Source organism: Balaenoptera borealis (genome assembly GCF_965194805.1).
Source record: "Balaenoptera borealis genome assembly, chromosome: 1".
Classification (NCBI taxonomy): domain Eukaryota; kingdom Metazoa; phylum Chordata; class Mammalia; order Artiodactyla; family Balaenopteridae; genus Balaenoptera; species Balaenoptera borealis.
Window position 1 is genome coordinate 83,883,883 of NC_138860.1, and position 72,089 is coordinate 83,955,971.

Below are 72,089 nucleotides of genomic sequence, written 5' to 3' on the forward strand. Positions count from 1 at the left end.
ACATTGGAATCCCCATTGTTCCTCAAAGGTGGGGTCAAAGTAATCAAGAATGTTATTTCCGAGGTGAAAACATGTAATAAGACCCCGAGGTTGTTGAGTTTTGCAGTAAGAAGAGCACGTTGTACACATGGAGAGCAGGCAGCACTTTGCCTGGTAAGGTCCCTTTAAATTCCCTCTGTTTTGTACTACCCATGTTTTCAGAACTATTGTAATTTTATGCAGAGTATCCCATTAATTTCCCAAACTGGTTTTTCTGTGGTGTCACATTTAAAATTCGGTTATATTGGAAAAGAAAAAGAACACAGACTATGAACGGGTAATAGAGTTTAAGAATCTCCTTGCTTGCTCTACTAGGTATGTCTGAGCCACTCCTCTGCTGGAGCACCTGCGGGTGGTGATGACGATGGTGATGGTGGTGACGGTGATGATGACAGGGACAATGATGATCGGCCACCTCTCAAATGCCAATTATGTGCCCGGCATTGTGCCAACTGAATGACACACATTCATGTAATTTTTATGCCTAAGCAAGTAGGCACTGTAAATGTGATTTTTCCCACAGTTTACTAAAGGGTTTGAAATGCCAAGAAGTTAAATAATTTGTTCCTCAAATCAATCAAGCAATAATTAGGAAAATAACCTGCATTTGAAACTGTATAGAGATAATCATTGATACGACTCAAAATTCAGATAACACTGACTGTGAGAGCCTGAAACTCGGGATCAAAGAAGGATAGAAATCAACCAAAATTATGATATGATATTGCGAAAAGCAGGTTTTAAAAGAAAGAAAAAAATTTTCCCATCACACAAAAGAATTGTATTTTATTCAGGAAGTGGAGGATAAGTAACACTTGCTCAGCTGGTAGAAACCCATGCCCAGGTGACCGACCGACAGAGAAGACAGGGAGAGAATCCTCAGAGGGCGCCCAGGAGGAGAGCTGCTGCTCTTTCTACTGAGGCTCTGTGATGCTTTCTCGGACACCAGCCAGAGGGAAGCAGTATAGCAGCCTCAGATAGGAAGCCTCTGTCTGTCAAGAATCACCACACGCATATTGAGGCTGAAGGGTGGAGAAGCTTCTTCCGTATCCGTGATAGGCTTTGAAGAGAAGGTGAAGGTGGAGCTCTGGAACTAGTTGAGCTAATTGTCCTTATCCTTTCCAGATGCAGATAAAAGCTCAAGCTCTTACATGTCTTGGGTGGACACCTCTGCTAGCAATGATGGGCAGGTGGCCCAGGAGGGCATTTCTGCTTGCACTGCTGAGGCAGGCATGAGTCAGGGCACTTGATAGGTGGGCAAGGGTCTGGACACCTGGCAGGTGGGCATGGGTCAGGGCACTTGATAGGTGGGCAAGGGTCTGGACACTTGGCAGGTGGGCATGGGTCAGGGCACTTTATAGGTGGGCAAGGGTCTGGACCCTTGGCAGGGGGGCATGGGTCAGGGCACTTTAGAGGTGGGCAAGGGTCTGGACACTTGGCAGGTGGGCATGGGTCAGGGCACTTGATAGGTGGGCAAGGGTCTGGACACTTGGCAGGTGGGCATGGGTCAGGGCACTTTATAGGTGGGCAAGTGTCTGGACCCTTGGCAGGGGGGCATGGGTCAGGGCACTTTATAGGTGGGCAAGGGTCTGGACACTTGGCAGGTGGGCATGGGTCAGGGCACTTTAGAGGTGGGCAAGGGTCTGGACACTTGGCAGGTGGGCATGGGTCAGGGCACTTTAGAGGTGGGCAAGGGTCTGGACACTTGGCAGGTGGGCATGGGTCAGGGCACTTGATAGGTGGGCAAGGGTCTGGACACTTGGCAGGTGGGCATGGGTCAGGGCACTTTAGAGGTGGGCAAGGGTCTGGACACTTGGCAGGTGGGCATGGGTCAGGGCACTTTAGAGGTGGGCAAGGGTCTGGACACTTGGCAGGTGGGCAAGGGTCAGGGCACTTAGGTAGGCACACTGGTGGTGGCTGGCAGGGCTGCTTGCACTGCTGATGTTGAGAAGACATCTTTCTGGAGTCTTAATATCTGAAAGAAAGTATATGACCGTGTTCACAAGAAGGAATTCCTATAGAGAAAAGAGCAAAAGCTTGTGGAATATCAACAGATAGTATCTCACCAATCTCTAAGTAAGTGCTTTAATCTCTTTAATAGCTTTTAATGAATTTCTGACTTCTCTCTCGCTCTTCAGAAAATCGTTTCATCAGCCCAGACAAAACCTTCCTTTTCTCATACAAGTTTTCCGAGGAAAATATCTTTGTTTTAAAGAAACATGTGATGTTTTCTCTCTTGGATTCTTTCTTTCTTTCTCTCTCTCTCTCTCTCTCTTTTTGTTTTTTATGAAAACGACATCTTCAAAGAAGGCCATCACAAGTTCTGGAATCCTGGGCAATCTCACAAGCAGTTTCTATCACCATTTTCTCTCATGAGGTCCTGACAAGGTGACTTATGCACAGAGCAAAGGGCATTCAGGATGAATGTAAGGGCCTCACACCTTCTAAGATAAATGCCTCTGAAATCACAGCAGAAGTCCAAGAGAAAGGCATAGAAAAAAGTAAATACTTTGCTCTTTATCCCTTCATGTCAAAATTTCCTGTTAATTTCTTTCTCAATAGAGGAAATCAAACGAGGTATCAGAAATCTAGTAAATACAATATAACATTGTGCCCAGATTCCAAGTTCCCATCCACTAAGTAGCATTATACCCATGATCATAACTTTGGACCCATCAAACTTGCTGTCTCCAGCATAAAGTCAACATTCGGGGATCCGAGAACAAAGTTGAACTGAAGAATCAGACTCACCAGGTTCTCCAAAGTCAATCGGAACTCGAGTAGCAAGAGGACAGCTGTCGTGCAGCAGAGGACCTTTTTATTGGGGCTTGCTGCCCCACCCAGGGGGAAGCGGAGCTACTAAAACTGGCCCGGTCCAATCATTTCCCAACCAAAATGCAAATCCACTCATAAATGGCTTGGCAGAGACTCTGAAAACAGGAAATGTCCTGTTCCAGGATCTCCTCACTGGACGAGGTTCTCATGACTCACAGAGTCCCTGTCTTAGCTCTCAGTTTCTGTGGTTTCTGGCAGTGGGAGCGCTTGGAGTGTTCTCTAACTTGTAGTGAAAAGTTCCATTCCTTGATTGGGGAAGATGACCCTTGTCTATCTTTCACGATCCTTGACTTCTAAGACTGCCTGCCTAGTTGCATTGATCTGGGGGCCATTTTGTTGTACATACTGGTTTGAAAAGGGCCTCGCTACCTGGTGACACATGTCTCTTTACCTCGAGTCTTTCTTGCAATTCATTTGCCCTTGATTCATGGCTTGCCAAACAAAATCTCCTTTCTTCTTCGAAAATGGACTGAGGGAAATTTGCAGATCACCTCATATGATTTCCTATCATGATACTTAGAAACGTGTAGTAAAGTGTTGACCACTATGGTCCTCCTTTCACTGTTTGCTCCTTCAAATAAAGAACAACCAGCAGGTCAGATTCCTGTGACCTCTATAAATCTGTTTTGCTTCCTGCCACAAGGAATTCACTAGGCACGTAGCATCCCCTACCATAACTCAGATGAGCTGGCATCTCAGACCCTAGACTTACAACAGAAGTGAAGATTTTGCTCATTCCTCCCAAAAGTGACCTAACACTTGCTCCAATCTAATTTCTTCCAACTGAACTCTTTGGATAGCATCAATTTTTGAAGAAATCTCAGAGGGTTGTTCAAATTTTCTGGCTTCCTGTCACTTTGAAATTATTGGGAAACCCAATCTATTATGCATTGCCATTCACGCAACTAATTTTATACGTTTTTAATACTTATGAATTATTTAAACACATGTTGTTTCACATCAAATTCAGGAGATAGTTGAAATCACTTCATTAAAAATTCAGTCACTGAAGTTCATTGCCATTCATATACAACTTCTTAATCATTAATAATAATTTTGTTATATTTTAAACCTATTTTTTGCATTTTCCATTTTGGTCAGGGTGGAGCATATGTCAAATAAACCTATTTCCTGCTCGACTTTCTTCATACAATTTGTCAATGTGCTGGAAGGAAGGTTTGATGGTTTATTTATGGGTCAGATTCACTGGCCCAGGTCCCCAGTTTTCTGGTCAAACATTATCTGTGTGTTTCTGTAAGGATGATTTTGGATGAGAGTATTATTTAAATCAGTGGCCTGAATGATGGCGGTTGCCCTCTACCAGGTGGGAAGTTCTCATCCAATCCACTGACGGCCTGAATAGAGCAAGGCTGATGCTCCCCCAGGTAAAAGATTATTCTCCTTTCAGGTGGACTTCCAGCAGAGTTTCAGCTGGACTTCCAGCAGAGTTTCAGCTCTGCAGACTTTGCGTGTTCCAGACATTTTAATCTCTCTCTCTCTCTCTCTCTCTGTCCTTGTCCCTTTTTCTGTCACCTATTTCTCTATGTATATATGTACATACATATTGTAATATATAATTTGAATATTTCATCTGTCATTTCATGTACATGATTAACTATGGCCAATTAAAATAAAAATTTTCAAAGTTATTAGGAAGTGAAGTTAAAGCCAAATATATAAATGTAATATGACACATGGGGTGTGGAATTATGACAGATATAATGAGCTTTTAGCAAATGACTGAACTTCAGCGCCCAGTGCTTTAGCATGTCCTCCAAAGATTTCATTTCTGCCTTTTCAGTGCTTTAGCTCTCAACAGTTTTTCTACAGTTCCTCTCTTCTATCCTGGACACGAACACTAGTCTTTTCTATGCTGTCCCCTTGGGCACTGAAGAATCTTGTGATGGGTCATGGTTGGTGAAGGCCCCTGTCTGCTTTAGGAATAGAGCTGCGAATCTCACTTTATCATACTGTAGAATGTGGGAACACATGTTTAATGGAATCAGGATGTCCCATCTCACCTGACGCAAACACATCCCTAGACGGCTGTCGTGTGCTTAAAATTCCTTTATCAGGAAATAAATCTCTTGTATTCCATAAGTAAATACCAGGTTTCAATTGGGTGAAACCAAAACTAGATATAAGATACCATTTAAGACTCACAGCATCACATATAAATGATTCAGAGTGACGTTGGGAGGGGAGAGAGAAGCTAAGCACTAAAGGTCTGACATCCGGATGAAATGTGAACTTAGGGCACATCTGATATATTTGCTTTGTTCTACTCATTCCAAGAATGTTTTAGGTCCTTGAAGACAGTAATTTGAAAAAAATGATCACTGTTTATTCTCTGTCTTCCTGTTCACGTTCCAGAACCCTCACCCTGCCATAATATCTTCACCGCCAATATCTACCCCTTAACCGTCCAATTTGGTACTTTGACATATTGCCCATGCATTTAGGACTAGTCCTTTCATATCTTTCATAATTCTTCCTGCAGTCAGAAAGAAGAACTGGCCTAGTAATTTGTCTTGGCCAAATAATCAGGAAGCTTCTTAGGAATGGGGTTTTATGATGGGACAGCAGGAAGAAGAGCGGAATGAGGAGGAGAGGAAGAGAAAGAGGAGACACTTGAAACCTGTGAAAGAGTCATCAGCTAGGCATGTGCCAGAAGGCCAGGACGTAAACGTTCCCTGCAGCTCAGCCACATCTTCACTGACTACTATATATTTTTTAAATAATATGACACATTGTTATAAAAATGAAGCTATATCATTTAATATATAATGGGGAAAGCATAAAGCTCTTAAAAAATGAGCATGTCTATTAAACGGCCAAAAATAATCACTGCTTATATGTTGCTGTAGTTAGTGTTACGTCTTTTCAATTTTCATAAACCCACACACATACATACATGCCTATCAGGTTACTGATTTGAGATCATCTTTTGTAATATAGATATCTCCAGCCATAGGTTGCTCTCTTGGTGTTGCAGTACATTTATCCCGAAAAGTCTTGTATGTTTTCTTTTCATTTTCATTCATCTCAAGGTTTTTACTATTTGTTTGTTATTTCTTCTTTGCACCATTGTTTATTTAGGAATGTGTTTGCAAACTCACAGATGTCACAGAAACAGAGAGTAAAATGGTGGTCAACAGGGTCTAAGGGGTTGTGCAAAAGTGGAGATGTTGGGACAAGGGTACAAGCTTGCAATCATATGATGAATGAGTTCTCAGTGTCTACAGTGCAGCATGGTGATCTAGGAATAACACTCAGTTGTGTACTTGAATCTTGCTGAGAAATTAGACCTTAAGCCTCCTCGTATCACACACACAGACACACACACACAAACACAGAGAAATACACACTTTACATTTTTACTGATGAAGTGATTAATGTACTAAATGACCGATGGTGGTAATCACTGCAGAAAGTACACATATGTCAAATCATCACATTATACACCATAAGTATGGACAATTTAGTTTGTCAATTACACCTCAATAAACCCGGAGGGAAAGCATGAAAGAATAACCATCATACAACAGAGTAACAATGTTTGAGCATCTCTGTGTTCCTTCTCCTCCTTGCCTCTCTTATAATCTGATAGTATTCTCTGAGAAAGCTTCCTTTGTCCATTATTCTTTGGGGACCTTGTACCCATCTCAGAGTGGATATTCCCTTTTAGTCACGTGTACTGACCATATCTGATTTGGTAGGGTGGAAAGTGGGGAAAGGTGGTCTGGAAAGTCGTTAGTAATCTTGGAAATCATTCTTTTTCTTTTTGGCACATAGATTATTTAGTTCTCAATTCACTCAAAAACTTATTAGGCGCCTGATATAATTCAGTCCTCCAATCATTTCCATGTCCTACGGATCTCAGTAAGGTCCTTTTGTAGAAGTAATTTTCTGGACTGATTAAATTACTGCTTTTCCCCCTAACATAATACAGCTATCATGAGGTTCCTAGGCACGCAGGTGGGAAGAATACAACTTCTGTCTCTTTTCTCTGTTGTAACTGTCAACTGAAATTGGACTTGTAGTTCAAAACCACTGCTAATCTCATCTCTTACTCTTTAGGACTTACAAGTGGTGAGTTTTCTAATTCGACAAGGTTTTGAATTTCTGGGCTGTATTTTTTTTCCTTTTCATTTTTTTCATTTCTGGCCTGTCAACCAGAAAGTGTTTCCTGAACATACGTCTACTGAAATACCGTGGGCAAATCAACAAATGACCAACCTTTGGTCTGCCTCCAAAGATACCATGGACAACCATTACTGCAAACATTTTGCCATTGAATAACATGTAGCACCACATTTTTGGCTTCCAATATCAGATTCCTTTCCAACCACCTCCAGACACATAAGCCAATGCCACAATTTTAAGATTTGTTACAGGACCATCCCTCCTCAAAGAACTAATTTCTATGTCACGTCAAATAAGAGTAGCTACAGTAGAGACAACTCCCAAATATCAGTGTTGGTTTTTCACTCATGTCACAGTCTGATGAGCGTTGAGCAGTAACATGGGCATCTTTTTGCTTCTGCAGTTCTGCCATGTTTGACTCCTTTACTTGTAACCCCAAGAAAAGGTATGCTTAAAAAACTCATCCCTTTTCACGGCTTATTGGACCAGTAAGCTAAGCACTTAGAAAACAAGCTGCATAGCAACAGTCATTCTGTAAATCAAGATAAACATTGGAATCCCCATTGTTCCTCAAAGGTGGGGTCAAAGTAATCAAGAATGTTATTTCCGAGGTGAAAACATATAATAAGACCCCGAGGTTGTTGAGTTTTGCAGTAAGAAGAGCACGTTGTACACATGGAGAGCAGACAGCACTTTGCCTGGTAAGGTCCCTTTAAATTCCCTTTCTTTTGTACTACCCATGTTTTCAGAACTCTTATAATTTTATGCAGAGTATCCCATTAATTTCCCAAACTGGTTTTTCTGTGGTGTCACATTTAAAATTCGGTTATATTGGAAAAGAAAAAGAACACAGACTATGAACGGGTAATAGAGTTTAAGAATCTCCTTGCTTGCTCTACTAGGTATGTCTGAGCCACTCCTCTGCTGGAGCACCTGCGGGTGGTGATGACGATGGTGCTGGTGGTGACGGTGATGATGACAGGGACAATGATGATCGGCCACCTCTCAAATGCCAATTATGTGCCCGGCATTGTGCCAACTGAATGACACACATTCATGTAATTTTTATGCCTAAGCAAGTAGGCACTGTAAATGTGATTTTTCCCACAGTTTACTAAAGGGTTTGAAATGCCAAGAAGTTAAATAATTTGTTCCTCAAATCAATCAAGCAATAATTAGGAAAATAACCTGCATTTGAAACTGTATAGAAATAATCATTGATACGACTCAAAATTCAGATAACACTGACTGTGAGAGCCTGAAACTCGGGATCAAAGAAGGATAGAAATCAACCAAAATTATATGATATTGCGAAAAGCAGGTTTTAAAAGAAAGAAAAAAATTTTCCCATCACACAAAAGAATTGTATTTTATTCAGGAAGTGGAGGATAAGTAACACTTGCTCAGCTGGTAGAAACCCATGCCCAGGTGACCGACCGACAGAGAAGACAGGGAGAGAATCCTCAGAGGGCGCCCAGGAGGAGAGCTGCTGCTCTTTCTACTGAGGCTCTGTGATGCTTTCTCGGACACCAGCCAGAGGGAAGCAGTATAGCAGCCTCAGATAGGAAGCCTCTGTCTGTCAAGAATCACCACACGCATATTGAGGCTGAAGGGTGGAGAAGCTTCTTCCGTATCCGTGATAGGCTTTGAAGAGAAGGTGAAGGTGGAGCTCTGGAACTAGTTGAGCCGAATGTCCTTATCCTTTCCAGATGCAGATAAAAGCTCAAGCTCTTACATGTCTTGGGTGGGCACCTCTGCTAGCAATGATGGGCAGGCGGCCCAGGAGGGCATTTCTGCTTGCACTGCTGAGGCAGGCATGGGTCAGGGCACTTGATAGGTGGGCAAGGGTCTGGACACCTGGCAGGTGGGCATGGGTCAGGGCACTTTATAAGTGGGCAAGGGTCTGGACACTTGGCAGGTGGGCATGGGTCAGGGCACTTTATAGGTGGGCAAGGGCCTGGACACTTGGCAGGTGGGCAAGGGTCAGGGCACTTAGGTAGGCACACTGGTGGTGGCTGGCAGGGCTGCTTGCACTGCTGATGTTGAGAAGACATCTTTCTGGAGTCTTAATATCTGAAAGAAAGTATATGACCGTGTTCACAAGAAGGAATTCCTATAGAGAAAAGAGCAAAAGCTTGTGGAATATCAACAGATAGTATCTCACCAATCTCTAAGTAAGTGCTTTAATCTCTTTAATAGCTTTTAATGAATTTCTGACTTCTCTCTCGCTCTTCAGAAAATCGTTTCATCAGCCCAGACAAAACCTTCCTTTTCTCATACAAGTTTTCCGAGGAAAATATCTTTGTTTTAAAGAAACATGTGATGTTTTCTCTCTTGGATTCTTTCTTTCTTTCTCTCTCTCTCTCTCTCTCTTTTTGTTTTTTATGAAAACGACATCTTCAAAGAAGGCCATCACAAGTTCTGGAATCCTGGGCAATCTCACAAGCAGTTTCTATCACCATTTTCTCTCATGAGGTCCTGACAAGGTGACTTATGCACAGAGCAAAGGGCATTCAGGATGAATGTAAGGGCCTCACACCTTCTAAGATAAATGCCTCTGAAATCACAGCAGAAGTCCAAGAGAAAGGCATAGAAAAAAGTAAATACTTTGCTCTTTATCCCTTCATGTCAAAACTTCCTGTTAATTTCTTTCTCAATAGAGGAAATCAAACGAGGTATCAGAAATCTAGTAAATACAATATAACATTGTGCCCAGATTCCAAGTTCCCATCTACTAAGTAGCATTATACCCATGATCATAACTTTGGACCCATCAAACTTGCTGTCTCCAGCATAAAGTCAACATTCGGGGATCCGAGAACAAAGTTGAACTGAAGAATCAGACTCACCAGGTTCTCCAAAATCAATCGGAACTCGAGTAGCAAGAGGACAGTTGTCGTGCAGCAGAGGACCTTTTTATTGGGGCTTGCTGCCCCACCCAGGGGGAAGCGGAGCTACCAAAACTGGCCCGGTCCAATCATTTCCCAACCAAAATGCAAATCCACTCATAAATGTCTTGGCAGAGACTCTGAAAACAGGAAATGTCCTGTTCCAGGATCTCCTCACTGGACGAGGTTCTCATGACTCACAGAGTCCCTGTCTTAGCTCTCAGTTTCTGTGGTTTCTGGCAGTGGGAGCGCTTGGAGTGTTCTCTAACTTGTAGTGAAAAGTTCCATTCCTTGATTGGGGAAGATGACCCGTTTCTATCTTTCACGATCCTTGACTTCTAAGACGGCCTGCCTAGTTGCATTGATCTGGGGGCCATTTTGTTGTACATACTGGTTTGAAAAGGGCCTCGCTACCTGGTGACACATGTCTCTTTACCTCGAGTCTTTCTTGCAATTCATTTGCCCTTGATTCATGGCTTGCCAAACAAAATCTCCTTTCTTCTTCGAAAATGGACTGAGGGAAATTTGCAGATCACCTCATATGATTTCCTATCATGATACCTAGAAACGTGTAGCAAAGTGTTGACCACTATGGTCCTCCTTTCACTGTTTGCTCCTTCAAATAAAGAACATCCATCACGTCAGATTCCTGTGACCTGTATAAATCTGTTTTGCTTCCTGCCACAAGGAATTCACTAGGCACGTAGCATCCCCTACCATAACTCAGATGAGCTGGCATCTCAGACCCTAGACTTACAACAGAAGTGAAGATGTTTGCTCATACCTCCCAAAAGTGACCTAACACTTGCTCCAATCTAATTTCTTCCAAGTGAACTCTTTGGATAGCTTCAAGTTTTGAAGAAATTTCAGAGGGTTGTTCAAATTTTCTGGCTTCCTGTCACTTTGAAATTATTGGGAAACCCAATCTATTATGCATTGCCATTCACGCAACTAATTTTATACGTTTTTAATACTTATGAATTATTTAACGACATGTTGTTTCACATCAAATTCAAGAGATAGTTGAAATCACTTCATTAAAAATTCAGTCACTGAAGTTCATTGCCATTCATATACAACTTCTTAATCATTAATAATAATTTTGTTATATTTTAAACCTATTTTTTTGCATTTTCCATTTTGGTCAGGGTGGAGCATATGTCAAATAAACCTATTTCCTGCTCGACTTTCTTCATACAATTTGTCAATGTGCTGGAAGGAAGGTTTGATGGTTTATTTATGGGTCAGATTCACTGGCCCAGGTCCCCAGTTTTCTGGTCAAACATTATCTGTGTGTTTCTGTAAGGATGATTTTGGATGAGAGTATTATTTAAATCAGTGGCCTGAATGATGGCGGTTGCCCTCTACCAGGTGGGAAGTTCTCATCCAATCCACTGACGGCCTGAATAGAGCAAGGCTGATGCTCCCCCAGGTAAAAGATTATTCCCCTTTCAGGTGGACTTCCAGCAGAGTTTCAGCTCTGCAGACTTTGCGTGTTCCAGACATTTTAATCTCTCTCTCTCTCTCTCTCTGTCCTTGTCCCTTTTCCTGTCACCTATTTCTCTATGTATATATGTACATACATAGTGTAATATATAATTTGAATATTTCATCTGTCATTTCATGTACATGATTAACTATGGCCAATTAAAATAAAAATTTTCAAAGTTATTAGGAAGTGAAGTTAAAGCCAAACATATAAATGTAATAGGACACATGGGGTGTGGAATTATGACAGATATAATGAGCTTTTAGCAAATGACTGAACTTCAGTGCCCAGTGCTTTAGCATGTCCTCCAAAGATTTCATTTCTGCCTTTTCAGTGATTTAGCTGTCAACAGTTTTTCTACAGTTCCTCCCTTCTATCCTGGACACGAACACTACTCTTTTCTATGCTGTCCCCTTGGACACTGAAGAGTCTTGTGATGGGTCATGGTTGGTGAAGGCCCCTGTCTGCTTTAGGAATAGAACTGCGAATCTCACTTTTTCATACTGTAGAATGTGGGAACACATGTTTATTGGAATCAGGATGTCCCATCTCACCTGACGCAAACACATCCCTAGACGGCTGTCGTGTGCTTAAAATTCCTTTATCAGGAAATAAATCTCCTGTATTCCATAAGTAAATACGAGGTTTCAATTGGGTGAAACCAAAACTAGATATAAGATACCATTTAAGACTCACAGCAGCACATATAAATGATTCAGAGTGACGTTGGGAGGGGAGAGAGAAGCAAAGCACTAAAGGTCTGACATCCGGATGAAATGTGAACTTAGGGCACATCTGATATATTTGCTTTGTTCTACTCATTCCAAGAATGTTTTAGGTCCTTGAAGACAGTAATTTGAAAAAAATGTTCACTGTTTATTCTCTGTCTTCCTGTTCACGTTCCAGAACCCTCACCCTGCCATAATATCTTCACCGCCAATATCTACCCCTTAACCGTCCAATTTGGTACTTTGACATATTGCCCATGCATTTAGGACTAGTCCTTTCATATCTTTCATAATTCTTCCTGCAGTCAGAAAGAAGAACTGGCCTAGTAATTTGTCTTGGCCAAATAATCAGGAAGCTTCTTAGGAATGGGGTTTTATGATGGGACAGCAGGAAGAAGAGCGGAATGAGGAGGAGAGGAAGAGAAAGAGGAGACACTTGAAACCTGTGAAAGAGTCATCAGCTAGGCATGTGCCAGAAGGCCAGGACGTAAACGTTCCCTGCAGCTCAGCCACATCTTCACTGACTACTATATATTTTTTAAATAATATGACACATTGTTATAAAAATGAAGCTATATCATTTAATATATAATGGGGAAAGCATAAAGCTCTTAAAAAATGAGCATGTCTATTAAACGGCCAAAAATAATCACTGCTTATATGTTGCTGTAGTTAGTGTTACGTCTTTTCAAGTTTCATAAACCCACACACATACATACATGCCTATCAGGTTACTGATTTGAGATCATCTTTTGTAATATAGATATCTCCAGCCATAGGTTGCTCTCTTGGTGCTGCAGTACATTTATCCCGAAAGTTCTTGTATGTTTTCTTTTCATTTTCATTCATCTCAAGGTTTTTACTATTTGTTTGTTATTTCTTCTTTGCACCATTGTTTATTTAGGAATGTGTTTGCAAACTCACAGATGTCACAGAAACAGAGAGTAGAATGGTGGTCAGCAGGGTCTAAGGGGTTGTGCAAAAGTGGAGATGTTGGGACAAGGGTACAAGCCTGCAATCATACGATGAACGAGTTCTCAGAGTGTACAGTACAGCATGGTAATCTAGCTAATAACACTCAGTTGTGTACTTGAATCTTGCTGAGAAATTAGACCTTAAGCATTCTCGTCTCACACACACACACACACAAACAGAGAGAAATACACACTTTACATTGTTACTGATGAAGTGATTAATGTACTAAATGACCGATGGTGGTAATCACTGCAGAAAGTACACATATGTCAAACTATCACATTATATACCGTTAATATGTACAGTTTAGTTTGTTAATTATACCTCAATAAACCCGGAGGGAAAGCATGAAAGAATAACTATCATACAACAGAGTAACAATGTTTGAGCTTCTCTGTGTTCCTTCTCCTCCTTTCCTCTCTTAGGATCTGATCTTATTCTCCGAGAGAGCTTCCTGTATCCATTATTCTGTGGGTGCCTTGTACCCATCTCAGAGTGGATATTCCCTTTTATTCATGTGTACTGACCATATCTGATTTGGTAGGGTGGAAAGTGGGGAAAAGTGGTCTGGAAAGTCGTTAGTAATCTTGGAAATCATACTTTTTCGTTTTGGCACATAGTTTATTTAATTCTCAATTCCCTCAAAAACTTATTAGGCGCCTGATATAATTCAGTCCTCCAATCATTTCCATGTCCTACGGATCTCAGTATGGTCCTTTCGTAGAAGTAATTTTCTGGACTATTGAAATTACTGCTTTTCCCCCTAACATAATACAGCTACCATGAGGTTCTTTGGCACACAGGTGGGAAGAGTACAACTTCTGTCTCTTTTCTCTGTTGTAACAGTCAACTGAAATTGGACTTCTAGTTCAAAACCACTTCTAATCTCATCTCTTACTCTTTAGGACTTACAAGTGGTGAGTTTTCTAATTCAACAAGGTTTTGAATTTCTGGGCTGTATTTTTTCTCTTTTCATTTTTTTCATTTCTGGCGTGCCAACCAGGAAGTTTTTCCTTAACATACGTGTACTGAAATACCCTGGGCAAAACAACAAATGACCAACATTTGGTCTTCCTCTCAAGATATCATGGACAACCATTACTGTGAACATTTTGCCATTGAATAACATGCATCAACACATTTTTGGCTTCCAATATCAGATTCCTTGTCAACCACCCCAAGACTCCTAAGCCAATGCCACAATTTTAAGTTTTGTTATAGGAGCATCGCACCTCAAAGAAGTAATTTCTGTGTCAGGTCAAATAACAGTAGCTACAGTAGAGACAACTCTCCAATATCAGTGTTGATTTCTCACTCATTTCTGCGTCTGATGAGTGTTCAGTAGTAATCAGGGCTGTTTTTGCTTCTGCAGTTGTAGCATCTTGGAGTCCTTTAATTCTAGGACCAAAAGAAGAGATGTGCCTAAAGAAAACATCCCTTTTCATGGCTTGCTGCACTAGCAAGCTATGTCCTCAGAAAACAAGCTGCATAGCAACAGTCATTTGTAAATCTAGATCAACATTGGAATCCCCATTGTTCCTCAAAGTTGGGTAAAATAATCAAGAAAGTAATTTCAGAGGTGAAAAAATGTAATAAGACCCTGAGGTTCTTGAGTTTTGCAGTAAGAAGAGCACGTTGTACACATGGAGAGCAGGCAGCACTTTGCCCGGTAAGTACTGTTTAAAATTCCCTTTCTTTTGTATTACCCATGTTTTCAGAAGTAGTATTATTTCATGCAGAATATCCCAGTAAATTCCCAAAGTGTTTTATCTATTATGTCACATTAAAAAGACTGTTAAATTTGAAAAGAAAAAGAACACAGAATATGAAAGTTTAATAGAGTTTAAGAGTCTCCTTGTTTGCTGTACTCGGTATGTGTAGCCACTTTCTTGGTGGAGCAAACATGGTGGTGGTGATGATGGTGGTGATGGTGGTGACGGTAATGATGACAGAGACAATGATGATCAGCCACCTCATAAAGTGCCAATTATGTTCCCGGCATTGTGCGAACTGGATTACGCACATTCATGTAATTTTTATGCCTAAGCAATTTGGCACTGTAAATGTGATTTCCCCACATTTCAGCAAGGGATTGAAATCCTGAGAAGTTAAATAATGTGTTCCTCAAATCAATCAAGCAATTATTAAGAAAATAACCTGGATTTAAAATTATATAGAAATAGTCATCGATATGACTCAAAATTCAGATAACACTGATTGTGAGAGCATAAAACTTGGGATTGAAACCAACCAGAATTATGGTATAATACTGCTAAAAGCAGGTTTTAAAAGAAAGAAAATATTTTTCCCATCTCACAAAAGAATTGTATTTTATTCAGGAAGTGGAAAATAAGTAGCAATTGCTCAGCTGGTAGCAACTCCTGCCCAGGTGACAGACAGGCACAGAAGACAGCGAGAGAATCCGCAGAGGCTGTCAGGAGGAGAGCTGCTGCTCTTCCTTCTGAGGCTCTGCGATGTTTTCTCGGGCACCTCCTAGAGGGGAGCAGTATTGCAGCCTCAGATAGGAAACTTCTGGCTGTCAGGAATCACCACACGCATACTGCAGGCTGAAGCGTGGAGAAGCTTCTTCCGTATCCATAATATGCTTTGAAGAGAAGATGAAGGTGGAGCTCTGGAACTAGTTGAGCCGATTGTCCTTATCCTTTCCTGATTCAGATAAAAGCTCAAGCTCTTACATGCTCTTGGGTGGGCACTTCTTCTAGCAATGATGGGGAGTTGGCGCAGGAAGGCATTTCTGCTGGCACTGCTGAGGCAAGCATGGCTCAGGGCCCTTTATAAGTGGGCAAGGTTCTGGACACTTGGGGGTGGGCAAGGCTCATAGCATTTAGGTGGGCAAGGCTCAGGGCACTTATGTGGACACACTGCTAGTGGATGCAAGGGCTGCTTGCACTGCTGCTGTTGAGAAGACATCTTTCTGGAGTCTTAATATCTGAAAGAAAGTATATGACAGTGTTCACAAGAAGGAATTCCTACAGAGAGAAGAGCAAAAGCTTGTGTGATATCAATGGACAGTATCTCTCCAATCTGTGATTTAATCTTTTTTATACCTTTTAATGAATTTCTGACTTCTCTCTCACTCTTTTGCAAATTGTTTCATCAGCCCAGAGAAAACCATCTCTTTTCTCATATTACTTTTCCAATGAAAATATCTTTTTTTGAAAGAAACAAGCGATGTTTTCTGTGTTTGCTTTTTTTTTTTTTTATGAAAACACCATTTTCAAAAAGGCTGTCCCAAGTTCTAAAATCCTAGGCAAGCTCACAAGCAATTCCTATCATCATCTTCTCTCATGAGGTCCCGACAGGATGACTTATGTATAGAGCATAGGGCAATCAGGAAGAATGTAAGGGCCTCACACATTATAAGATAAATGCCTGTGACATCACAGTAGAGGGACATCAAAAAGGTATATAAAAAAGAATAATACTTTTTTCTTTATCTCTTAATGTCAAAATTTCCTGTTAATTTCTTTTTCAGTAGAGGAATTGAAACTAGGTGTCACAAGTCTAATAAATCAGTATACCAGTTTGCTCAAATGCCATGTTCCCATCCACTAAGTAGCATTAAACCCATGATCATAACTTTGGACCCATAAAATTTGCTGTCACCAGCATAAATTCAACATTTGGGGGCACAAAGAATAAAGCTGAACTGAAGAATCAGAGTCACCAGGTTCTCCAAAGTCAATTGGGACTCAAGTAGCAGGATGATGGCAGTCATGAAGCAGAGGACCTTTTATTGGGGCTTGCTGCCCCCCTCAGGGCGAAATGAAGCTGCAAAACTGGCATGGCCCAATCATTTCCCAACCAAAATTCAAATCCATCCATAACTGGCTTGACAGGGACTCTGAAAACAAGAAATATCCTGTTCCAGGTTCTCCTCACTGGATTATGTTCTCATGACTCACAGAGTCCCTGCCTTAGCTGTCAGTTTCGGTGGTTTATGGCAGTGGGAGGATTTGTGGGGTTGTCTTACTTATCGTCAAAGGCTCCCTTTTTTGATTGGGAAGATGACCCTTTTCTCTCTTTCACCTTCCTTGACTTCTAAAACAGCCTGCCTAGTTGCACTTGAACTGTCGGCCATTTTGTTGTACATACTGGTTTGAAAAAATCGTGACTACCTGGTGACATCTTTCTCTTTACCTCAAGTCCTTCTCATAATGCATTTCCCCTTGATCCATGGCTTGCTAATCTAAGTCTCCTTTCTTCCTCTAAAATGGATCGAGGGCATGTTGCAGCTCAGCTTAGCTGCCTTCCCATCATGTAACTTAGATACGTTCAGGAAAGTGGTGGTCTCTGAGGTCCTCATATCATATATTTGCTCCTTCAAATGAAGGACATCAAGCAGATTCCTATTACTCTGATAAACCTGTTTCTCCTCCAGCCACAGAGATTAACTAGTAGCGTAGCATCACCTACCATAATTCAATGTTCTGGCAGCTCAGACCCTAGACCTACAACCGAAAGCAAGCTTTTTGCTCATAACTCCCTAACATGACATATCACCTGCTCTTACATAATTTCTCCCTACTGACCTCTTTCTACTTCTTCACCTTTGAAGAAAGCTCAGAGGATTATTAAAATTTTCTGCCTTCTTGCTCCTGTGAAATTATTGGAAAACCCATTTAATAAGCAATGCCATTCAAACAACTATTTTTATATGAAAGTTGGAATCACTTTATTAACAATTCAGTCACTGAAGTTAAGTGCCATTCATACACAACCTCTTAATCATTAATCATAATTTTATTACCATTTTAAGACATTTTTTAGATTTTCCATATTGGTCACGTGGAACATAAGTCAAGTAAACCTCTTTCCTTCTCTGCTTGCTTCATACAATTTGTCAGTGTGCTGGAAGGAAGGTTTGATGGTTAATTTATGGCTCAACTTGTCTGGAACTGGATACCCAGATATCTGGTCAAACGTTATTCTGGATGAATTTCTAAGGATCTTTTCAGATCAGATTAATATTTAAATCTGTGGCGTGAGTAAAGGAAGTTGCCCTCGATAAGGTGTGTTGTCCTCATCCAACCCACTGAAGGCCTGAATGGAACAAAATTCTGACCATCCCCTGGTTAAGAGATAACTCCCCTACCTGATTGTCTTCCAGCAGGGTTTTGGCTTTGCAGATTTTGTATTTGCCAGCCTTTGTAATCTCTCTCTCTTTCTCTGTCTCTGTCTAATATATATATATATATATATATATATATATGCTTATATATGTATTGTAATATATAATTTGAATATTTCATCTACCATTTCATGTACATGATTGTCTATGTCTAATTAAATTAAAAATTCAGTTAGTATAAAGTGAAGGTAAAAAATTTTAATCTTAAATGATACATGTGATGTGTAATTATGACAAATATAATGTGCCTTTAGGGAAGAACTAAAGTTCTGGAAACAATGGCCTAGTATTCTCCCACCCTGTCGAAAGATTTCATTTCTGTCTTTTCAGAGATTAGGATCTTAACAATTCTTCATAGTTCCTCTGTTCTTTCCTTTTCAGTACTTATCCTTGGGTGCTGAAGCTTTTTGTGATGGGCCATGGCTGGTGAGGGGTTATACCTTGTTTAGGAATAAAGTTACAACTCTCGCTTTATGTTACTGTAGAATGTGGGAACACACTTTTAATGGAATCAGGATGTCCATCTCACCTGACCCCAACACTTCTCTAGACTGCTGTCATGTGCTTAAAATTATTTTATCAGGAAATAGATCCCTTTAATTCCATAAGTAGATATCAGGTTTAAATTGTATGAAACCACAAATAAATATAAGACACCATTTAAGACTCACATCATCACATACAAGTGATCGAGGGTAAGTTTGGGAGGGGGAGAGGATCAGAGCCCAAAATGTCTGAAATCCAGGTGAAATATGAACTTAGGGCTGATATGGTAAGTTTTCTTCTACATTATCCCAACATGTTTTAGATCTTTAAAAGACAGTAATTTAAAAAATTCATTTCAATGTTTATTCTCTGTCTTCTCCTTCAAACCTCCAGAACCCTCAACCTGCCATATAACCTTCACTCCCAATGTAGGCCTCTTAACTGTTCACTTTGGTACATTGACATGCTGTCAATGCATTTAGTAATAGTCCTTTCATATCTTTTTTAATTCTTCCTGCAGTCTAGAGAAAGAATTGGCTTAGTAACTTGTCTTGACCAAATAATCAGGAAGCTTTTCAGGAATGTGGTTTTATAATGGGAAAGGAGGAAGAAGAAGAGAATGAAGAGGAGAGGAAGAGAAAGAGGAGACACTTGAAACCTGTGAAAGAGTCACCAGCTAGGCATTTGCCAGAAGGCCAGGACATAACCTTTCCCTGCAGCTCAGCACATCTTCACTGACTACTATACATTTTTAAAAATATTGTAATAAATAGTTATAAAAATGAAATTATATCATGTATAATAGGGAACATAAAGCTCTTCAAAAATGAGCATCAATATTAAACTGCCAGAAATAATCATTGTTTATATTTTGCTGTATTTAGTGTTATGATTTTTAAAAATTTTTACTAAATCCACATGCATGCATGCATGTCTATCAGGTTACTTATTTGAGATCTTTCATCTTTTGTAATATAGATGTCTCCAGACATAAATTTCTCTCTATGCACTGCATTACATGTATTACTAAAGTTCTTGTATGTTGTTTTCATTTTCATTCCTCCCAAAGTATTTTCTAATTTTATTTGTTATTTCTTGTTTGAGCCATCGGTTATTTAGGAAAGTATTGCTGAACTCACAGATATCACAGAAACAAAGAATAGAATGGCAGTCAGCAGGGGCTGAGGGGTGGGGCAAAAGTGGAGATGTTGGGCAAAGGGTACAAGCCTTCAGTCATAAGATGAATAAGCTCTAGGAGACAATGTACAGCATGGCGACTATAGGTAATAACACTGTGTTGTTTGCTTGAAACTTGCTAAGAGATTAAACCTTAAGCTGTCTCACCACATGCACACACACACACACAAGCACACAATTAAAGGGTTACTATTGAGGTGATTAATGTGCTAAGTAACCCGATGGTGGTAATCATTGCACAAAATATACATATATCAAGTCATCACATTATACACTGTAAATATATACAGCTTAATTTGTCAATTATACCTCAATAAAGCTGGAGGGAAAAAGATGAAAGAATAACCATCATACAAAAGAGTAAAAATGTTTGAGAATCTCTGTGTTCCTTCTCCTCCTTGCCTCTCTTAGGCTATGACACTATTCTCTGACAGAGTTTCCCTCATCCATTATTCCCTGTGGGCCTTGTATCCATCTCACAGCTGTTACTCCCTTTTAGTCACCTGTACTGACCACATATGAATGGGGTAGTATGGAAAGTGGGGAAATGAGAGCTGGAAAGTCGTTTCTATTCTTGAAAAATCAAAGCCTTTTTAGTATTGGCACACAGTTTATTTTGTCATCAATTCTCTCAAAAACTTATTAGGCACCTGATATATTTCATTCCTACAATCATTTGTATGTTCTAGGATCCACAGTTAGGTCCTTTCCTAGAAGTGATTTTCTGGCCTGATTTATTTTGCTGCCTTTATCCCTGAACATAAGAGAGCTCACTGGCACACAGGTGGAAAGACTACAACTTCTATCTATTTTCTCTGTTGCTACATACAATTGAAAGTGGACATAAAGTTCAAAACCACTTCTAATCTCATCTCTTCCTCTTTGGGGCTTACAAGTGGTAAGTTTTCTCGTTTAACAAGGTTTTGAATTTCTGGACTACATTTTTTTTCTTTCATTTTTTTCATTTCTGGCCTGCAAATCAGACAGTTATTTCCTGAACATATGTCTATAGCCTGGTGAACACAACAAATAACCAACATTTTGTCTGCCTCCCAAGTTACTATGGACAACCATTATATGAAAAGTTTTGCCACTGAATAACATATATCACAACTCTTTTGGTTTCCAATATGTTTCCTTGCAAACTACCTCCAGACTCCTAAGACAAGGCCACAGTTTTCAGATTTGTTACAATAGCAACCCACCTTGATGAACTAATTTCTGTGTTAGGTCAAATAACACTAGTTACAGTAGAGACAGCTCCCAAATATCTGTGTTTATTTATCACTCATGTTATAGTCTGATGAAAGTTGAACAGTAATCTGGGAATCTTTTTCCATCTGCAGTTCTATCATCTTATATTCCTTTATTTCTAGCATTGCAAGTAAATAATGTAGTTAGAGAAACATCCTCTAAATCTTTTGTATGTTTATGTATAGTATGATTTAATATGAAGACTTTGTTGCTTTTAAAAATAATGCAATTTTAGTGTGTGTGTGTGTGTGTGTGTGTGTGTGTGTGTTCTGAATTAACTATTCTGTTTGTGGACACTTAGGACCACAAGAAGAGGTATGCTTAATGATAAAAGAAATTACCTCAAGATGATGCAGTAGAAGGATGTGCACTCACCCCTTCTTACGAGAACACTGGAATGACAACTAACTGCTGAACAACCATTGACAAAAAAATGCTGGAGCCTACCAAAAAATATACCCTACATTCAAAGACAAAAAGAAGCCACAAAAAGGTGGTAGGAGAGGTGCAATCACACTAAAATCAATTTCCATACCTGCCACGTGGGTGACCCACAAACTGGAAAACAATTATACCACAGAAGTTCTCCCACTGGAGTGAAAGTTCTGAGCCCCATGTTAGGTTTCCCAGCCTGGGAGTCCAGCAATGGGAGAAGGAGTCCCCAGTGAATCTGGCTTTGAAGACCAGGGAGATTTGATTGCAGGACTTCCACAGGACTGGGGGAAAACAGAGTCTCCACTCTTGGAGGACATGCACAGAGACCTGTGTGCATCAGGACTCAGGGGTAAAAAGCAGTGAACCAATAAGAGACTGGGCCAGACCTACTTGCTAGTATTGGAGCATCTCCTGCAGATGCGGGTGGTGGCTGTGGCTCACTGCAGGGACAAAGACACTGGTGGCAGGAGTTCTGGGAAGTCCTCCTTGGTGTGAGCCCTCCTGGAGGCCACCATTAGCCCCACCAAATAGCCTGTAGACTCTAGTGCTGAGTCTCCTCAAGCCAAAGAACCAATGGGGGAGGAACACAGCCCCACCCATCAGCAGACAAGTGGATTAAAGTCTTACTGAGCACAGCCCTGCCCACCAGAGGGACAAGACTCAGCTCTACCCACCACCAGTCCCTCCCATCAGGAAGCTTGTACAAGCCTCTTAAATAGCCTCATCCACCAGAGGGCAGACAGAAGAAGAAAGAAGAACTACAGTACTGCAGCCTGCAGGATGGAAACCACAATCACAAAAATTTAGACAAAATGAAATGGCAGAGGAATATACCCAGATAAAGAAACAAGATAAAATCCCAGAAAAACAACTAAGTTCAGTGGAGATAGACAACCTTCTGGAAAAAGAAATTGGAATAATGATAGTGAAGATGATCCAGGATCTTGGAAAAAGAATGGAGGCAAAGATCGAGAAGATTCAAGAAATGTTTAACAAAGACCTAGAAGAACTAAAGAACAAAAAAACAGAGACGAATAATACAATAACTGAGATGAAAATTACACTAGAAGGAATCATAGCAGAGTAACTGAGGCAGAAGAACGGATAAGTGACTTGGAAGTCAGAAAGATGGAAATCTCTGGTGTAGAACAGAATAAAGAAAAAAGAATGAAAAGAAATGAGGACAGTCGCAGAGACCTCTGAGACAACATTAAATGCACCAACATTCACATTATAAGGGTCCCAGAAGGAGAAGAGAGAGAGAAAGGACCTGAGAAAATATTTGAAGAGATAACAGCTGAAAACTTTCGTAACATGGGAAAAGAAACAGTCACCCAAGTCCAGGAAGTGCAGAGAGTCCCAGGCAGGATAAACCCAAGGAGGAACATGCCGAGACACATAGTAATCAAATTGACAAAAATTAAAGACAAAGAAAAAATATTAAAAGCAACAGGGAAAAGCGACAAATAACATACAAGGGAACTCCCATAAGGTTATCAGCTGACTGCTTGGCAGAAACTCTGCAGGCCAGAAGGGAGAGGCACGGTATATTTAATGTGATGAAAGGGAAGAACCTACAACCAAGAATATTCTACCCAGCAAGGGTCTCATTCAGATTAGACAGAGAAATCAAAAGCTTTACAGACAAGCGAAAGCTAAGAGAATTCAGCACCACCAGACCAGCTTTAAAACAAATGCTAAAGGAACTTCTCTAGGCGGGAAAGAGACCAGCAACTTAAAACAACCTGGTACATATATACACTGCTATATCAAAACCTCATGGGAACAGCAAACCCAAAAACTACAATAGATACACACATAAAAGATAAAGCAAACCAAAAACAACACTAAAGATGGTCATCAAACCACAAGAGAACAAAAAAGGAAGGGAAGAAAAAAGACCTACATAACAAACCCCAAACAATTAAGAAAATGGCATAGGAACATACATATTGATAATCATTAAATGTAAATGGATTAAATGCTCCAATCAAAAGACATAGACTGGCTGAAAGGATACAAAAAAAAAAAAAAAAAGAACGTAAGACCCATATATATACTGTCTATTACAGAACAACTTCAGACATAGGGACACATACAGACTGAATTAAGGGGATAGAAGAAGGTATTCCATACAAATGGAAATCAAAAGAAATTTGAAGTAGTAATACTCATATCAGACAAAATAGACTTTAAAATAAAGACTGGTATAAGAGACAAAGAAGGGCACTACAGAATGATCAAATGATCAATCCAAGAAGAAGATATAACAACTCTAAATATGTATACACCCAACATAGGAACACCCTAATATGTAAAGCAAATGCTAATAGCCATAAAGGGAGAAATCAACAGTAACACAATAATAGTGGGGGACTAAAACACCCCACTTTCATCAATGGACAGATCTTCCAGACAAAAAATCAATAAGGAAACACAGGCCTTAAATGACACATTAGACCAGATCTACTTAATTGATATTTATTGAACATTCCATCCAAAAGTAACAGAATACACATTCTTCTTATGTGCATGTGGAACATTCTCCAGGATTGACCACATGCTGGCCCACAAAGTGAGCCTCAGTAAATTTATGAAAATTGAAATCATATCAAGAATCTTTTCCAACCACAATGCTATGAGATTAGAAATAAACTACAAGAAAAAAAGAACTGTAAAAAACACTAACATGTGGAGGCTAAACCATATGTACTAAACAACCAATGGATCACTGAAGAAATCAAGAAGAAATCAAAAAATACCTGGAGACAAAAGAAAATGAAAGCACAATGATCCAAACCTATGGGATGCAGCAAAAGCAGTTCTAAGTACAAAGTTTATAGTAATACAATCCTACCTCATGAAACAAGAAAAATCTCAAAAATACAACCTAACCTTACACCTAAAGCAACTAGAGAAAGAAGAACAAACAAAACCTAAAGTTAGTAGAAGGAAAGAAATCATAAAGATCAGAGCAGAAATGAATGAAATAGAGACAAAGAAAACAATAGCAAAGATAAATGGAACTAAAAGCTTGTTCTTTGAAAAGATAAACAAAATTGATAGACCTTTATCCAGATTCATCAAGAAAAAAAGGGAGAGGACTCAAATCAATAAAATTAGAAGTGAAAAAGGAGAAGATACAAATGACACCACAGAAATACAAAGGATCATAAGACACTACTACAAGCAACTGTATGCCAAAAAAATGAGCAACCTGGAAGAAATGGACAAATTCTTAGAAAGGTACAATCTTCCAAGATGGAACCAGGAAGAAATAGAAAATATGAACAGAACAATCACAAGTACTGTAATTGAATCTGTGATTTAAAAAAGACTCCCAACAAACAAGAGTCCAGGACCTGATGGCTTCACAGGCAAATTCTGTCAAACATTTAGAGAAGAGCTAATACTCATCCTTCTGAAACTGTCCGAAAAAATTGTAGAGGAAGGAAAACTCCCAAACTCATTCTGAGGCTACAATCACCCTGATACCAAAACCAGACAAAGGTACCACAAAAAAAGAAAATTACAGTCCAATACCGCTGATGAACATAGATGCAAAAATCCTCAACAAAGTACTAACAATCTGAATCCAACAATACATTAAAAGGATCATACTCCGTGATCAAGGGGGATTTATCCCAGGGTTGCAAGGATTTTTCAACATCCGCAAATCAATCAGTGTGATACACCACATCAACAAATTGAAGAATAAAAACCATAGGATAATCTCAATAGATACAGAAAAAGCTTTTGACAAAATTCAGCACCCATTTATGATAAAAACTCTCCAGAAAGTGGGCATAGAGAGAACATACCTCAACATAATAAAGGCCATACTTGATAAACCTACAGCTAACATCATACTCAATGGTGAAAAGCTGAAAGCATTTCCTCTAAGATCAGGAACAAGACAAGGATGTCCACTCTCACCACTTTCATTCAACATAGTTTTGGAAGTCCTAGCTATGGCGATCAGAGAAGAAAAAGAAATAAGAGGAAACCGAATTGGAAAAGAAGAAGTTAAACTGTCACTGTTTGCAGATGACATGTTACTATACATAGTATCGTGCTGGCATAAAGACAGACTTACAAACCAATGGAATAGAATAGAGAGCCCAGAAATAAATCCACATGTATACCATCAACCAATCTTTGACAAAGCTGATAAGAATACATAATGCAGAAAGAACAGTCTCTTCAGCAAATGGTGCTTGGAAAACTGGCCATTCACATGCAAAAAAAAAAAAAAAAAAAAGAATTGGACCCTTACCTTCCACCATTTACAAGAATCAACTCAAAATCAATTAAAGACTTAAATGTAAGACCTGAAACTATAAAACTCCTAGAAAGAAAACATAGGGGAAAACATTTGTGACACTGGTATTGACAATGATTTCATGGATATGAAACCAAAAGCACAGGCAACAAAAGCAAAAGTAGTCACTCGAAACCATACCAAACTAAAAAGCTTCTGCACAGTAAAGGAAATGATCAACAGAGTGAAAAAGCAACCTACAGAATAGAAACCATATGTCTGATAAGGGGTTAATTTCCAAAATATATAAGGAATTCCTACGATTCAACAGCAAAACAAAAACAAATAACCCGATTAAAAAATAAGCAAAGAACTTGAACAGACATTTCTGCAAAGAAGACATACAAATGGCCAACTGGTATGTAAAAGATCCTCAACATCATTAATTAACAGGCAAATGCAAATCAAAAAAATTATCAGGGAAATGCCCTTGGTGGTTGTCTACTTTGTAACATATTCTTTGTAACAAATTTGTGTTTTCTTTTGCCTAGTTTCACTCCTCCTTAAACCCTTCTTCCTCCTCCCTAGATTACATTCCTGAAGCAGAAATAAGTTGCACATAAGACTTTGTTGTAGGCTCTGTTCTGGGGGGATCCAGGCTGGGACATGTCATGAAACCCATGCTCTATTTGGAATGAAGAAAGAGAAACACAACTGCCCAGTGATGGAAATCAGTGCCTGGGTCGGAGAAATCATGTGATGGTTCCGTGTAGGAAACTTGGAATTGACCTAAGGTCCCTTTTTGGAGGCTCTGGAACTGGCTCTGGATCTAGGCCATTCATTAGAGTAGCCACTAGTCATACATAGCTATTTAAATTTAAATGTAAGCATTTGGGACTCAGAATGTGGAAGAGTAGCATGATGAGACAGAATCTTGCTCATGGCTGAGCAATTGGAAGTCTGGTGCAGACCCTACACTGGCATATTTATGCATGCTTCTCTACACACAGATTCTGTTCCTGATTTATTTTTGTGGGATTTTAAACCCTCGGGTCGGCCCGAGGCTGTCTCAGTGAACCAGGCATTGGCTCTGGCACTCCAGGAGCATGCTCTTGTGTTCTAAGATCACTAACTCTGTTACCATCAGCATCCTGCTACTGTTCCTAGCTAACTTGGCCACCACCACCTAGCAGGATTACACTCAACAAATTACTGGCCCACAATAATGGTAACACCACCTTCATGAGGTGATATGTCTACAGGATTTCACATTTCAAAACTTAGTAGAACTTGAATAGCATGCACTGACTTAGTGGATTATACCAATCACTTGAATGCTTCTCTTACTTCTTACTTTGTAGGGTTTGTAAATCAGATATGAATGAAATAACCTCATACATTTTTTACTAGTACAGCTTGGTGCCACTGCCTTGATTCTTGCTAAAATGACAGGAATTTTACGCTTTTTCCCCCATCCATATTGAACCATCTGTACAATAATAGTACAGTAAAAAGACAAACTATCTTATTATTTTGTTATCAGTCTTGACATCACAGACTCCTTAATAAGATCTCAGGGACCCCCAGGGACCTGCAGGTCATACTTTGAGAATTGTTGGTCTAGCATACTATCCATAATGTGCCTAGATTTACAAAAGTAAAGCAACTCCTACTTTTGGTCCAGCCACATTAGCCCCTGAGGCAAGGCAACCATACAAAGCCTTGTGATGTGAGGACCTAAAATCTCACAAATTACTATCTCAATAAAAATAGCCTCCCAGGGCTGTCCCAGGGCTGGAGAAGGGTCAGGTTGAAGGAGAGTTAAACAGCTCCTGTGGATTTGAGAAATAAGATCAAACTATTAAAAGAAAAAATTCAACTTACTACCCATTTGTGTGCCCTATTCTCACAGAAATTGGAAAATTTGTTATTTATGTGTAAGGTGTTTTTTTTAAAATGCAGCTATCTTATATTTACATAGGGGTATATCTTTAAATAGGGAAGGATGTCTCCAAAAAGTTTTGGGTCTCAGAACCACAGAGTACCAGAGGTGAGAGACTCCTTATTCTTTGTGTAAATTACTCACTCTGTCCCAATGTTCTGACTTGCCTTCTCTGAAAAGGAGTAATCGTTGCATTCTTCACCTATCACCCATTTGAAGATAACAATGCCAGTTCCACTTAAGAAAATCCTTTAAATACATCTCCACCCTTCAGTATATACTGGGTTTTTTTTTGAAATTCTATATGACAAAATGGGAAATATGCATAAATCACTTCTGCTGCCTTTCAAAGTATGATGATTATCTCAAGAAAAAGCCTTTGTGCCACTGAATTTTGATCTGAATTAGCTGTTCTTCATGAAGCATAAACTTAAGTTTTACTTGAAAGAATGACTGATGAGCAAACTGTGGTTAGTCAGAGTTGGGTATTAGGCAGATATTTCTTCAACAATGAATTAATTGAGCCTGTCACTTAAAGGAAAACAGCTCACAGTATTTGTGGCAGTCAGACCCTAAGGTGACCCCCCAACAGTTCCCTTCCTGGCATTTATGCTTTATGTAATCCCCTCCCCTTGAGTGTGGACCTGTGATCTGTTACCTGCTTCTGACCAATGGATTACAGAAAAGGAGATGGGATATCACTCTTGTGATTTTGTCGTGTATGTGACGCTGACTAGCAGACTGGAGCTAGACACTCCCTTTGCAGGCTTGATGAATCAAGAGCCCATGTGCCCATGTTGGAGAAGTTCACTTGGCAAGGAATTTCAGACAGCCTCTAGGAACTGCAGGTGGATTCTAGGACCTGAGAGAGGATTCCATTGGACAGCCATCAAAAAGCTGGAGCCACGAGGAAATCAATCCTGCCAACAACCTGAATGAGCTTGGAAGCTGGCCACAACCTGGCCAACATCTTGATGGCAACCTATGAGACCTTGAGCAGAGGACTCAGCTAAGGCATGCCTCAGACTCCTAACCCCTGGAAGCCATGAGATAACAAATATGCGTTATTTTAAGATGCTAAGTTTGTTGTCACTTGTTAAACAACAATAGAAAATTAAACAGCATTTATTGCCAATGATAAAATGTGAACTTTTAAGCAAAATTATAATTTTGGAAGACATACAGTCTTGGTCATTTGATTAAACTATGAGCTTCACAACTTCCAACACTTTTTTTTTTTTTAACACCTTTATTGGAGTATAATTGCTTCACAGTGGTGTGTTAGCTTCTGCTGTATAACAAAGTGAGTCAGCTATACATATACATATATCCCCATATCCCTTCCTTCTTGTGTCTCCCTCCCACCCTTCTTATCCCACCCATCTAGGCAGTCACAAAGTACCGAGCTGATCTCCCTGTGCTATGCAGCTGCTTCCCACTAGCTATCTATTTTACATTTGGTAGTGTATATATGTCAATGCTACTCTCTCACTTCGTCCCAGCTTACCCTTCCCCTTCCCCATGTCCTCAAGTCCATTCTCTACATCTGCGTCTTTATTCCTGTCCTGCCCCTAGGTTCTTCAGAACCATTTTTTAAAAAAGATTCCATATATATGTGTTAGCATACGGTATTTGTTTTTCTCTTTCTGACTTACTTCACTCTGTATGACAGTCTCTAGGTCCATCCACCTCACTGCAAATAACTCAATTTCATTTCTTCTTTTTTTTTTTTAACATCTTTATTGGAGTATAATTGCTTTACAATGGTGTGTTAGTTTCTGCTCTATAACAAAGTGAATCAGCTATACATATACATATATCCCCATATCTCTTCCCTCTTGCGTCTCTCTCCCTCACACTCTCCCTATCCCACCCCTCTAGGTGGTCACAAAGCACCGAGCTGATCTCCCTGTGCTATGTGGCTGCTTCCCACTAGCTATCTGTTTTACATTTGGTAGTGTATATAAGTCCATGCCACTCTCTCACTTCATCCCAGCTTACCCTTCCCCCTCCCCGTGTCCTCAAGTCCATTCTCTAGTAGTTCTGTGTCTTTATTCCCATCCTGCCCCTAGGTTCTTCAAAACTTTTCCTTTTATTTTTTTTAATTGAAGTATAATTGACATACAATATATTAGTTTCAGGTGTACAACATAGAGTTTCAACTTTTATATATACATTACAAGTTGATCATCACAGTGTCTAGTAACCATCTTCCACCATGAAGTTATTGCAATATTATTGACAATATTTGCTCAGCTGTTCATTACATCCTTGTGACTTATTTATTTTATAACTGGAAGTTTGTACCTCTTAATTCCCGTCACCTATTTTGCCTATCCCCTCAAACCCTTCCCTTTGGTGACCCCCAGTTTATTCTCTGTATCTATGAATCTTTCTGTTTTCTTTTTTTGTTTTTTTTTCAGATTTCACATATAAGTGAAATCATATGGTATTTGTCTTTCTCTGTGTGACTGATCTCACTTAAGATAATACCCTCTATGTCCATCCATGTTGCCGCAAATGGCAAGATTTCATTCTTTATTATGGCGGAATAATATTCCATTGTTTATGTATACACCACATCTTCTCTATCCATTCATCTATCGATGGACACTTAGGTTGCATTTTATCAATATATCTTAATGATCTGCTCTCCCTCAACTTTATGCTGACTTTTTGTCTCATATGGATTAACACCTTTTCCTTCTGAAACTTGCTTAAAATTTTCTTTCTCTTTTTTATTTGCTGCATTTACTTTCATGTTCTACTGTGAGAGGTACCGTGTGTGTGTGTGTGTGTGTGTGTGTGTGTAGAAAGAAAGGGAGAGAGAGACGGAGAGAGAGAGAAGGTGCATGTGTGCCTCTGTGTCAGTGCGTATTTGTGTGAGTGTATTTTCATATGGGAGAGGGGGTGAAGATCACCCTCTCAGGCTCCTCCTAGGGCAAACACTGTGGATGCTACTCTCCTTCCTGCTACAGCATTGGGGTCTTCATATTGGGGATTCAGTGAAAGAAAAAAAAAAAAGACTAAGTTGATTGAATCAGTGTGTGTGTGTGTGTGTGTGTGTGTTTTGTAATTTTGGGGATCTGTGTGTATGTCTCTCTGTGTGTGAGTGTATGGGTAGGTATGTGTTTGTGGATGTAGATGTGTGTGTCTCTGTCTGTGAGTGTGAGTGTTTAAGAGCTTGGCTCCATGTGTTGGGGCATCAGGAACGGAGGATGAGTGAAGAATAGATAATCATGTTGGAACAGGAATAATAATAATAATAAAGAAATAAGAACAGAATAAGGCAATTTGGGTGCATGGACTCAGAGTCAGAGATGGCATGAAGCAGCCACCATCTACACTCAGATATGAAGAATATACTCAAGGGCAAGAAGACAGCCTTGCTCTAGCTCAGGCTGCTCAAAGTAACAGGCTCTGATGGCCTTGCCTGCTTTCCCAGTGCCAACCCAGCAATGCCTGTGAGTACAACCATCATACACACACACACAAACACACACACACGTTCCTAGTGCTGAGATCAGGCACTTTCTGATTGCAGCCCTCACAACCAGCCCTCACTGTGTGCCGTTCCTGCTTCAGGTGAAAGAAACTTGAAGAAAGCTGAGTAGGCCAATGACGCACATAGTCAGCTATGGAGTTAAAAGTGATTTAATGGGGGCAGAGCAGGAAAGATTCACTTGATTCCCCTGACCCCAATATCCCTCTTCAGATGAGCCCTGAGCAGCCAGAAGACTAGCTCAGCCAATGAGCCTTTCAGCCTTATTCAAAGGCTCAGGAGCCCTCCAGACTGAGTGTGAGGAAAACTTTTTTAGAGGGTGCAAAGAGGGAGGGGTTATGACTCAGGGTGACAGCACGTTAATTGCAAATGGGATGCAGAAGTAGAATGGGAGAGGAGATTCAGCATCTGGTGGTTGGCTCCTCAAAGGCTTGGCTGTGGACCACATTACTTCTGCTTGGTCTTCTGCTGAGCCGGCCCTGGCATAACTGGTGAAGGACATGGCTCTGGAACTTTGGGGTGGCTGGGCTCTGGAACTTTGGGGTGGCCAGGCTCTGCAACTTTGGGGTGGCTGGGCTCTGGAACTTTGGGGTGGCCAGGCTCTGGAACCTTGGGTTGGCATGGCTCAGGAAACTTGGGGTGACAGGGCTCTGGCACTTTGGTGTGGCATGTCTCCTTGGTTTCAGGGACACATGGTTCCTGGGGTGGAGGCTGGCAGGGCTGTTTCACCTGCTGCTGCTGAGGCTCGTGGGGTGGGATGCAGGGCTGCTTCTGCTGGTAGGAACTCATGCTTCAAAGTAGGCTGGACCTAGATACAGAAAAGCTGACTCAATGATTTGATTAAACAGAGAAGAAACCAAGTTAAATACCAAATAGATTTCATTTCAGTTCCCTTTAGATGAGAGAGCCTCTCCTCCCCCCTAGCTATACATGAGAGTTAAAATATGCTTTGAAATTTCAGGGTCATTTCAAGAGGAGGAGCTTAAAGACAATTCATTCTGTTCCGTTTCAGTGGGATTCATTGGCTCATTCCTTGGCTCTGTTTCTTCCCAGACATGTCGTATCCCTCACTGACATGTACCCAAGATCACATATTAAGTCTTTTGAAAAGTGATAATGTAGAAACAACCACAGCATACACACCCCTAGTACCACACAGAGCACCCTGCGACTTATAGGATGACTCTACGTGAATCTGAGCTCCTACGACTTCACTCTGGCCTTTGCGTTCACCGTCCTCTCTGTAATGCTTCCCTTCCTATCTCTGTCTAAATACTCCTCCATCATAGCTCACTCATGTGCCATCACTGAGAGCTCTTCTTGAGCAGAGCTCCCCCAAACTGTCACCACCCTTACCTGCACCCCCCTACACCTGTCTTACCTACTTTGCATTTCATCTATGTGTGTGTACATGCGTTATCTTCCCTGCTAGGTTGTAAGTTTGTTGAGTAAGTTCTGTGACCATCTGATTCCTCCACAGTGCCTAGCATCATGTCTTAAATATAATAAATGCTGAGTAGAGGTACATCTTATGAATTAAAATTTTTATAATAAGTTATCATAAACAGAGAGAATAATGGTGTTGCTGAGTGTTTCCTGAGTCTGAGTTCTAGTTGTAACACTGTTACTAATTTACTATGGGAACTTGCACAGATCTGTCCCCTTCCCTGACTCCTAGTTCCACAGCTGTCCACTGAGGTGGCTGGCTTCACCAGCTCTAAGGTCCCTTCAAGACCAAACTGTATTTCATTTAAAATAAAGATGTCCCAATATTCTCTCTCTCCAATTAATACCCTGTTTCAGGGTATTATTAATTATTAATGGCCCTTACTCATCTTTGCCTTTGTCCATTTTCCAACAGTGAAAAAATAAAAATTTCAAATGAATTCCAATCAGAGACTCATCTGGTACACAGAGAAGAATCGGTTGTCTGGTTGCTACTGTCTGATGTGAAGTCAACAACCAGCAGGCTTTTTATACAATGAATGAGCTCTGCCTCAAGGAAATACAATCACCCAGGGTCCCTCTGTTTTCATTCCTTATCTGTCAAACATGATTCACCCTATTCCTCTCAATTACCAGTTGGCTCAGCTTTTGTGATGAAAACCACCCACTTGGCTGTCTGACAATGATGTCGCTTGGGCCTGATTCCCACTGCCACCCTCTCCCTTAGACCCAAATATAGGGTTTGTGTTGGGGGATGGGTGAGCCATAGGGTTCCTGGAGGGTTTAATGAGTTAACTCTGGAGGGAGAGCTGAGTCCTTCTGTGGTCTTGCCACTTTCCTGCTCTCTTTTTCCTTGAGATGGTTGTTTGTTCCTCAAGTTCTGTGGGATGAATACATTTGAGCACATGAATAAGTGGGAAGGGAAGGGGAGCAGAGGAGCTGAGGTGGGCACGAGTTGTCTGCCTTATAAAGGCAGGTGCTAGAGATCATGGAATTGACTGATTATAGACTCCTTGTCTGGAATATCCTAGGCCCTTATATCAATTCCTGCCATCTTTCTCCTAATTCCACTGAACTATACACATTTGGAATTACTTAATTATCACTCCCCCACCAACACCACGCCTCTCTGACTGGTTGCTAATCTGAGTAAACCTGCTTTGCTTTCACCAACCACACCCTCACCCCTCTCCTTCTTCAGAGATTTTCAAGAGCTAATTCCTCTTCTGGGATAAACTTTTCCCTCCACTCCACCCAGCCTTCTGGTCATGGCCCTTCCCTCTTTCCTAACCCAACCCTCTCTTCTCACCCTCACCTGAAAACCTGGAAGGCTTTTCTAACCACCTTCACCCCAAGCCCATCCAAGGAGCCCTCAGGGATGAATCCTCCCCCACCTCTTGCCCACTTCCAACTCCAGACCCAACACCTGAGGATCTTGCTGGCTGCAATGTTTTTCTCCTCTCTCTCGCTCTGTATATTTTGGGAGCTTTCTGAGCATCAGAGCTGTGTCTGCTCAAAACAGTGGTGTTCCCATGGTAATATTTGTATCCTCATTCATTCAACAAACATTAATCAAGTCCTTAATATACACCAGTCAAATCTCATTCTAGGAGCTATCCCAGTACGAAGACCCCTTCCCCTCAGCAGAGTAGGAACTCCCTAGGGCAAGGTACACAGCCTAGTTCACAGTCACTAGTTTGATGGATCTCAGAGACCCTTGCTCAGTCCACACTCCTCAAGTGATAACTGAGTTTGAGGACACGAGAGGTGAAATAACTCACCCAAGATCAAACAATAGACCCCATGAGAAAAGGATTTCTAGACAGAAATCCTATGTTCACCTTTGTCCTAACCCACCCTTGCTCCTAATGCCTACAGAGGAAATTAAGTCCAGGAAGGAAAATGATTAAAGGTGGAAAGGGGCAGCTCAGCCTTCCTGGCTTGGAGCTCGGCCCACTCACAGGCCTGGGAAAGCATTGTGTGAGTGGCAATGTGAGGTCAGAAAGAGCCCTGCCTTTTGGGTAAGCCCTTAATATTTGCTAAGATGAATCCCCTTAGGTAAGAATAAAGCTGCTTAATGTTTGAGGTGGCTCTGGGGATAAATAGAAGGTATTTCCAGCACTGCTGAAAATAGAAGGGGACATGAGTTAGCATACATGGAAGTAAAGGACTCATTTAGTTTATCATCACTCAGTGGACAAGGGTCTGAGAGAGGAAGGGAAAGGCTGAAATGCTAAAATGCTTGTTTTGAACCAGATTGCTTTCACTCTGGAGGAAGTCCAGGGTGACATAGTGACAGAGCCTTGGTACCTTGAGCAGTAATAGCATTCAGGATGGCAGAAGGTGAGTAGCCTCTGAGCACCTGCCCAGGTACACATTCCCTCCATGATGGTTGGATCCTGAAGAGTCTCCTTGCCATGGACTTTTCTGGGGATGTAAGAATAGGGATCACCTGAGTCCTTACACTGACATTTTCCTCTGATCAACAACATGAAACTGAAGTCACTGCTTCAGAGTTGTCCTCAAAACACAATATGTTACTAGGTGTGGCTTTGGAAAATCCTGATCACCCTTAAAACCCAGGTGTGTGGATAGTTCCTCCTTCCCCTGCCCCCAGACACATACCTAAATATTTATAGAGCACCTGCTGGTTCCACAGGTGGTCACCTCTTATGACCTTGAGTCCTGGATGAGCCTCCCACTGTGTCCTTATAGACATTGGTCCACATCCATCCTTACATGGCACCTGGTATGTAGTAGTTGCTCAGTGCTTGGCAATTGTAGAATAACTGACTGAATGAATGAATGAATGGGTGAATGAATGGCATTATTTGATTTCTGAGAAGTCTCTCTCTTTTGGGAGGAGTTTAGAGGAAGAGTAAGGGCTCAGCAAAGGACAGACAGCTTCTGCTGCCTTCTCCACCCAATGTTCATTGTCAGTCAATTTAATGACTCGCCTCCCTCTGGGCTACTACTAGCACCATGACCACAGCTGAGCTCCAAGCCTCTTGCCTCAGTTTAGCTCCCCTCTGGGCTGGGACCAGGTCCTTCTCTTCACCCAAACTCCCTCTCAAAAGCCCCTGACAGAGGCAGCTCTGGGCAGAACCTGCTGCTGCATCTGGTAGGATTCTCAGCCTCAAGGAACCTGCTTCCTCCTCTCTGTCCTGTGGTGTCACCCAGCTTGTCTCAGGCCCTGTAGGATCTGAACTTAGCTCTGAAGCTGGGGTACTCTGTGCCCTCCCTGGGCCTTGGCCCTGGATGCAAAGGAATTTCCCTGTCACACAGTACCTCGCCCTGGCCAGACTCTCCTGCCTGCCTCGACTTGTGCTTCCTGTACCCCACCCCACACTGTTCTGGATCCCAATTCTGGAATTTTCCTTTGACCCCTGACATCATTCTCCCCATTTGTTCATCTGAACCTCACCCAATGGGTGGTGTTAAGTATGCTCTCCTTTTCAGAGAAACTCTGTTTCTTCACCATCAGGGTTCAGTTAGCAGGTGAATCTGGCCCCACAAACTCCTCACATAAAGAAAGGGGAAACTGGGTGGCTTCTGATGGTAAGTACGTCTCCCAGAATTTCTCAACCTTTCACAGAATCCCCTTTTGTTAAAACACAGGAGGCTGCTGCTCTTCCCCAGTCAAAACCTGGCTCCTCTCTGGACCAGCTGGGGGATCTTCCCTCCACTAGCTCTGAGTGTGCCTGAGGTTCATCACTCATGTACAGAGCAGGGAAGAGGGAGCCCTGAGCCTATGAACACAGTGGTCATGCCCTTCCTTTTCTGACTTAGGACACTCCCTCCTCCTTTACTTCTCCAAGTCCCAGAGCATGCAGAGACTGCCACACTGAATGCAAAAGCCAGTCATTTTACCATAGGAACCCATATTTAATATATGGTAACATCTGGAAACAAGTGAGAGTTTTACCGTCACCCTCCCCCCTGACCACTGTGAGGAGCTCAGGAGACCAGAATGTTGGCTGCACATTTCACGCCAGGATGGTTAAAGGAAAACAAAGTCTCTATAACACACATTGTCCCCCATCTGAAAAAGAGGAGGAGAAAAAGAAGAAACACCAGATCCCAGGTGTTTAGAAGCCTCCTGAACACTTTGACACAGCAAGCAGGAGAAGCGATATTTGCCAGCATGGATGCTGAGGTGGAGAGAGCACTGAAGTCTTAGCTCTGGAGAGCATCTACCCAACCCTGTCCTCGGGGGCAAGAGACAAAAGGGGTAGAGAAGGAACTCAGTCCAGGCTTCACAGCTTCTTTTTTTTTTTTTAATTGGAGTGAAATTGATTTAAAATGTTCTGTTAGAGGAGCTTCAAGATGGCGGAAGAGCAAGACGCGGAGATCACCTTCCTCCCCACAAATACATCAGAAATACATCTATATGTGGAACAGCTCCTATAGAACACCTACTGAACTTTGGCAGAAGACCTCAGACCTCCCAAAAGGCAAGAAACTCCCCACGTACCTGGGTAGGGTAAAAGAAAAAAAGAAATAACAGAGACAAAAGAATAGGGATGAGACCTGCACCACTGGGAGGGAGCTGTGAAGGAGGAAAGGTTTCCATACACTAGGAAGTGCCTTCACGGGTGGAGACTGCGGATGGCAGAGGGGGGAAGCTTTGGAGCCACAGAGCAGAGCGCAGAAACAGGGGTGCAGAGGGCAAAGCAGAGAGATTCCCACACAGAAGATCAGTGCCGACCAGCACTCACCAGCCCGAGAGGCTTGTCTGCTCACCCGCTGGGGCGGGTGGGGGCTGGGAGCTGAGGCTCAGGCTTCGGTTGGATCCCAGGGAGAGGACTGGGGTTGGCTGCGTGAACACAGCCTGAAAGGGTTAGTGCACCACAGCTAGCCGGGAGAGAGTCCAGGAAAATGTCTGGAGCTGCGGAAGAGAGAAGAGACTTGTCCTTCCCTCTTTGTTTCTTGGTGCGCGAGGAGAGGGGATTAAGAGTGCCACTTAAAGGAGCTCCACAGACGGACGCGAGCCACGGCTGTCAGTGCGGACCCCAGAGATGGCCATGGGACGCTAAGGCTGCTGCTGCAGCCACCAAGAAGCCTGTGTGCAAGCACAGGTCACTCTCCACACCTCCTCTCCCAGGAGTCTGTGCAGCGTGCCACAAGCAGGGTGCCGTGATCTAGGGAAAACTTCCCCGGAAGAACGCATGGCGCACCTCAGGCTGGTGCAACATCATGATGGCCTCTGCCGCCGCAACGTCAGGGCAGCCTCTGCCACTGCAGTCTCGCCCCACATCCGTATTCCTCCCCCCCCCCCCGGCCTGAGTGAGCCAGAGCCCCCGAATCAGCTGCTCCTTTAACTCCATCCTGTCTGAGAGAAGAACAGACGCCCTCAGGCGACCTACACGCAGAGGCGGGTCCAAATCCAAAGTTGATCCCCGGGAGCTGTGGGAACAAAGAAGAAAAAGGGAAATTTCTCCCAGCAGCCTCAGGAGCAGCAGATTAAATCTCCACAATCAACTTGATGTACCCTGCATCTGTGGAATACCTGAATAGACAACGAATCATCCCAAATTGGGGAGATGGACTTTGGGAGCGAAGATATATATATTTTTTTCTCTTTTTCTCTTTTTGTGAGTGTGTATGTGTATGCTTCTGTGTGTGATTTTGTCAGTGTAGTTTTGCTTTTACCATTTGTCCTAGGGTTCTATCTGTCCGTTTTTTTTTTTGTTTTTCTTTTACTTTAAAAATTTTTTTCTTAATAATTTTTTATTTTAATAACTTTTTATTTTATTTTATTTTATTTTAGTTATCTTCTTTCTTTCTATTTTTTATCACTTTTACTCTGAGCTGTGTGGATGAAAGGCATCCAGCCAGGCATCAGGGCTGTGCCTCTGAGGTGGGAGAACCAACTTCAGGACACTGGTCCAAAAGAGACCTCCCAGCTCCATGTAATATCAAATGGCAAAAATCCTCCAGAGATCTCCATCTCACGCCAAGACCCAGCTTCACTCAAAGACCAGCAAGCTACAGTGCTGGACACCCTATGCCAAACAACTAGCAAGAAAGTAACACAAACCCATCCATTAGCAGAGAGACTGCCTAAAATCATAATAAGGCCACAGACACCCCAAAACACACCACCAGACGTGGTCCTGCCCACCAGAAAGACAAGATCCAGCCTCATCCACAAGAACACAGGCACTAGTCCCCTCCACCAGGAAGCCTACACAACCCACTAGACCAACCTTAGCCACTGGGGACAGACACCAAAAACAACAGGAATGACGAACCTGCAGCCTGTGAAAAGGAGACCCCAAACACAGTAAGTTAAGCAAAATGAGAAGACAGAAAAACACACAGCAGATGAAGGAGCAAGGTAAAAACCCAACAGACCTAACAAATGAAGAGGAAATAGGCAGTCTACCTGAAAAAGAATTCAGAATAATGATACTAAAGATGATCCAAAATCTTGGAAATAGAATGGAAAAAATAAAAGAAACGTTTAACAAGGACCTAGAAGAACTAAAGAGCAAACAAACAGAGATGAACAGCACAATAAATGAAATTAAAAATTCTCTAGAAGGGATCAAGAGCAAAATAACTGAGGCAGAAGAACGGATAAGTGACATGGAAGATAAAATAGTGGAAATAACTACTGCAGAGCAGAATAAAGAAAAAAGAATGAAAAGAACTGAGGAAAGTCTCAGAGACCTCCAGGACAACATTAAATGCACCAACATTCAAATTATAGGGGTCCAAGAAGAAGAAGAGAAAACGAAAGGGACTGAGAAAATATTGGAAGGATTATAGTTGAAAACTTCCCTAAGATGGGAAAGGAAATAGTTAATCAAGTCCAGGAAGCACAGAGGGTCTATACAGGATAAATCCAAGGAGAAACACACCAAAACACATATTAATCAAACTAGCAAAAATTAAATACAAAGAAAAAATATTAAAAGCAGCAAGGGAAGAACAACAAATAACACACAAGAGAATCCCCTTAAGGTTAACAGCTAATCTTTCAGCAGAAACTCTTCAAGCCAAAAGGGAGTGGCAGGATATATTTAAAGTGATGAAGAAGAACCTACAACCAAGATTAGTCTACCCAGCAAGGATCTTATTCAGATTTGATGGAGAAATTAAAAGCTTTAAAGACAAGCAAAAGCTAAGAGAATTCAGCACCACCAAAGAAGTTTCACAACAAATGCTAAAGGAACTTTTCTAGGCAGGAAACACAACAGAAGGAAAAGACCTACAATAACAAACCCAAAACGATTAAGAAAATGGGAAAAGGAACATACATATCGATAATTACCATAATGTAAATGGATTAAGTGTTCCAACCAAAAGACATAGACTTGCTGTATGGATACAAAGACAAGACCCGTATATATGCTGTCTACAAGAGAACCACTTCAGACCTAGGGACACATACAGACTGAAAGTGAGGGGATGGAAAAAGGTATTCCATGCAAATGGAAATCAAGAGAAAGCTGGAGTAGCAATTCTCACAGCAGACACTATAGACTTTAAAATAAAGACTATTAAAAGAGACAAAGAAGAACACTACATAATGATCAAGGGATCAATCGAAGAAGAAGATATAACAATTGTAAATATTTATACACCCAACATAGGAGCACCTCAATACATAAGGCAAATATTAACAGCCATAAAAGGGGAAATCGACAAACACAATCATAGTAGGGAACTTTAACACCCCACTTTCACCAATGGACAGATCATCCAAAATGAAAATAAATAAGGAAACACAAGCTTTATATGATACATTAAACAAGATGGACTTAATTGATATTTATAGGACATTCCATCTAAAAACAATAGAATACACATTCTTCTCAAGTGCTCATGGAATATTTTCCAGGATAGATCATACCTTGGGTCAAAAACCAAGCCTTGGTAAATTTAAGAAAATTGAAATTGTATCAAGTATCTTTTCCGACCACAACGTTATGAGACTAGATATCAATTACAGGAAAAAAATCTGTGAAAAATACAAGGACATGGAGGCTAAGCAATACACTACTTAATAACCAGGAGATCCCTGAAGAAATCAAAGAGGAAATCAAAAAATACCTAGAAAGAGATGACAATGAAAACGCAATGAACCAAAACCTATGGGATGGAGCAAAAGCAGTTCTAAGAGGGAAGTTGATAGCAATAAAATCCTACGTTAAGAAACAAGAAACATCTCAAATAAACAACCTAACCTTACACCTAAAGCAATTAGAGAAAGAGGAACAAAAAAACCCCAAAGTTTGCAGAAGGAAAGAAATCATAAAGATCAGAGCAGAAATAAATGAAAAAGAAATGAAGGAAATGATAGCAAAGATCAATAAAACTAAAAGCTGGTTCTTTGAGAAGATAAACAAAATTGATAAACCATTAGCCAGACTCATCAAGAAAAAAAGGGAGAAGACTCAAATCAATAGAATTAGAAATGAAAAAGGAGAAGTAACAACTGACACTGCAGAAATACAAAGGATCATGAGACATTACTACAAGCAACTATACTCCAATAAAATGGACAACCTGGAAGAAATGGACACATTCTTAGAAATGCACACCTTCCGAGAGTGAACCAGGAAGAAATAGAAAATATGAACAGATCAATCACAAGCACTGAAATTGAAACTGTGATTTAAAATCTTCCAACAATCAAAAGCCCAGGACCAGATGGATTCACAGGCGAATGCTATCAAACATTTAGAGAAGAGCTAACACCTATCCTTCTCAAACTCTTCCAAAATATAGCAGAGGGAGGAACACTCCCAAACTCATTCTACGAGGCCACCATCACCCTGATATCAAAACCAGACAGAGATGTCACAAAGAAAGAAAACTACAGGCCAATATCACTGAAGAACATAGATGCAAATATCCTCAACAAAATACTAGCAAACAGAATCCAACAGCACATTAAAAGGATCATACACCATGATCAAGTGGGGTTTATCCCAGGAATGCAAGGATTCTTCAATATACACAAATCAATCAATGTGATACACCATATAGGCAAATTGAAGGAGAAAAACCATATGATCATCTCAATCGATGCAGACAAAGCTTTTGACAAAATTCAACACCGATTTATGTTAAAAACACTGCAGAAAGTAGGCATAGAAGGAACATTCCTCAACATAATAATGGCCATATATGACAAACCCACAGCCAACATCGTCCTCAATGGTGAAAAACTGAAACCATCTCCACCAAGATGAGGAACAAGACAAGGTTGCCCACTCTCACCACTATTATTCAACATAGTTTTGGAAGTGTTAGCCACAGCAATCAGAGAAGACAAAGAAATAAAAGGAATCCAAATCGGAAAAGAAGAAGTAGAGCTGTCACTGTTTGCAGATGACATGATACTATATATAGAGAATCCTAAAGATGCTACCAGAAAACTCCTAGAGCTAATCAATGAATTTGGTAAAGTAGCAGGATACAAAATTAATGCACAGAAATCTCTTGCATTTCTATACACTAATGATGAAAAATCTGAAAGTGAAATTAAGAAAACACTCCCGTTTACCATTGCAACAAAAAGAATAAAATATCTAGGAATAAACCTACCTAAGGAGACAAAAGACCTGTATGCAGAAAATTAGAAGACACTGATGAAAGAAATTAAAGATGATACAAATAGATGGAAAGATATACCATGTTCCTGGATTGGAAGAATCAACATTGTGAAAATGACTCTACTACCCAAAGCAATCTACAGATTCAATGCAATCCCTATCAAACTACCACTGGCATTTTTCACAGAACTAGAACAAAAAATTTCACAATTTGTATGGAAACACAAAAGACCCCGAATAGCCAAAGCAATCTTGAGAACGAAAAATGGAGCTGGGGGAATCAGGCTCCCTGACTTCAGACTATATTACAAAGCTACAGTAATCAAGACAGTTTGGTACTGGCACAAAAACAGAAATATAGATCAATGGAACAGGACAGAAAGCCCAGAGATAAACCCACACACATGTGGTCACCTTATCTTTGATAAAGGAGGCAAGCATATACAGTGGAGAAAAGACAGCCTCTTCAATAAGTGGTGCTGGGAAAATTGGACAGATACATGTAAAAGTATGAAATTAGAACACTCCCTGACACCATGCACAAAAATAAACTCAAAATGGATTAAAGACCTAAGTGTAAGACCAGACACTATCAAACTCTTAGAGGAAAACCTAGGCAGAACACTCTATGACATACATCACAGCAAGATTCTTTTTGACCCAGCTCCCAGGGAAATGGAAATAAGAACACAAATAAACAAATGGGACCTAATGAAACTTAAAAGCTTTTGCACAGCAAAGGAAACCATAAACAAGATCAAAAGACAACCATCAGAATGGGAGAAAATATTTGCAAATGAAGCAACTGACAAAGGATTAATCTCCAAGATTTACAAGCAGCTCATGCAGCTCAATAACAAAAAAATGAACAACCCAATCCAAAAATGGGCAGAAGACCTAAATAGACATTTCTCCAAAGAAGATATACAGATGGCCTACAGACACATGAAAGAATGCTCAACATCATTAATCATTAGAGAAATGCAAATCAAAACTACAATGAGATATCATCTCACACCAGTCAGAATGGCCATCATCAAAAAATCTAGAAACAATAAATGCTGGAGAGGGTGTGGAGGAAAGGGAACTCTCTTGCACTGTTGGTGGGAATGTAAATTGATACAGCCACTATGGAGAACAGTATGGAGGTTCCTTAAAAAACTACAAATAGAACTACCATACGATCCAGCAATCCCACTACTGGGCATATACCCTGAGAAAACCATAGTTCAAAAAGAGTCATGTACCAAAATGTTCATTGCAGCTCTATTTACAATAGCCAGGACATGGAAGCAACCTAAGTGTCCATCAACAGATGAATGGATAAAGAAGATGTGGCACATATATACAATGGAATATTACTCAGCCATAAAAAGGAACGAAACTGAGTTATTTGTAGTGAGGTGAATGGACCTAGAGACTGTCATACAGAGTGAAGTAAGTCAGAAAGAGAAAAACAAATACAGTATGCTAACTCATATATACGGAATCTAAGGAAAAAAAAAAAAAAAAAGGCCATGAAGAACCTAGTGGCAAGACGGGAATAAAGACACAGACCTACTAGAGAATGGACTTGAGGGTATGGGGAGGGGGTGGGGTGAGATGTGACAGGGTGAGAGAGTGTCATGGACATATATACACTACCAAATGTAAAATAGATAGCTAGTGGGAAGCAGCTGCATAGCACAGGGAGATCAGATCGGTGCTTTGTGACCACCTAGAGGGGTGGGATGGGGATGGTGGGAGGGAGGGAGATGCAAGAGGGAAGAGATATGGGAACATATTGTATATGTATAACTGATTAACTTTGTTATAAAGCAGGAGCTAACACACCATTGTAAGGCAATTATACTTCAATAAAGATGTTTAAAAAAAAAAAAAAAAGAAAAGAAAAAAAAAAAAGCCGTGGCCCAGGATTGTGGCTTATATAACATCTTCAGCAAAAAATGATACATTTGTAGAGAAATGACAGGACCAAAGAAAGCAATTTTAGGCTTCCAAGGGCAGTAAACTGTGGGAAGGTATATAAATGGGTGGGAACTAATGGAGGAAATTTGGTTTGCAGATTCCTCTGGTGCCATCTCTGGTCTCACGAGATTCTGTCTCTAGTAAAAGAATTTATATGCTGCTTTTAGGCCAAAAGGGGGGAATTTTTCTGTGTTTGCTGTTTCTTAATTGCCTTCAGTTAAAAATAATTTTTATGTCAAAGAGGCATATTTAAGGTGATATATTCTGATTTCCTTCAGTGGATTAGAGGTCCATGCTTCCCACCTCCAAGAAGCTTCTAGGAGGGCCAAATTATAACCTTTGGAGTCCCAAAGTACTAAAAACTATAGCTTTCTGCCTTCCTCCCTCACCTGCCCATTCAAAATAAATCTTTATTTTTCAAAATCACCTAAAATGCACAGTTGTGTCTTCTTTTCAGATTTTCTGGTTATACAGTCTGAAGTTGTTCACGAAGTCTGACCTTCTTTTATTTATTCATTCTCTCATTTTCTGGGCTTTGCCTGGAACACATGGATCTTACATATTAGAAGATCAGTAGATCTCATGGGAGAAGAGAGTGTGGGGTAGGGAACAGGACTCACAAAAAAATGCAAAAGCCTGCCTCCCCCAGTCGATGGATCCATCCAATTTTAGGGCAGGAAAAAGGCATACAGCCCAACTTTTCATTTTATGGACAAAGGACTGAGGTGAAGGGACTTGCTCAAGATGATAGATCTATTTAGTGGAAGAGCTGGAACTAGAACCCACATCTCTTCTTTCCTGGTTCAGAGTGATCGCCAGGCTGGGAAAGAGACAATTTACAATTAGCATGGATTCCTGAGCCAGTAAAGAGACTTCCATATGGACACTCTCTAAGCAGAGGAGTGTCCTTAGGCTAATGTTTTAGAGCAACATTCCTCAGATGTAAACAATGATAATAAGACCAATAAGACCAATCATTTATTGAGCATATACTATATCTAGCCAATTTATAAGTACAATGGAAAACTATTCTCTTGCTAGAACCTGCTAAATATTAGATGGGTGAGTGAATGAATTAATGTGAGTTAATTAATAAATGAATGGACAATAAATAAATAAATGCATGAAAAATTCATTTGCACATGTTCTTAGAAGCGCTTTGTAGTACTCATGTCATTTATGTATGTTTTGTCTGCTTTTTCAGAATGACAACTTCCAAGAGGCAAAAACCACATTCATCAAGTATGTTGGGGGTTTCTAATTGTAAGAGCAAATTTTTCCACCATTTGTCTTTCCTTAAATACAATTAGCTGGCAAGAGTGTCCCAAACTCTTGCCAACTAGTCCCTGGGCTTTCTCTCCCCCTCCTTTACCCAAGATGTGTCAGGATCTGACATCTTTCATCATTAGTTACTAGAGAGCAACTATGCCCCTGAGGATGCACTGATGAGCATGTGTGTACTCACAAACTCACTTCCCCCAAATATCCCCTCTGAACCAATGAATGCATTGCAGACTGGGGCCAGGACACAGACAATGACATGAAGCACAGATTTATTAGAGGAAGAAATAGGAGGGAAGCTCAGGATGGGGAGTTGGGGTAGGGAATGATGCAGAACCTGTGCTTTAGCCTCTGGTCTCCCCATAAGTCAAGGTGGAAGCCCAGAAGAAGCCCAGATTATTTTCTTGCTTTGGGACATGGATGGTGCCATAGCTGTGGCCAAACTGGAGGCTGGAGAGGCTGAGGTCTCACTCATGTTCACCTAGGAGAGCATCAGAGTTGGGTAGAGAACAAGACTGGGAACAAGGGGGTGTGTGGGATAAAGGGCTCAGTGGGAAGAAATCCTGACAATGCTTCATTGGACCCTGGGTAGGAGGAGGTGGGAGAGGAGAGCAAATCCTGGAGCTGGGGGTGGAGGGAGGAGAAGCAGGAGGAAAAGAAAGCTGCATCTGGTAGCCTGGATGGAAGGCAGGTGTATCTTGGTCTATCCTTACTTCTGTTTACTCTTGGGGGCTTGCTGGGCTGAGGGACACTTCTGCTGGGCTGGTATGGGTGTGCCCTTGGGTGGGCATTGCTTCTTGGCCTGGGGAGCATATGGATCCTTGGTTTTGGGTACACATGTCTCCTGACATTTGACAGGGGGTGGCTGACAGAGCTGCTTCACCTGCTGCTGCTGGGCCACCTGAGGTGGACACTGGTGCTCTTGCTGCTGCTGCTGTTGCCAGGAAGACATTGCTGCAGGAACAGGTGAGCCTGGAAGAAACCCAGGCAAGGCCACAATGAGACCAGCTCCCTGCATCTCTTCTCCCTTCTGACTCCTGAAGAGTGTTTTCTCCACCAGCCAAGGGTGTGGTAAATGATTAATAGCTTCAAGTTGACTACTGGATTGACTCACACACACCCATTGCAATCTTCCTCTCTTTCTTCCTTTATCTCTGCTGCCCTGATTTCCTATCTTCCTTCATCTTCCTGTAGACTCCTGACCCAATTGAATACATAATTTATTTCTTAGACTTAACAGGAAATATGTTGGGCTGCTAAGCTGAGGATTAAAAGGTGGCCCAGATATTTTACTAGATCAAGACATGAGATCTTCGCCGATGGGTTGGCAATGCTAACTGTCTACATTGGGAAGTTCAGACAATGAGTGTGGGTAAGGATGTAAAGGCATGAGGAAGAGGGCAGGAGCAGATTCTGTCTTAGAGGGAAGAATCATGATGTGTAAGTGATGGGGATGTTCCATCAACAGGATGGAATGGATGTTCCATCCAACAGGATGTTCCCTGTTCTGGGAACTCAGAGGCCTGAATTCCAATCCTGGCTCTATCCCTGACTTATTATGGGATGCAAAGGCAAGTCATTTAATGTAGTTGGGGGATAGTGGTTCTAGCCCTCCATGGAAAATGGGGGAATTGAAGACCAAAGAGATCACTGGAGGTAAGGGATTATAGGAGGATGTTTCACCAAGAGGAAAGAGCATTGGCCAAGAAGGCACAGGTGTGGGTTCTAGATCCAACCCTGCCACTCACCGGCCAGGCTCATCTCTGGGAAATCTGCCTCTTCTGGACCTCCATGCCCTTGTTTGGAGGATACTGATCTGGAAGGTCTCTGAGGCCCTCCCAGCTCTGACATGCGTGCCTGGTTTTCTTTGTAGGCGCGTTCCTGATCTTCTAAGCTCATGCCTATAAATGGAAAGTATAGTTTCCAGGTGGCAATCATGATAGAGAGGCATGGGAGCTGCATAGCGTAAAATACAATATTCAATATACCAGTTTCTGTAAATCTAAAAGCAAAGTTTGAGAGAGCTTGCTAGTAGGGTTGAAAAGACAGAAAGGGCATGAGAAAGTTTTGGAGGAGGCTACAAAATGCTGCAGCTCTGAATATCTTCCGTCAATGAGAAAAATCCTCTTGCCAGGGAATTAAACCCAGAATCAGGAAATTAGTCAGACCTAGCATTGGTGCGGAACAGAGATTGAATTTCCTAAGTAACAATTAGCGTGACATTTCTTTAATTGTCATGAGGCTTACGTTACTTCTCTGGTTACCCAAGAATAGGAGAGGAGCTTGGCCTAGTGGCTCAAGACAGTTCAAGGAGGAGGAAAGGGCCCAGCAGATCACAGGAGACGAATCCATTACCACTTACCAGAGGTGCAAGGCGGACCCTAAGAGAGGCAGCTGAACACAGGTCCACATCAGTTACTCCTGGGAACCTTTTAAAGGGGCCCCAACCTCCCCCAGGCACCTGAGGGTCACCTGACGTGGCCCTCATTATCACCTTCCAGGGAAGTCCTCACCCACTTCTCCTACCTGCACTTCCTCCATGACTTGCTTTCCTGGCCTGTTTTGATGAAAACCACCTACCAGATATTCCAGCAATCTGGGTCCCTGACTACCTGAGCTGACTTCATCCACCTAGGTGTCTGCTCAAACTCAAGGACTCAAAGTCTTTTAAAAATAGAACATATCTGAAGCTCTGTTTGTAGACTGAGAGTTATAAGAAACATGGAGGAAGGAAGAGGAAAAGGGGGAAGGAATATGGGCTGGGAGCACTTCCAACAAAAATAGGATATTAATGGTGGTGAAAGAGGGTGGGATAGAATTTGGTCTCTGTGGTAGAGTTTCCAGATAAAATATAGGGCAACTAGCTAAATTTGAATTTCAGATAAACAGAATTTTCAGTATAAGTATGTCCCAAATACTGCAGGAGACATACTAAAAAATTTCTTGTTGTTTATCTGAAATTCAAATGTAACTGGGCAGGCTGTATTTTGGTTTGCTAAATCTGCCAACTTTACTCAAGGACTTATTCAGATGGGAGGAAGGAGCCCTGGTCCTCCCTCCACTTGACCTCCTAGCCCCTGGGGTAGGGAAACATGGTATTCTGGGAGGCTGGTTCATTTTTGGACCACTGTCCCAAACCTCAGGATCCAGCTGACTAGAGGCCATTGGCGCACTGATTTCTACCATTATCAGAGCAAAGCGTAAGACTGCCTGAGAAGTGATAGAAATACCTAAAAGAACCTTCACAGCATTTTCCATACCCCTTGTCTTATTTAAGCATCATGGCAATTCTGTCAGGTTGTGCAAATCTGGTTTTATAGTCTAAAAATTTAGATCCAAAGAAGTTCACTGACTTGCTCAACAACATGTAGCTAGCAGTGGTGGAGCTGGTGAGGGGCCTGGCCCAGGGCTTGTTTCCACTGCATCACAGTAAAATGGACAGCGTCCCCACCATGGACAAGTGACTGTCACTGGGTGGGTACCATTACTAATGGTCTTTTCTGAGCTTCCTGTCATCTATAGACTGAACAATGATCATTTTTCAGGGTTAGCCTCACTTAAAAGGTAATCCTTTCCTTAATTTCTTGTGCAGGCCGGGCCTCCTCTTCCACCTCTTCCCAAGCCTAGCAACTTTAAGAATGTAACATTCTGTGTTCCAGATTCCAGGTCCTGCATTCCATCTTCAAGACAAACACCTTCTCCACCTATGCCCCTCTCCCCTGTTCCCACTCCACTATGCTCATCCTGATGCAAATTCTCCAAAAGGGAAGCATGGGACAGGATGGATTTGGTGTGGACACAGATCAAGGTATTCTCCCTCACCTGGCACCTAGAAGGCATCAGTGTACGTGTGCTGCTCACGACGGGGTGGATTGTGCCACCTGTCTGTCACCCACACAGCTTCTCTGGAATACACGTTACTTTTTATTTTTCCCAGTCTGCTCATTGGCCTCTTACTTTGTCCATCAACAACTCCTGCTTAGTTTGGAGAACTCTATCTAGTGATAAACCTTGTCTTATACAACAGTTATCATCTCAGAGGATACTCCATGGGTGGCCTTTATAGAGAACATGGCTGGAGTTGAGGTGGCAGTGTCCTCTAGGTCATAAATCTCCAAGAGTCATTCAGGCTCATATGCACCTAACATGTTAAACTTTTCAAAACTCTGGCACTCAACTTCCCTCTTGGCCACAATGTCCTCATTTTATAGAGGGAGAAACTGAAACTTGGAATGAGGACATGCTTGACCCAAGGTCACACAGGGTTAATGTCAAAGCCAGAGTTGGATCACAGGTCTTCTGACTTCATAGCAATTTTCAGTCAGGTGAAGTGCCTGCGTCACTGGGCTGCTTCCTACCAGGGGCTACATTAATGACAAAATTAGGAAGCTGGTTCTGGTGGTCTCCACCTCTTGTACCATTCCCCTATACTTTTTCCTCCCTGGCACACACCAGGCTCTCTTTCCCACCAAGCCTGTCAACCCTTCTTCCTCTGAGACCCTAACTCATCCCTCTCCCCTACACTGCCAGGCACAGGTGCATTTTTATTAGTCATTAAACCTTATAAAGCATCTCTGTATACAGTTTTCACAATTCTCTACGAAGAAAGCTAACTGTATTATTAATGTTATAGATGACAAAAGTGTGGCTCTGATGGTAGCTGGATCTGGAATCCAGAAAGGATGGCCCACCCAAGTCTCTGAAATCTGTAATGGATTGTTGCCAGGCACCCCAGATGGCTGGGGGATTGTTCTTTCAAAGGAGGGGAGACTTCCTGGCACCCCTCAGATCACCCCCATGTAAACAACTCCTCCAGGTGAGGTGGGCCCTGAGAAGCTATGTGGAATGACGACTCTGTAGTGCCTGCTCCCACCCACACCTCCCCAGGCTGGCCACAGGACTGTCGCCTGGTTGATCATGAGTCCTGCATCTGTTCTCTCATCTCAAAGGACCATACTGTATTGAAATCAGGAAGCCAGCCTCTGCATCTTGCCTCTCTATGGAGCAGACACCTGAGAGCACGTATGCACCTGTGACTCCATCAGGGAGGGGAGGGCACAGGCAAGAGTCATTTCTGAAGGTGAGTCAAAGCTTGAGAAACCCCAGCCCCACCCTGCAGACAAACAATGGGGTGAACGGGCAGCAGAGACATGACACTGGGAGGGGACCATGCCAGAGACAATGCTAATCATCCAACTCTCCATCTAGACACATTTTCATGAGGGTGCTTTTGTCTCTGGGCTTTGGGGGAAAAGAAGGGTTGTTGATGCCTCCATCTGGAGACACATGGAACATATTTATTTCCAAAAATGAAACAAAGTAAATCAAAAAGGAGAGCTCTGGGTTACTCATGAGAGGCTTTTAGGAGGGGAGGACTGTCCTTGTATAGAGGACAGAGGAGGTTTGGGGCTGCCAGCATTCCTGTATTTTAGCTGCTAATCCAGTAAAATAAAAACTTAAAACCGAGCAAATTGCATCTTATTTTAAAAATCATAATCATATGATATTTGCTTTATCTTAATTTCTGCTTGATACTTAACCAGCAGTCATGGCTTAGAACATTTCAGTTTCGAGTTTACCACTGCTAATTACTTAACAATCTGTCAACAAACACTTTAGAAGATGCTACTTAAAGAGAACTTGTGGCCTTTTTTTCTAATGTGGGAAATCCATTTGCAACATGAATCATCTCCCCCTTTAATTTATCGATTTGCAAATAAGATGCTCAGATCCTAATGTGAGATGTTCTGTATCATAGTATTAAAAGCAGTCCCCATGGAGAGAGAAGAGTGAGAGGATGAGTCTCGAGAAAAGTGTGATTAGTTTATCTCCTCCCTCCACCCCTTGTCCCCCTATGATATGTTTCTAGAAGACCCTCCACTGTCCTAGGAGTTATGTAAAGGGGAAAATAAAGTCCTGGACCTGGTGAGAGGATAGTTCTAATGGAATACCAATGGACTTATCTGTGGAAGTTGAAGACTGGCTGTGGAAGGGGAGGGGGTGCGTTGGCAAAGCATCCATCTCTGGGAAGAGTGCCAATGTCTGCCTCTTGGGAGTCGAGTGGTGACAAAGCACTAGTCACCTTCTCCTTGGATGTGACACAGTGTCCTTAGAGACATAGGGAAGGAGCCAAGGGAGTAAAGAGATAGCTCTACTGATACTTGCCCCTCACTGCCTGTGAGATGTTGGGCACATCCCTTAACCTGTCTGGGACTCAACATTTTTGTTCTCCAATATGAGGCCATTGGCTAAAATTTCCTCTAAGGTCCCATTAAGGGCTAAGATCTTGTAAACATACGATTAGGTCTGGGAAAGCAACCGCATTTCATCCCTTCAAAATCAATAGTGAATTGAGAGCACTGAGGCTGAGTTTTGGCTCGACTGGAAAGAGTGTGGATATTGATTAGAGATGTCTGCTATGAGAGGTAGAAGTAGCCACATGTGCAGGCAGTCACATCCCTGGCTTAGCCTAAAGCAGGGAGTGGTATGCTAGGATTTATGAGTGAGAATAATTGAAGCACTTGAAGAAGGAGAGAAGATATGAACTGTTTAAAAATCCTGCACAAGCTGACACCACCTAGAATTCCCATCTGAGCTCCCACCTTTCCTTAACACAGCTGTTAAGGGGATTGCTGTTTCCAAAACTCGCCTCATGCTTTCTTGCCTCAAACCATTTGATCTGTGATGGCACTACATTCTCAAACGTCCCAGTGAAATTCAAGGTAATCTCTAAGAACAATTTAAAATGTTGCTGAAGTTGAGCAGGACCCTGCTGGGCCTTCCCTGGTATGAAAGCCCTTCCATGTTCCTAGTTTCTTGTTTGCAGAAAAAGGTTTTAGTCTTCTAGGGGCCTCTCCTGAGTCACAAAAGCCTGACTCAAGAATTAATGATTGAAAGGATGTAGACATGTAGTGAAAAAATAGCAATTGGACCAGAAGAACTGGTTACAATTTACACAGTAAATCAGTCATATAGCAGTCACAGAATCTTTAGTTTCTCCCTGAAGTACATAGATAACAGTATCTGAGACATATTCCTGTGTTCTTTTGCAGGTATCGTAACCACCGCTAGAGGGAAAAAGCTAACTGCATGATGACCAGATGACCATGACATAAGCTGCTCCATCTTGAGCAGTACTGAATCTATGGTTTGCACAATTCCAGGAACTGGCCTCAATAAAATGGGAACAAATTGACCCTGGAAATGAAGATTAACTGTGCTTAAAACAATGAAGATGACACTGACCAGACCAGTTTCAAGATGATTGTCAGAGCCGACTGTGCTGTTCTGCATGTAGCTCTCACCTGCACATCCTTGAAGCTTTCCTTTATTTTTATTTATTTTTAAATTTAATTTTATTTTTTATTTTATTTATTTTTTATACAGCAGGTTCTTATTAGTTATCTATTTTATACATACTAGTGTATATATATCAATCCAAATCTCCCAGTTCATCCCACCACCACCTCCCCACACTTTCCCCCCTTGGTGTCCATACGTTTGTTCTCTACATCTGTGTCTCTATTTCTGCCTTGCAAACCAGTTGATCTGCACCATTTTTCTAGATTCCACACATATGTGTTAATATACGATATTTGTTTTTCTCTTTCTGACTTACTTCATTCTGTATGACAGTCTCTAGGTCCATCCACGTCCCTACAAATGACCCAATTTTGTTCCTTTTTATGGCTGAGTAATATTCCATTGTGTATATGTACCACTTCTTCTTTATCCATTTGTCTGTCGATGGGCATTTAGGTTGCTTCCATGACCTGGTTATTGTAAATTGTGCTGCAGTGAATATTGGAGTGCATGTGTCTTTTTGAATTACGGTTTTCCCTGGGTATATGCCCAGTAGTGGGATTGCTGGGTCATATGGTAATTCTATTTTTAGTTTTTTAAGGAACCTGCATGCTGTTCTCTATAGTGGCTGTATCAATTTACATTCCCACCAACAGTGCAAAGGGTTCCCTTTTATCCACACCCTCTCCAGCATTTGTTGTTTGTAGATTTTCTGATGATGCCTATTCTAACTGTTGTGAGGTGGGTATATCAACTCTTGAAAAAGAAACCAGGTTTGTCTTTCAAGTAATCCCATCATTTCTTTATATTTTGTATAGGCTGCTTCAAGCTCTTGTATATTCCTAATAAAGACAGCTGGCTTTGGATCATCCACCAAAATTTCAAAATCTTTTGAAAGGGTCCAGTAGGGTTTATTCCTTAAAAATATACTCTATCTGTTGACCATAGTGTCTTCACAATATCAAAATAAGACAAATTTAAAATACAAACATTTCATGTAGAAACTGATATAAACAAAGCCTACTGCTCTTCGTATGAATAACGGAAATAACTGATGGCGACTCAAAGTCTGGATGTTGCAACACTCTATTGCTCCTAATGCTAATATTGGGCTAACTCAATTCAATGAAAACCATTTTAATGACTACTTCTTAGACCCTGCCCACTCATTTCCTCTGTAGTCACTAGAAATTTGGCTTCTGTTCCTATCAATCTGGCAACCTACAGAGAAAAAACAGGAGCTATCCTTTGAAAGCTCTTGCCCACTGGTCAGCAGCTGGGAGATGGGTTATTTATTTATTTTAGTTGGATGTGGATTTAAAAAAAATTTTTTTTAATTGGGGTATAGTTTTTTACAATGCTGTGCTAGTTTCAACTGTATAGCAAAGTGGAGTTCCCTGTGCTATACAGCAGGTTCTTATAATCTATTTTATACATATTAGTGCATATATGTCAATCTCAATCTCCCAATTCATCTCAACCCCCATGCCCACCACTTTCCCCCCTTGGTGTCCATATGTTTGTTCTCTATATCTGTGTCTCTATTTCTGCCTTGCAAACCAGTTCATCTCTACCATTTTGGTAGATCCCACATATATGCATTAATATATGATATTTGTTTTTCTCTTTCTGACTTACTTCACTCTGTATGACAGTCTCTAGGTCCATCCACATCTCTACAAATGACCCAGTTTCATTCCTTTTATGGCTGTGTAATATTCCATTGTCTATATATACCATATCTTCTTTATCCTTTCATCTGCTGATGGACATTTAAGTTGCTTCCATGACCTGGCTATTGTAAATAGTGTTGCAATGAACATTGGGGTGCATGCATCTTTTTGAATTATGGTTTTCTCTGGGTATATGCCCAGTAGTGAGATTGCTGAGTCATATGGTAATTGTATTCTTAGTTTTTTAAGGAACCTCCATACTGTTTGCCATAGTGGCTGTATTAATTTACATTCCCACCAACAGTGCAAAAGGGTTCCCTTTTCTCCACACCCTCTCCAGCATTTGTTGTTTGTAGATTTTCTGATAATGCCCATTCTAACCCGTGTGAGGTGATACCTCATTGTAACCTTGATTTGCATACTCTAATAATTAGTGATGTTGAGCAGCTTTTCATGTGCCTCTTGGCCATCTGTATGTCTTCTTTGGAGAAATGTCTGCTTAGGTCTTCTGCCCATTTTTGGATTGGGTTGTTTGTTTTTTTGATATTGAGCTGCATAAGCTGTTTATATATTTTGGAGATTAATCCTTTGTCTGTTAATTCATTTGCAAATATTTTCTCCCATTTTGAGGGTTGTCTTTTCGTCTTGTTTATAGTTTCCTTTCTTGTGCAAAAGCTTTTAAGTATCATTAGGTCCCATTTCTATATTTTTGTTTTTATTTCCATTATTCTAGGAGGCGGGTCAAAAAAGATCTTGCTATGATTTATGTCAAAGAGTGTTGTTCCTATGTTTTCCTCTAAGAGTTTTATAGTGTCCGATCTTACATTTAGGTCTTGAATCCATTTTGAGTTTATTTTTGTGTATGGTGTTAGGAAGTGTTCTAATTTCATTCTTTTACATGTAGCTGTCCAGTTTTTTCAGCACCACTTATTGAAGAGACTGTCTTTTCTCCATTGTATATCCTTGCCTCCTTTGTCATAGATTAGGTGAACACAGGTTCATGGGTTTATCTTTGGGCGTTCTATCCTGTTCCATCAATGTCGATTTCTGCTTTTGTGCCAGTACCATATTGTCTTGATTACTGTAGTTTTGTAGTCTAGACTGAAGTCAGGGAGTCTGATTCCTCCAGCTCGGTTTTTTTTCCTCAAGATTGCTTTGGCTATTCAGGGTCTTTTGTGTCTCCATACAAATTTTAAGATTTTTTTGTTCTAGTTCTGCAAAAAATGCCATTGGTAATTTGATAGGGATTGGATTGAATCTGTAGTTTGCTTTGGGTAGTATAGTCATTTTCACAATATTGATTCTTCCAATCCAAGAACATAGTATATCTATCCATCTATTTGTGTCATCTTTGATTTCTTTCATGACTGTCTTATAGTTTTCTGAGTACAGGTCTTTTACCTCCTTATGTAGGTTTATTCCCAGGTAATTTACTCTTTTTGTTGCAATGGTGAATGGGATTGTTTCTTTAATTTCTCTTTCTGATCTTTCATTGTTAGTGTATAGGAATGCAAGAGATTTCTGTGCATTAATATTGTATCATGCAACTTTACCAAACTCATTGATTAGCTCTACTATTTTTTTTGGTGGCATCTTTAGGATTTTCTATGTATAGTATCATGTCATCTGCAAACAGTGACAGTTTTATTTCTTCTTTTCAAATTTGGTTTCCTTTTATTCCTTTTTCTTCACTAATTTCTGTAACTAAGACTTCCAAAACTATGCTGAATAATAGTGGCAAGAGTGGACACCCTTGTCTTGCTCCTGATATTAGAGGAAATGCTTTCAGCTTTCACCATTGAGAATGATATTTGCTGTGGGTTTGTCATATATGGACTTTATTATGTTGAGGTAGATTCCCTCTATGCACATTTTCTGGACAGTTTTTATCATAAATGGATGTTGAATTTTGTCAAAATATTTTTCTGCATCTATTGAGATGATCATATGGTTTTTATTTTTCAATTTGTTAATATGATGTATCACAATAATTGATTTGCATATATTGACGAATCCTTGCATCACTGAGATAAATCCCACTTGATTATGTTGTATGATCTTTTTTTTAACATCTTTATTAGAATATAATTGCTTTACAATGGTGTGTCAATTTCTGCTTTATAACAAAGTAAATCAGTTATACATATACATATGTCCCCATATCTCTTCCCTCTTGCATCTCCCTCCCTCCCTCCCTATCCCACCCCTCTAGCTGGTCACAAAGCACCAAGCTGATCTCCCTGTGCTATGCGGCTGCTTCCCACTAGCTATCTATTTTATGTTTGGTAGTGTATATATGTCCATGACACTCTCTCACTTTGTCCCAGCTTACCCTTCCCCCTCCCCATATCCTCAAGTCCATTCTCCAGTAGGTCTGCATCTTTATTCCCGTCTTTCCCCTAGGTTCTTCTGACATATATATATATATATATATATTTTTAGATTCCATATATATGTGTTAGCATACAGTATTTGTTTTTCTCTTTCTGACTTCCTTCACTCTGTATGACAGTCTCTAGGTCCATTCACCTCACTACAAATAACTCAGTTTCGTTCCTTTTTATGGCTGAGTAATATTCCATTGTATATATGTGCCACATCTTCTTTATCCATTCATCTGTTGATGGACACTTAGGTTGCTTCCATGTCCTGGCTATTGTAAATAGAGCTGCAATGAACAATTTGGTACATGACTCTTTTTGAATTATGGTTTTCTCAGGGCATGTGCCCAGTAGTGGTATTGCTGGGTCGTATGGTAGTTCTATTTTTAGTTTTTAAGGAACCTCCATACTGTTCTCCATAGTGGCTGTATCAATTTACATTCCCACCAACAGTGCAAGAGGGCTCGCTTTTCTCCACACCCTCTCCAGCATTTATTGTTTGTAGATTTTTTGATGAAGACCATTCTGACTGGTGTGAGATGATATCTCATTATAATTTCGTTTTGCATTTCTCTAATGATTAATGATCTTCAGCATTCTTTTAAGTTTTTGTTGGCAATCTGTATATCTTCTTTGGAGAAATGTCTATTTAAGTCTTCTGCCCATTTTTGGATTGGGTTTTTTGTTTTTTTGATATTGAGCTGCATGAGTTGCTTGTATGTTTTGGAGATTAATCCTTTGTCAATTGCTTCATTTACAAATATTTTCTCCCATTCTGAGGGTTGTCTTTTCGTCTTGTTTATGGTTTCCTTTGCTGTGCAAAAGCTTTTAAGTTTCATTGGGTCCCATTTGTTTATTCTTGTTTTCATTTCCATTTCACTAGGAGGTTGGTCAAAAAGGATCTTGCTGTGATTTATGTCATAGAGTGTTCTGCCTATGATTTTCCTCTAAGACTTTGATGGTGTCTGGCCTTACATTTAGGTCTTTAATCCATCTTGAGTTTATTTTTGTGTATGGTGTTAGGGAGTGTTCTAATTTCATTCTTTTATATGTAGCTGTCCAGTTTTCCCAGCACCACTTACTGAAGAGACTATCTTTTCTCCACTGTATATGTTTGCCTACTTTATCAAAGATAAGGTGACCATATGTGCGTGGGTTTATCTCTGGGCTTTCTATCCTGTTCCATTGATCTATATTTCTGTTTTTGTGCCAGTACCATGTTGTCTTGATTAATGTAGCTTTGTAGTATAGTCTGAAGTCAGGGAGTCTGATTCCTCCAGCTCCATTTTTCTTTCTCAAGATTGCTTTGGCTATTCGGGGTCTTTTGCATTTCTATACAAATTGTGAAAATTTTTATTCTAGTTCTATGAAAAATGCCAGTGGTAGTTTGATAGGGATTGCATTGAATCTGTAGATTGCTTTGGGTAGTAGAGTCATTTTCACAATGTTGATTCTTCCAATCCAAGAACATGGTATATCTCTCCATCTATTTGTATCATCTTCAATTTCTTTCATTAGTGTCTTATAATTTTCTGCATACAGGTCTCTTGTCCTCTTAGGTAGGTTTATTCCTAGATATTTTATTCTTTTCGTTGCAATGAAAAATGGGAGTGTTTTTCTAATTTCACTTTCAGATTTTTCATCATTAGTGTAGAGGAATGCAAGAGATTTCTGTGCATTAATTTTGTATCCTGCTACTTTACCAAATTCATTGATTAGCTCTAGGAGTTTTCTGGTAGCATCTTTAGGATTCTCTATGTATAGTATCATGTCATCTACAAAGAGTGACAGCTTTAGTTCTTCTTTTCGGATTTGGATTCCTTTTATTTCTTTTTCTTCTCTGATTGCTGTGGTTAAATCTTCCAAAACTATGTTGAATAATAGTGGTGAGAGTGGGCAACCTTGTCTTGTTCCTGATCTTAGTGGACACGGTTTCAGTTTTTCACCATTGAGGATGATGTTGCCTTTGGGTTTGTCATATATGGCCTTTATTATGTTGAGGAAAGTTCCCTCTATGTCTACTTTCTGCAGGGCTTTTATCATAAATTCATGTTGAATTTTGTTGAAAGTTTTCTCTGCATCGATTGAGATGATCATATGGTTTTTCTCCTTCAGTTTCTTAATATGGTGTACGTGTTGATTGATTTGCATATATTGAAGAATCCTTGCATTCCTGGGATAGACTCCACTTGATCATGGTGTATGATCCTTTTAATGTGCTGTTGGATTCTGTTTGCTCGTATTTTTTTGAGGATTTTTGCATGTATGTTCATCAGTGATATTGGCCTGTAGTTTTCTTTTTTTGAGACATCTTTGTCTGGTTTTGGTATCAGAGTTATGGTGGCCTCGTAGAATGAGTTTGGGAGTGTTCTTCCCTCTGCTATATTTTGGAAGAGTTTGAGAAAGATAACTGTTATCTCTTCTCTAAATGTTTGATAGAATTCGCCTGTGAAGCCATCTGGTCCTGGGCTTCTGTTTGTTGGAAGATTTTAAATCACAGTTTCAATTTCAGTGCTTGTGATTGGTCTGTTCATATTTTCTATTTCTTCCTGGTTTAGTCTTGGAAGGTTGTGCATTTCTAAGAATTTGTCCATTTCATCCAGGTTTTCCAATTTATTGGCATATATTTGCTTATAGTAATCTCTCATGATCCTTTGTATTTCTGCAGTGTCAGTTGTTTTTCTCCTTTTTCATTTCTAATTCTATTGATTTGAGTCTTCTCCCATTTTTCTTGATGAGTCTGGCTAATGGTTTATCAGTTTAGTTTATCTTCTCAAAGAACCAGCTTTTAATTTTATTGATCTTTGCTATCATTTCCTTCATTTCTTTTTCATTTATTTCTGATCTGATCTTTATGATTTCTTTCCTACTGCTAATGTTGGGGGTTTTTTGTTCTTCTTTCTCTAACTGCTTTAGGTGTAAAGTTAGTTTGTTAATTTGAGATGCTTCTTGTTTCTTAAGGTAGGCTTTTATAGCTTTAAACTCTCCTCTTAGAACTGCTTTTGCTGCATCCCATAGGTTTTGTGTCACTGTGTTTTCATTGTCATTTGTTTCTAAGTATTTTTTGATTTCCTCTTTGATTTCTTCAGTGATCTCTTGGTCATTTAGTAGTGTATTGTTTAACCTCCATGTATTTGTGTTTTTTACGCTGTTTTTTTTCCTATAATTTGTTTATAATCTCATAGTGGTGTGGTCAGAAAAAAATTTTTATATGATTTCAGTTTTCTTAAGTTTCCCAAGGCTTCATCTGTGACCCATGATATGATCTGTCCTGGAGAATGTTCCATATGCACTTGAGAAGAAAGTGTAATATTTTTTGGGATGGAATGTCCTATAAATATCAATTAAATCTATCTGGTCTATTGTGTCATTTAAAGCTTGTGTTTCCTTGTTAATTTTCTCTCTGGATGATCTGTCCATTGGTGTAAGTGAGGTGTTAAATTCCCCCACTATTTTTGTGTTACTATTAATTTCCTCTTTTATAGCCATTACCATTTGCCTTATGTATTGAGGTGCTCCAATGTTGGGTGCATATATATTTATGATTTTTATATCTTCTTCTTGGATTGATCCTTTGATCATTATGTAGGGTCCTTCCTGTGTCTTATAACATTCTTTATTTTAAAGTCTATTTTATCTGATATGAGTATTGCTACTCCAGCTTTCTTTTGATTTCCATTTGCATGGAATATATTTTTCCATCCCCTCACTTTCAGTCTGTATGTGTCCCTAGGTCTGTAGTGGGTCTCTTGTAGACAGCGTATATATGGGTCTTGTTTTTGTATCCATTCAGCCAGTCTGTGTCTTTGGGTAGGTGCATTTAATCCATTCACATTTAAGGTAATTATCTATATGTATATTCCTATGACCATTTTCTTAATTGTTTTGGGTTTGGTTTTGTGGGTCCTTTTCTTGTCTTGTGATTCCCACTTAGAGAAGTTCCTTTAGCATTTGTTGTAGAGCTGGTTTGGTGGTGCTGAATTCTCTTAGCTTTTTCTTGTCTGTAAATGTTTTGATTTCTCCATCGAATCTGAATTAGATCCTTGCTGTGTAGAGTGTTCTTGGTCATAGTTTCTTCCCTTTCATCACTTTATATATATCATACCACTCCCTTCTGGCTTGCAGAGTTTCTGCTGAGAAATCAGCTGTTATCCTTATGGGAGTTCCCTTATATGTTACTTGTCATTTTTCCCTTGTTGATATCAATAATTTTTCTTTGTCTTATTTTTTGTCAATTTGATTACTATGTGTCTCGGCATGTTTCTCCTTGGGTTTATCCTGCCTGGGACTCTCTGTGTTTCCTGGACTTGGGTGGCTATTTCCTTTCCCATGTTAGGGAAGTTTTCAATTATAATCCTTCATATATATTCTCGGGTCCTTTCTCTCTCTCTTCTCCTTCTGGGACCCCTATAATGCGAATGGTGTTGTGTTTAATGTTGTCCCAGAGGTCTCTTAGGCTGTCATTTCTTTTCATTCTTTTTTCTTTATTCTGTTCTGCAGCAGTGAATTCCACCATTCTGTCTTCCAGGTCACTTATCCATTCTTCTGCCTCAGTTATTCTGCTATTGATTCCTTCTAGTGTAGTTTTCATTTCAGTTATTGTATTGTTCATCTCTGTTTGTTTGTTCTTTAATTCTTCTAAGTTTTTGTTAAACATTTCTTGCATCTTCTCGATCTTTGCCTCTATTCTTTTTCTGAGGTCCTGGATCATCTTCACTATCATTATTCTGAATTCGTTTTCTGGAAGGTTGCCTATCTCCACTTCATTTAGTTATTTTTCTGGGGGTTTATCTTGTTCCTTCATCTGGGACATAGTCCTATGCCTTTTCTTTTTTTATATCTTTCTGTGTTTGCGGTTTTCGTTCTTCAGGCTCTGGGATTGTAGTTATTCTTGCTTCTGCTGGTAGATAGTTTTTAGCATGCTAGTCCACTATCTTCTCAGGTTTCCAGCTTCCTGAAAAACATCTTTCTTTTTTTACCAACTCCTGTCACTCAAACATTGACTTTTGAGTGATGAGTGGCCAGCTGGGTTTGGTTTCCACTCCGGTTGGTAACAATACTTTCTCCATGACCTCTATCCTTATCCTCTTACCAAAGAAGTGATTTCCTCTTCTGTTCAACCCCCAAAGCTCTTTATTTATAACTATTTGGAGCACTTTTCATCTAATGTTCTTACTTGATATACATATAAATTATAAAATATATGTTATTTATTTTAGCATCAAATATAATTTCCTTGATGGTAGGAGCAGTTTCACTCTCATCATATATCCATGTGTTTATTATCTACCCTCCATACTAGCCACACACATATTATGTCCACTCCATAAATATAAACAAACAAATGAATGCATAAATGAACGGGCGATTGATTTTTAAATGAATGAGTTGAAGTGAATGACAAACACAAGGTGAGACAATTTGGCTTTACCATCAGAACCAATGAAGTGCCAAGGTGCTTTTTGGATTAATCCATCTTTCCAAGTTCAGGCTGATGCTTTTCCTCTCTAAGTAGTTCTCCCTGTTTATCTGAACCACATGCATTGTCTTTATATTCCCTCAAACTTGAAGATGGATGCTGAAATCATCCATAAACTGTAAGAGGCCCAGGTGCCTGGATTTGTGTGTGTGTGTGTGTGTGTGTGTGTGTGTGTGTGTGTGTGATGGGGATGAGGCAGTGCTTCTTTACACCCAAACAAACTTTGAGCTTCCTAAAGGCAGGAAATATGTTCAGGACAGAACTTACAGCTGGTAAAAATTTGTTCTTGGATAGACTAGTTTGTTGGTGGGTGGGTGGCCTAATTACTAAAGGATGCTGTTGAATGAGTGACTCAGTGAGTCACTCAGTGAGTGAATGAAAAATGGAGGGAATGAGTAATTAAATGTATAAACAAGAAATGAGCTGAAAAACTAGCTGACTGACTGGCTAGTTCACTGAACAACTGACTAGCTGACTGGTTGAGTGGTTGACCAACTGATTTACTGACTGACTGACTGGTTGGCCAGTTAGCTGATGGCTAATTTTCAAAAGCAGATCTTGGTGTAGTATAGCAAAAGAGTTTTTCTGGGGAACATGGGACTAATGGCAAAAACCAAAGAGGATGCTCTGTATAGGAGCCACTAAGGAATGTATCCTATGAACTGGACAACCATTTCTTAGTTTTCTTTCTTTCTCTTAGGAATTCTCTGTGATTTCCATTCCTGGTCAACTGAGCTCAGTGGATGTAACTTCAAGGGAAGACCAGTCAGAGGCAGCCACGGTGGGACAGTGGCTCCCTTCCTATTAGAAGACACTTGGGACAAGAGGACATTTGCCCACTGGGGAGCTGATTGTTCCCTGGGGTTTGGGCCCTGGGGGTGGGGATCTGGGGCTCAGATTGTCTCTTGGGTCAGAGAAAGGGGCTTCTGTGATGGTGGCTGGGATAGGGAACCAAATCAAACAGTCAAATTAGCAGATACCACAAGCCGGGCCAGTTTGTCTGGTTGACGCCCAGCTCTCTGACCACAGACACCTCCCTTGGAAAAGTGTCTCCAGAGGCAGCAAGCAAGGGCTGCCAGACCCAGCCTCAGCCAGTGCCCGGTGATGACTGAAACCCCCAGGTTGGATGAAGGCTCACAGTGCTGTGCTGTGACTGGCTCTGCATATACTTAGCTGACTGACATACCACCCTGCCACAGCCATCACTCCTGAGCTGAATGATAAGGGAAGGGGCAAGACAATAACTTATATCCATAGTAACCAAGCCACTCCATGCCCAAACCCTTCAGTGATTCCCAACAGGCCTCGGGATAAAGTCCAAGGTCGCTGATATTGGTGAAAATTCCCTTCATCCTCTGTCCCCTCCCTGAAAGGCTTCTAATCTCCTCTCTCCCCAGCCATCCCATCTTCCTCTCTCTCTCTGCACAAATACTCTACTATTCCAGCCATAAGCCATGATAACTATTTTTTTTAATTTTATTTTTAAAATTTAATTTTTTTTAAGCTTAATTTTTATTTTATATTGGAGTACAGTTGATTTACACCGTTGTGTTAGATTCAGGTGTACAGCTAAGTGATTCATTTATACATATACATATATCCATTCTTTGCAGATTGTTTTCCCATATAGGTTATTACAGAACATGAAGACTGTTTACAGGTTTTTTTTTTTCCTTTTTTGGGTTTTTTTTTTTTTATTCAAACAGAAAGTCACAAAAATTATAATCATCCTCATCAGTTCACTCAGTCCCATGTAATTAATCTTTTTTCATCTTGATCTTTTATTAGCACTTTTATGAATTCATCAGTTTTCCATTAGTTCTGAAAATGCTTATTCATTCAGTTCAGCAGTATAGTCACTTACCAGAAACCTGTACTTGTCAGAGTCTTTTCCATGAATTCCTTGAAGATGAAAACCTTTTATACGAAAATTTTTGCAAAACCATCAAAGTACACCCAGAACTGTCTGTAAATGAGAAAAGACTTAAAAATGACCATGGTAAAATATTTGATGAAAGTTCATAACAATGCAGTTGACAAGGAAATTTAGTTATTTCTGAGATATACATTTTAAAGTAATAACTAGAATTATGACTTATAACAGTATACCAAAACATATAAGATTTTTAGAAATTTCATGTAATGTCCGAAATATTTATATTAATATATTTCCATGCACATAATCCAAAGAAAGTTTAGTATTAGTTTTTTGTTTGTTTGTTTGTTTGTTTGTACTGCAGGTTCTTATCAGTGATCAGTTTTATACACATCAGTGTATATAAGTCAATCCCAATCGCCCAACTCAGGACGCCACCATCCCCACCCCACCGGGGTTTTCCCCCCTTGGTGTCCATACATTTGTTCTCTACATCTGTGTCTCAACTTCTGCCCTGCAAACTGGTTCATCTGTACCATTTTTCTAGGTTCCACATATATGCGTTAATACACAATATTTGTTTTTCTCTTTCTGACTTACTTTACTCTGTATGACAGTCTCTAGATCCATCCACGTCTCAACAAATGACTCAATTTCGTTCCTTTTCAGGGCTGAGTAATATTCCATTGTATATATGTACCACTTCTTCTTTATCCATTCGTCTGTCGATGGGCATTTAGGTTGCTTCCATGACCTGGCTATTGTAAATAGTGCTGCAAAGAACATTGGGGTGCATGTGTCTTTTTTAATTATGGTTTTCTCTGGGTATATGCCCAGGAGTGGGATTGCTGGATCATATGGTAATTCTATTTTTAGTTTTTTAAGGAACCTCCATATTGTTCTCCATAGTGGCTGTATCAATTTACATTCCCACCAACGGTGCAAGAGGGTTCCCTTTTCTCCACACCCTCTCCAGCATTTGTTGTTTGTAGATTTTCTGATGATGCTCATTCTAAATGATGTGAGGTGATACCTCATTGTAGTTTTGATTTGCATTTCTCTAATAATTAGTGATGTTGAGCAGAGTTTCATGTGCTTATTGGCCAGCTGTATGTCTTCTTTGGAGAAATGTCCATTTAGCTCTTCTGCCCATTTTTGGATTGGGTTGTTTGTTTCTTTAATATTGAGCTGCATGAGTTGTTTATATATTTTGGAGATTAATCCTTTGTCCGTTGATTCATTTGCAAATATATTCTCCCATTCTGAGGGTTGTCTTTTTGTCTTGTTTATGGTTTCCTTTGCTGTGCAAAAGCTTTGAAGTTTCAATAGGTCCCATTTCTATATTTTTGTTTTTATTTCCATTACTCTAGGAGGTGAATCAAAAAAGATCTTGCTGTGATTTATGTCAAAGAGTGTTCTTCCTATGTTTTCCTCTAAGAGTTTTATAGTGTCTGGTCTTACATTTAAGTCTCGAATCCATTTTGAGTTTATTTTTGGGTATGGTGTTAGGGAGTGTTCTAATTTCATTCTTTGACATGTAGCTGTCCAGTTTTCCCAGAACCACTTATTGAAGAGACTGTCTTATCTCCATTGTATATCTTTGCCTCCTTTGTCATAAATTAGTTGACCGTTGGTGCGTGGGTTTATCTCTGGGCTTTCTATCTTGTTCCATTGATCTATGTTTCTGTTTTTGCACCAGTACCATATTGTCTTGATTACTGTAGCTTTGGAGTGTAGTCTGAAGTCAGGGAGTCTGATTCCTCCAGCTCCGTTTTTTTCCCTCTAGACTGCTTTGGCTATTCAGGGTCTTTTGTGTCTCCATACAAATTTTAATATGATTTGTTCTAGTTCCGTAAAAAATGTCATTGGTAATTTGATAGGGATTGCATTGAATCCGTAGATTGCTTTGGGTAGTAGAGTCATTTTCACAATATTGTTTCTTCTAATCCAAGAACATGGTATATCTCTACATCTGTTGGTATCATCTTTAATTACTTTCATCAGTGTCTTATAGTTTTCTGCATACAGCTCTTTTGTCTCCCAAGGTAGGTTTATTCCTAGGTATTTTATTCTTTTTGTTGTAATGGTAAATGGGAGTTTTTCCATAATTTCTCTTTCAGATTTTTCATCATTAGTGTATAGGAATGCAAGAGATTTCTGTGCATTAATTTTGTATCCTGCAACTTTACCAAATTCATTGATTAGCTCTAGTAGTTTTCTGGTGGCATTTTTAGGATTCTCTATGTAGAGTATCATGTCATCTGCAGTGACAGTTTTACTTCTTCTTTTCCAATTTGTATTCTTTTCATTTCTTTTTCTTCTCTGATTGCCGTGGCTAGGACTTCCAAAACTATGTTGGATAATAGTGGTGAGAGTGGACATCCTTGTCTCGTTCCTGATCTTAGAGGAAATGCTTTCAGTTTTTCACCATTGAGAATGATGTTTGCTGTGGGTTTGTTGTATATGGCCTTTATTATATTGAGGTAGGTTCTCTCTATGCCCACTTTCTGGGGAGTTTTTATCATAAATCAGTGTTGAATTTTGTCAGAAGCTTTTTCTGCATCTATTGAGATGATCATATGGTTTTTATTCTTCAATTTGTTAATATGGTGTATCACATTGATTGATTTGCGTATATTGAAGAATCCTTGCAACCCTGGGATAAATCCCACTTGATCTTGGTTTATGATCCTTTTAATGTGCTGTTGGATTCTGTCTGCTAGTATTTTGTTGAGGATTTTTGCTTCTATATTCATCAGTGATATTGGTCTGTAATTTTCTTTTTTTGTAGTGTCTTTGTCTGGTTTTGGTATCAGGGTGATGGTGGCCTCATAGAATGCGTTTGGGAGTCTTCCTTCCTCTGCAATTTTTGGGAAGAATTTGAGAAGGATGGGTGTTAGCTCCTCTCTAAATGTTTGATAGAATTCACCTGTGAAGCCATCTGGTCCTGGACTTTTGTTTGTTGGAAGATTTTTAATCACAGTTTCAATTTCATTACTTGTGATTGGTCTGTTCGTATTTTCTGTTTCTTCCTGGTTCAGTCTTGGAAGGTTATACCTTTCTAAGAATTTGTCCATTTCTTCCAGGTTGTCCATTTTATTGGCATAGAGTTGCTTGTAGTAATCTCTTAGGATGCTCTGTACTTCTGTGGTGTCTCTTGTAACGTCTCCTTTTTCATTTCTAATTTTATTGATTTGAGTCCTCTCCCTCTTTTTCTTGATGAGTCTGGCTAATAGTTTATCAATTTTGTTTATCTTCTCAAAGAACCAGCTTTTAGTTTTATTGATCTTTGCTATTATTTTCTTTGTTTCTATTTCATTTATTTCTGCTCTGATCTTTATGATTTCTTTCCTTCTGCTAACTTTGGGTTTTGTTTGTTCTTTCTCTAGTTCCTTTAGGTGTAAAGTTAGATTGTTTACTTGAGATTTTTCTTGTTTCTTGAGGTAGGCTTGTATAGCTATAAACTTCCCTCTTAGAACTGCTTTTGCTGCATCCCATAGGTTTTGGATCATCATGTTTTCATTGTCATTTGTCTCTAGGTATTTTTTGATTTCCTCTTTGATTTCTTCATTGATCTCTTGGTTATTTAGTGGTGTATTGTTTAGCCTCCATGTGTTTGTGTTTTTTACGGTTTTTTTACCTGTAATTCATTTCTAATCTCATAGCGTTCGTTGTGGTCCGAAAAGATGCTTGATATGATGTCAATATTCTTAAATTTACTGAGGCTTGACTTGTGACCCAAGATGTGATCTATCCTAGAGAATGTTCCGTGCGCACTTGCGAAGAAAGTGTAATCTGCTGTTTTTGTATGGAATGTCCTATAAATATCAATGAAATCTATCTGGTCTAGTGTGTCATTTAAAGCTTGCGTTTCCTTATTTATTTTCATTTTGGATGATCTGTCCATTGGTGTAAGTGAGGTGTTAACGTCCCCCACTATTATTGTGTTACTGTCAATTTCCTCTTTTATAGCTGTTAGCAGTTGCCTTATGAATTGAGTTGCTCCTATGTTGGGTGCATATATATTTATAATTGTTATATCTTCTTCTTGGATTGATCCCTTAATCATTGTGTAGTGTCCTTCCTTGTCTCTTGTAACATTCTTTTTTTTTAAAGTCTATTTTATCTGATATGAATATAGCTACTCCAGCTTTCCTTTGATTTCCATTTGCATGGAATATCTTTTTCCATCCCCTCACTTTCAGTCTGTATGTGTCCCTAGGTCTGAAGTGGGTCTCTTGTAGACAGCATATATATGGGTCTTGTTTTTGTATCCATTCAGCAAGCCTGTGTCTTTTGGTTGGAGCATTTAATCCATTCACGTTTAAGGTAATTATCAATATGTATGTTCCTGTTACCATTTTCTTAATTGTTTTTGGTTTCGTTTTGTAGGTCCTTTTCTTGTCTTGTGATTCCCACTTAGAGAAGTTCCTTTAGCATTTGTTGTAGAGCTGGTTTGGTGGTGCTGAATTCTCTCAGCTTTTTCTTGTCTGTAAATGTTTTGATTTCTCCATCGAATCTGAATGAGATCCTTGCCGGGTAGAGTAGTCTTGGTTGTAGGTTCTTCCCTTTCATCACTTTAAGTATATCATGCCACTCCCTTCTGGCCTGTAGAGTTTCTGCTGAGAAATCAGCTGTTAACCTTATGGGAGTTCCCTTCTATTTTATTTGTCGTTTTTCCCTTGCTGCTTTCAATAATTTTTTTTGTCTTTAATTTTTTTCCAATTTGATTATTATGTGTTTCGGCGTGTTTCTCCTTGGGTTTATCCTGTATGGGACTCGCTGCACTTCCTGGACTTGGGTGGCTATTTCCTTTCCCATGTTAGGGAAATTTTCGACTGTAATTTCTTTAAATATATTCTCGGGTCCTTTCTCTGTCTCTTCTCCTTCTGGGACCCCTATAATGCGAATGTTGTTGTGTTTAATGTTGTCACAGGGGTCTCTTAGGCTGCCTTCATTTCTTTTCATTCTTTTTTCTTTAGTCTGTTCCGCAGCAGTGAATTCCACCATTCTGTCTTCCAGGTCACTTATCCGTTCTTTTGCCTCAGTTATTCTGCTATTGATTCCTTCTAGTGTAATTTTCATTTCAGTTATTGTATTGTTCGTCTCTGTTTGTTTGTTCTTTAATTCTTCTAAGTCTTTGTTGAACATTTCTTGCATATTCTCGATCTTTGTCTCCATTCTTTTTCCGAGGTCCTGGATCATCTTCAGTATCATTATTCTGAATTCATTTTCTGGAAGGTTGTCTATCTCCACTTTATTTAGTTGTTTTTCTGGGGCTTTATCTTGTTCCTTCATCTGGTATATAGCCCTCTTCCTTTTCATCTTGTCTATCTTTCTGTGAATGTGGTTTTGTTCCACAGGCTGCAGGATTGTAGTTCTTCTTGCTTCTGCTGTCTGCCATCTGGTGGATGAGGCTATCTAAGAGGCTTGATGGGAGGGACTGGTGGTGGGTAGAGCTGACTGTTGCTCTGGTGGGCAGAGCTCAGTAAAATTTTAATCCACTTTACTGTTGATGCGTGGGGCTGGGTTCCCTCCCTCTTGGTTGTTTGGCCTGAGGCAACCCAACACTGGAGCCTACCTGGGCTCTTTGGTGAGGCTAATGACAGACTCTGGGAGGACTCACACCAAGGAGTACTTCCCAGAACCTCTGCCGCCAGTGTCCTTGTCCCCACGGTGAAACAGAGCCACCCCCGCCTCTGCAGGAGACCCTCCAACACTGGAAGTTAGGTCTGGTTCAGTCTCCCCTGGGGTCACTGCTCCTTCCCCTGGGTCCTGATGCACACCCTACTTTGTGTGTGTCCTCCAAGAGTGGAGTCTCTGTTTCCTCCAGTCCTGTCAAAGTCCTGCAATCAATTCCCACTAGGCTTCAAAGTCTGATTCTCTAGGAATTCCTCCTCCCATTGCCGGACCCCCAGGTTGGGAAGCCTGACGTGGAGCTCAGAACCTTCACTCCAGTGGGTGGACTTCTGTGGTATAAGTGTTCGCCAGTCTGTGAGTCACCCACCCACCAGTTATGGGATTTGATTTTACAGTTGATTTACACTGTTGTGTTAGGTTCAGGTGTACAGCTAAGTGATTCATTTATACGTATACATATATCCATTATTTTACCGATTCTTTTGCCATATAGGTTATTACAGAACATGGTGACTATTTACAGGTTTTTAAAAAAAATATTCTGTCTTTTTCACTCTCCCTCTGCCAGCAAGCCACTCCCTCTGCCTGGAGTGCCTATCCCTAATCTGTGCCTGACTAATCTCAGAACTTCAGAAACTAGTTCACTTCTTCCCTGAACACTCCCCATTCTGTGTTACCCATGCAGCTTTTGGTGTCTATATTTGTTCTTGTCCTGGTGCCTATTCTGCTCTTTTGGACCCGAATCTCCTCTGGAGATTTGTAAACTGTGAGCTCCTGCAGGGCAGAAACAACATTCTCTAGTCTCCTTTGACTCCTATAGAGTGCCTTGTCCATAATAGATACATGATGAATGTGTGTTCAAACAAACCAAATATGTGGTCAGTCCGGAGCATACGTGAACATGGCCTCTCCCAATGTGTGGCTGTGAGAGGGCACATTCTCTTACATCCTCTGTCTGACGCAGCAGAGCCTAGTTTCCTCCCCATTGTTGGGGCTCTCCCTTTCTCGTGCTTTTTGTCCTTCTACACTGGCCCATGTCAAATACGCCTTCTTTGTGTTCAGCCTGTGCTTTTCTTCCTTGCTGGATCTTGAGCCTGTGAAGAGCAGGAACATATCTTTCTCAATCTTGGTTCCTCTTTCTATTCAGCGTCGTGGCAGACTTTTGCATATAAGAGAACTTAATAAGGGTTGGCTGGATTTTCTAGGATGATACTCACAGTTCAGAAAAAGACAAAACTGGGGTCAAAAATTCCAAAGGGCAAATGTCCAAGAATCTCTTTACATGGGTGAGATAGACTGTGCTATGTTCATAAGTGTTTTTCTTCCTGTGGCCCTCTCCCCTAGGGAGTATCCTTCCCTACCTCGTTAATGATGGCAACCCTGGCCATGTGACTTGTGTGGCCTATAAAATGTAAACCTTAAGAGCCACGTTCATGCCACAGCCACGAAAGACCAAAGAGGCATGACCCCAAAATGTAGTGTGGGGTGCTGGATGGGATCCTGGAACAGGAAAAGGACAGTGGGAAAAAACTGAAAAGATGGGAATCAGGTATGAACTTACAATAATGTATTCATATTGATTCACTAATTGTAATAAACATACCATGGTAATGTAAAGTGTCTGTAACAGGGGAAATTGGGTGTGGGTATATGAGAACTCTCTGTACTATCATCACATTTTTTCTGTAAATCTAAAGTTTTAAAAAATAAAGTTTATTTTAAAAAAATAAGAAAGAGCCACTTTCAGTATGCCCTCTTTCCTCTCTGCTGTGAGGACTGACCATGTTCCAAATTGAGGCTGCTCTATAAGCCTGCATCCTGAAGCCAAATTAATGTGTAGCAGGGCTGCAGCTGACCCTCAGTGTACAAGTAAGGTGAGCAAGCAATAAGCCTTTGTTATTTTAAGGCACTGAATGTGGGGCTCATTAGTTAGTGCCACATGACTTAGCTTATCCTGACTGATAAACTGGGACATACAGGAATGAACTTCTTTCTTCCAAGGAGATTGCAATCCTAGTTCTGTTTGACTTTGCCCAAAGGGACAATGCATGCTTAAGTCCAGTGCATGCTGAGTAGTAGCCGAGACAGTGACTCAGGTGTGTGTGTACGTGCTGTGTGTGTGGTGTGTGTGGATATGTGTGCACA

The 72,089-nt window shown here is 40.5% G+C and overlaps 2 protein-coding genes across 5 annotated transcripts; both read right to left on the reverse strand.

Annotated features, from left to right (window-relative positions):
• Positions 1-31,465: 31,465 nt before the first annotated feature.
• LOC309628758 (uncharacterized protein) lies at positions 31,466-36,008 on the reverse strand. Of its 4 annotated transcripts, XM_082392080.1 has the most exons (3): positions 35,401-36,008; positions 35,086-35,202; positions 31,466-32,137 (listed from the first exon to the last, which is right to left on the reverse strand). In XM_082392080.1, exon 3 carries the CDS (start codon positions 32,116-32,118, stop codon positions 31,777-31,779), a length of 342 nt encoding a protein of 113 aa, XP_082248206.1. In that variant the 5' UTR covers positions 32,119-32,137; positions 35,086-35,202; positions 35,401-36,008; the 3' UTR covers positions 31,466-31,776. The 4 variants fall into 4 exon arrangements, with proteins under 4 accessions (XP_082248206.1, XP_082248209.1, XP_082248207.1 ...); XM_082392083.1 differs by lacking the exon at positions 35,086-35,202; XM_082392081.1 differs by lacking the exons at positions 35,086-35,202; positions 35,401-36,008 and adding an exon at positions 33,161-34,083.
• Positions 36,009-42,908: 6,900 nt separating this feature from the next.
• SPRR4 (small proline rich protein 4) lies at positions 42,909-47,043 on the reverse strand. The gene has a single exon (XM_082403971.1). It carries the CDS (start codon positions 46,609-46,611, stop codon positions 46,303-46,305), a length of 309 nt encoding a protein of 102 aa, XP_082260097.1. The 5' UTR covers positions 46,612-47,043; the 3' UTR covers positions 42,909-46,302.
• Between the last annotated feature and the right edge of the window lie 25,046 nt (positions 47,044-72,089).

Excerpts from the sequence above, each read along its gene's own strand:
- LOC309628758 (XM_082392083.1), bottom strand. The coding sequence starts at position 32,118 with ATGAGTTCCTACCAGCAGAAGCAGCCCTGCATCCCACCCCACGAGCCT.
- SPRR4 (XM_082403971.1), bottom strand. The coding sequence starts at position 46,611 with ATGCAGGGAGCTGGTCTCATTGTGGCCTTGCCTGGGTTTCTTCCAGGC.